General features: G+C 32.4%; 5 protein-coding genes and 1 pseudogene across 10 annotated transcripts; 1 reads left to right on the top strand and 5 right to left on the bottom strand.

The window, feature by feature from the left end:
* Window positions 1-1,994: 1,994 nt before the first annotated feature.
* On the top strand, window positions 1,995-9,064 carry LOC146934054 (dual specificity protein phosphatase PHS1-like). Of its 6 annotated transcripts, none has more exons than XM_085705888.1 (11): window positions 1,995-2,107; window positions 2,589-2,660; window positions 2,814-2,956; window positions 3,649-3,844; window positions 4,423-4,599; window positions 4,703-4,866; window positions 5,877-6,957; window positions 7,269-7,415; window positions 7,515-7,742; window positions 7,858-8,015; window positions 8,420-9,064. In XM_085705888.1, the coding sequence occupies exons 1-11, from the start codon at window positions 2,003-2,005 to the stop codon at window positions 8,778-8,780; spliced, it is 2,832 nt and encodes a 943-aa protein (XP_085562014.1). In that variant the 5' UTR covers window positions 1,995-2,002; the 3' UTR covers window positions 8,781-9,064. The 6 variants fall into 6 exon arrangements, with proteins under 6 accessions (XP_085562014.1, XP_085562015.1, XP_085562017.1 ...); XM_085705889.1 differs by having other exon boundaries at window positions 1,995-2,131; XM_085705891.1 differs by having other exon boundaries at window positions 1,995-2,328; window positions 3,692-3,844.
* A 1,825-nt stretch (window positions 9,065-10,889) lies between these two features.
* On the bottom strand, window positions 10,890-16,281 carry LOC146934053 (chaperone protein ClpC, chloroplastic-like). The gene is made up of 10 exons (XM_085705896.1): window positions 16,102-16,281; window positions 15,100-15,693; window positions 14,660-14,775; window positions 14,411-14,533; window positions 14,123-14,308; window positions 13,710-13,925; window positions 13,251-13,468; window positions 12,861-12,936; window positions 12,686-12,775; window positions 10,890-12,403 (listed from the first exon to the last, which is right to left on the bottom strand). Exons 2-10 carry the CDS (start codon window positions 15,674-15,676, stop codon window positions 11,225-11,227), a joined length of 2,781 nt encoding a protein of 926 aa, XP_085562022.1. The 5' UTR covers window positions 15,677-15,693; window positions 16,102-16,281; the 3' UTR covers window positions 10,890-11,224.
* Window positions 16,282-17,163: 882 nt separating this feature from the next.
* On the bottom strand, window positions 17,164-17,984 carry LOC146934052 (uncharacterized). Its single transcript, XM_085707872.1, has 2 exons — window positions 17,308-17,984; window positions 17,164-17,233 (listed from the first exon to the last, which is right to left on the bottom strand). The coding sequence occupies exons 1-2, from the start codon at window positions 17,982-17,984 to the stop codon at window positions 17,164-17,166; spliced, it is 747 nt and encodes a 248-aa protein (XP_085563998.1).
* Window positions 17,985-26,789: 8,805 nt separating this feature from the next.
* Window positions 26,790-31,527, bottom strand: ARF2 (auxin response factor 2). Its single transcript, XM_085705894.1, has 14 exons — window positions 31,232-31,527; window positions 31,024-31,136; window positions 30,700-30,795; window positions 30,486-30,542; window positions 30,204-30,359; window positions 30,027-30,111; window positions 29,828-29,918; window positions 29,579-29,743; window positions 29,338-29,457; window positions 28,964-29,211; window positions 28,007-28,866; window positions 27,741-27,931; window positions 27,461-27,636; window positions 26,790-27,287 (listed from the first exon to the last, which is right to left on the bottom strand). Exons 1-13 carry the CDS (start codon window positions 31,380-31,382, stop codon window positions 27,468-27,470), a joined length of 2,502 nt encoding a protein of 833 aa, XP_085562020.1. The 5' UTR covers window positions 31,383-31,527; the 3' UTR covers window positions 26,790-27,287; window positions 27,461-27,467.
* Window positions 31,528-33,762: 2,235 nt separating this feature from the next.
* LOC146934050 (uncharacterized) lies at window positions 33,763-38,142 on the bottom strand. The gene is made up of 4 exons (XM_085705893.1): window positions 35,896-38,142; window positions 34,977-35,571; window positions 34,244-34,851; window positions 33,763-34,129 (listed from the first exon to the last, which is right to left on the bottom strand). The coding sequence occupies exons 1-4, from the start codon at window positions 37,774-37,776 to the stop codon at window positions 33,926-33,928; spliced, it is 3,288 nt and encodes a 1,095-aa protein (XP_085562019.1). The 5' UTR covers window positions 37,777-38,142; the 3' UTR covers window positions 33,763-33,925.
* A 14,879-nt stretch (window positions 38,143-53,021) lies between these two features.
* LOC146934049 (uncharacterized) lies at window positions 53,022-54,604 on the bottom strand (annotated as a pseudogene).
* Window positions 54,605-61,342: the final 6,738 nt, after the last annotated feature.

The raw sequence follows: 61,342 nt of genomic DNA, 5'->3' as shown, positions 1-61,342 counted from the left end.
TTAATGGAATAAATGCTCATGTTTAGGGATGGCAATGGGTACCCTATGGGTAGGGTACTACAGTGCCCTTCCTCATACCCACATTTGTAAAAAATACTCGTATCCGTGCCCGTACCCTCGTGGGAAACAACTTTAGTCCCCTTCCCCATACCCTACGGGTACCTAAGTGCTCATACCCGCACCCATTACCCGCACTTTAACTATGAAAAGACAATAAAAACAACACAATTGAAATAAAACTACATTCCAAATTTTTTAAAATTAACTCATAAAATAGTACGAATGTTAGTATTTAGTCAAATAAAAAACATCCAAAATATCCCTAAAAAATTTTACACCGGCAAGATGGAGTTGTTATTGTATTAAGAAGTTTTTTGGTTTAAGTTTAGGTTTAGGCTTAAAGAGCTAAATAAATTAATTAATTATACACCAAAAATAAATAAATTATTTATGATATTATATAGATATGTATATGCGGGGTTGCGGGTCTGGGCAGTATAGTACCCTTACTCGTGTCCATACCCATTTAAATTTGTAGGTATTACCCGGACCAGTGCCCAAACCCATAAATGCGGGGTTTTACCCTACCCATTGTGGGTATTTTTTGCGGATACCCATAGGGCCTGGGTCCAATTGTCATCCCTACTCATGTTAACAAGTGACCTAACAACACGAGTTAAGGAACCTCTTTCAAAAAAAACACGAGTTAAGGAACCAAAAATAAAAATGCATCTTAAATTTTGTGTATAAAAATAACAATTTTCAAATTTTAAAGAATAAATATAGAATTTTCAACAAAAAAATGTGCTTTTGATATTATTTTTTTAGGGTAATGCTAAATTGTGCTTTTAGGGTATAAGTAAAGATTTGATATTTATTTTTTTAGGATCATGCTAAACTATGCCCGTATGACACAAGTGAAGAAGCTAAAAATAAAATTAAAATACAAGTTTTATATTTTAAACAGTCAACTTTTTAAACTTTTAAGATATTGAATGAAAATGCTCTCGAGTTTCTTTCTCTTTTCTCTTTTCCAAACTCTAGCCGTCCTCATTTTTTTCTCCTTGATCTACCAAAGAGTTATGGTCAATTCTGACTTAAAATCACCCCTCCGAATTGTTTTTCTTCCTTTTTTAGTTGAATAAGTTATTTCCATATATTTTTAATTTTATTTCCTTTGTTTTTGTAATTTGTCGTCTTTGCACGACTCTATTTGTTTTGATTTCCTGTCTTTGTGCAATGCAATTTTGATTTTCTGTCTTTGTGCAATGTGATTTTGATTTCTCGTCTTTGTATGACTTTTATTTTATTAGGGTTAAAAGATTAGTTTTGACCAAATGCATATTCAATCAATAACTTTGGCGTCATCCAGAGACTTGAATATAGTCATATTTGTAGGCATATGTACTTTGTTGTTTTATGCTATTAACATGAATGATATGAGTTTATTCGCTGATTCATCCTTTTGTTTTTAGCAATTATAAATTTGTATTGTATCGATTCACTATATCAAATTGAATAAATGACTATCGTTTATTTTTGTAAAAAAAATATTGAATAATTTCAAGAAAAAAATTCAAAATCAACTTTTGTCTTTAGGGCATAAGATAACATTTCCTCTTTTGAGATATTGTACCAATGTAAAGCACGGAACACCTTAAAATAATATTTATCTCCTTTTAAAGAGATTACTTTAAACGGTGAACTTCTCAAATTTAAGTTGTCTTTTTATCATTAAACCAAAAATTTAAGGTTTTTTAAACAACATTTAATATCTTAATTTGTATCTTAGGACACTTTTTTTTTTAAGGAGTATCTTAGGACACTGGTTAGTATTTTCAAAAACAGAGAGAAAAAAAGGGACGGTATTCTACGTGGCATGGTGGCAAGCAATTTGATATGATGATGGTGCAGATTCCATCACCGTCATGATTTGCTTTACTCAACTCAAACTCTATTTAACTAACTGACATGACATGACATGACCCACTTCCACACTGAAATGAATGAAACACCGTCCCATGTTTCTATACTTTCTTCGGTTCTACTACATTGTACCATACTCTTGTTACTAATTTGTTACTATTATCATACAACAACAACCAAAGTACAATAATTAATTGAATCTGTTGTGTGTTTCTCATCTCCAAAATCTTTCTTGTATTGTATTCTTATGTATGAATGAATTATGGATCACAATTCTCTTTCTCCATCTCCTTGAAAAAAGCACATTATTTTGCCTCATATTCCGTCCATTTTTCTCACACAAATACCAAATATTTTTATACAATCATATACCAATACCATATGGAAAAAGATCAAAACCAGGTTAACACACAAACCCTCTTTCATACTCAACAACATTAATAAAATTAAAAATAAAAAAAAAAATAATAACAAATGAAAAACATAGCATATGATACTTTTATTCATTCATTCATGTTATCATAATCATGACTTCAACTTTATATTCTTAAATCATCACAATCATGTTCTGTATTGTGAATTATAAATTATAATGTGATCTGCATAGATCTTATTGTGATCATTTTCACATTAACATCAACATTTTTTTTGCATGTGAGAAGGGATTGGAATTTGAAAGTGACGAGGCTGAATCTGAAATTGAGGTTCCATTGCCTCTCACAGAAACTTCTCGGGTCAGTCTTCAATTTTTCTTCCTTCTTTTAATTTATAATTTTCAATTTAGGGTATTTTGAAATTGTCAGTGTAACTGCATAAAAATTTGATAAATGTTAAAAGTTTGAAGCTTTTTGACATTGTTTGTTGAATGGTGGAAATGGGCAATGCAGGCTTTGTATATGTTAGGAGATATAACTGCAGGGCCATCGTTTAGGTTCACACAATGGCTTCAATTGGTTCGTAAACGCACTTCAAAGTATCGATCCTCTGGCTTCCCTCGTAGTCCTTCAACCAGCATGCCTTTTAATTATATGTATGTTAGTTACTGTATATGCCACTCTCTCTCATTGCTTATCAATTCTAGTGTGTGAGATTTAGTTATTTTAGGTAATAGGTTTGAAGATAAGTAAATATCCAAATTGGTAGTTGAAATTATAGGATTATGTTATTCACATTATCGATATTCAAAAATGATCTCTGAAATTACAAAATTTTAATCAAATTTGTCCCTATGTTAGTATTTGTAGGAACAAGAACGGCTTTGAGTTGGTAATCTAGGAGGTGAATTTGAAACTAAGTGAACAATGTTAGGGATGCATTTGATTAACAGATCCAAACAGTGCGACGAACTTGATTAGCATTTTGCAATTTCAAAGATCATTTTGAAGTATTGATGATGTGGAGTATTAGATTAATACAACTCTAGAATTTCAACAACCAACTTCGGTATTTACTCGTTTAAAGCTTCTATCTCGAGTGAATCACTAAAATAGTCCTTAAATTGTAGGGTGGTGAACTTATTCCCTAAAATTTTTAATATTCCAAAATAGTTCTTGAAATTGAAAATACTTGATCACATCAGTCCTTTGTTAGGTCATTCAATTTTGTCCCTAAAATTGTACACCAAGGACTAATGTGATTTTAGCAATTTTCATTATGGCTTTTAGAAGTTGACCCCATGTCTGTTTGTAACGTTCATTTAATGTAATTTGTGTTCTGCACTAGAGAATCGATTGAGGATCCAAAATGTGATAAACACTCTGATCAGACAGAAATTAGCTTGTGGGAGAGGCTTGGTAAAGCTGCAATGTTGGATGTTGAATCAAGCTCCTTTTCTTGGGATGGGCTCTCTTCCCTGCACCATACTGAACACGGCAGTAGCAATGAATATTCTGAGGATGAAATGAACAAAGCTCTTGAGGTTCATCAATTTTCTACACTGCTTATGTACACAAGCATTAATATAATACTCTCCATGTTTAATAGAAATCTTTCAGTGTTGAGGAGTAAATAGCAAATAAGGTTGATATCTTAGATGTTATTTGCATGTCATTCATTGCCAACATTGGTCTCAATGCAAAACCAATTTGCATCCTGCATATTGATATCCATTTTGGATTTCTTTTATTTGTGCCTTTCTATTTATTTATCACGATAACCTTGATCCATAATATTTTAGATTAACACGGAGAATCAAATAAATAAAGATTTAGTGTGGCTTTGATCATGTTCTTAGTTGTTAGTTTTAAAGTTTTAAAGAGTAATGAGTCCTTGCTAGTTTAGCATCTGCCCAATACATTTTCATTTAGATGTACAGCATCGGCACCTATCCTGTTCTTTCGTTCAAGTGAGCTGTGCAGATAAGGGTTTTCTTTTTTAGGCGCAACATTAGTGATTGTGTTGTGTTTTTGCATACAATACTAAATTAGAGAGAAATGTGCATCATTTGTGTATTTTCTCAATCTCTGCCTTAATTTTTCCTCATTTCCGTGCACATAGGTAACCGTGAATTCTGGAGGTGTTGTTTTCTTTGCCTTTTTCAATTGTAAAGGGAGTGTTGATGCTTCTCCAAAAGAGGCAGCAGCTGTTATAAAAATAGCATCATCAAGAATGGCAACGCAATCTGAACGTCTCGGATATGAATTGGCTAAGTGGCTGGGAATCCAAACTCCGCAGGTAACCCATTGGTTTTTATAACACAAGCACCACATCTTCAAGTGTAGGCTATCAGACAATGATTGTACCGTATTCATTCTCATTTATTATTTGGAGTGTGCAGGCTAGAGTCATTCACAATACCAGTTCAGAATGGCAACAAATAAAGGAAGCTACAGAAAAAGCTAGAGAAGCGGCGGCAAATTCTGAGGATGATGAAGCTGGTGAAGTGACGTGTTTTGAACTCTTGGAAGCACTTGAGCTTAGCCGATGTTTGTTTTTAATGAGGTATGGTTCAAATTTAATTTTAAAATGACCAGGCTTATAACATGTCCGCACATAACATCTTTACTCACTCAGACATTTCCAATAACTTCGGCTTAAATTTGGCGGATATTTCCATTGTGCCGCTTTTTTTTATCGAATTCCTATACGCTCAGTACATGACTACTGGACTGAGCATTTACATGCCTGGAGTAAATCTTAGATATATATACTATTGTTCTCTCTCATAAATGAAAGTCTCATTGCCTTGTATAACAATGCAATGCAAGTATCTTTCTTGATACTTGCCAATTGCCATATCTTTCTTTATTTGACTAGCTTCTCAAGCATGCTATGCAAGGCAGATTCTCCTAGTATCTAAGAAAAATATGAAAGTAATATATTCCCCGTTTAAAGAGAAATTTGTCCAAAATACCAACCTCTGTGATTTATTACTTTTGCCATTTATTGGTGAATTTGTGTTTCCAAGAGATAAGTATATGCCTGTACATGCTTGGCTTGGGTTTGAATTTCATAAGTGGTTTGTGTAGTCATATCCCCCTATGTTATGAGTTTATGCAAGTGTGAAACCATTGAAAAATTCCTATATAACAGTAACAGTTTCTGGGCAGTGGGAACCACCAAAAAGTAACTAGTTATTTGTTCTCTCCGTTTGTGATGATAAGCAATACATCGAGAGTCGCTATTGTGAAAAGAAAGTGTTTTATTGCGAAGACATCTAGCCTCAATGGAGTGATAGTGTAAGACTGTAAGTACCATGAAAAGACAATGGGAGAAATTAAATTTAGTATATGTAGAAAGCGAAAAGGATCATAGAGGACCCTTATCTCTATGTATATGTCAATGATTAGCACTATACGTCTTAGGTTTATTTATAATAAGAAAAAGAGGCTATGTACTTGCAGCACATTGTACTGGTGAGCACTAGTGAGAAATAATAAAGTACAGCTACACACAGAAACGTAAAAATAAATTTTGATTGTTTGTTCTAAAAAATTACCATCTTATCGCAGTTATGTTCATGGTTCGCCTTTGCTTGAAAACACTAGTGCCTTTGAGTCACGGGAATCTGCAGAAAAAACATCAGAAGCTCTTGGCAAGGTATTGATGCTGGACTTGGTCATCCGAAATGAAGATAGGCTCCCTTGCCGTGAGCTTAGGTGGCGCGGGAATTCTGCAAATTTGTTGTTGGCTGAAAAGAAGATCTCCGCAAATACAAATACACTACAAGCAGCTTTGGATTCGGCAATTAATCGATATAGACCAAAGGTGATTAAGGCACTTCAAAAAGAAAGAAGGTCAAGTTCAGTAGATTGCAGATTGAATTCCCATAATCCTGGCTTGATATCACAAGCCTCCGATCTTTCAGAGGCCATGGAATCACCGAGATCCACTGACATGAGCCTTAAAAGTCAAACATCGGGAGAATCAATGTCTTCTGACCTTAACCTTGTAGTCATTGATTCTGGTGTTCCTCGGCGACCCCCTGCTGGAAAACGTGCAAATGATCAGGTTAATTATCCTAAGTTGGTTGAGTTGCTGATCAATAGTTCTGAGTATGCATCAAACTTGTTACATGATATAACTGGAGGGAAATTAGGATGTCATCTACCAGAAGACATGGATACAAGTGAAATATATGCAAGTGAAGTAACATCAGCAGTTCATGCATTCCGTACTGGTTTCCGAGATGCTCTTAGGGATCTACAGGGATTCCATATATTCCTACTCACCCTTCACCAAAGACTTGATACTTTGTTACGATTATTTATGAACATTATAAGCAAAATATCTTCAGCAGAACCTGACAAAGAGAACTCATTGGTTCCTGACTCGCCTTCACTAGCTGGTGGTGGTAGCTGTTCTTCTCCAACAAGTAAGGAGAGGCATGCTAACGATAACAATCAAGATTTTACTGATTCAGAATCACATAGAACTACTTCAAGGACATTGTCTTCTTGTAATAGAGATTGCAGTGACTCGACTCCTGCGTCAAGAGAAAATTGGCATGGAAAGTTTTACAAAGGAAATGGGGAGCCACATCGTAATATCCGTTTGACTGCTAAGCTCCGTGACTTCAATAAATTTGCCAAGGTTGGTCTTATAATATGACCTTTTTTACTAGTCACATGGTTTTGTAATGCTGGTCCGTACTATATATTGTTGATTTCTTGAATCTTTTCCAATTTCCTTTTTGGATACCATAATCAGTCTATAGCATATTGCTCTAATATGTAAAACTAGATCACAATGTGTATGTTTTCAAATCAAATATTTATCAGCAATTCCATTCATTTTTGTTTTGCGTGTGCAATTAACATATGCAATCAAATGTCTAAGGGTGATTGTAAAAGACGAATATTAAAGCAATTTACATGAGTTTTATAGTTTATCATAATTTTCAGGTTGATGCTGAATCTAATAAAGAATTGGAACAGTGGAATGAAATGCTTAAAAATGACGCCATCAAGCTATGCCAAGAGAACAACTTCAATACCGGATTCTTCGAGGGTAGTGATAATAACAGTGTCGTTGACGCATATGAGCTAAAGGTAATCTTCATTTTCAGCAGATTCAAGTTTGAAATAAACTAGGCTCCTACCACTTATGAGGGATTCTTATTTGTGATGCATTATCCTTTCAATTTTCAGGTCAGACTTGAGCATATTCTTGAGAGAATTGCATTGATATCTGATGCTGCAAGTACAGAGAAACCATCTGCTGTTACAAGCTGTCTGTTTATTGGTGGGGCACTGGCTGCAAGATCTGTATACACTCTGCAATACTTAGGAATCACACATATTTTGTGTTTGTGTACAAATGAAATCGGACAATCTGAAACTCAATTTCCTGATCAATTTGAATACAAAAATTTATCTGTAAGTCAGGTTCACTTGTCTACAATATAATTTTCTACGACAACTTTACTTTTTATTTTAGGTTATTTCAGGAATGTATTTGTTTTGGTTTTTATTTACTTTCCCATTTGAACAGGTATTTGACAGTGAAGATTTTAACATCACCACCATATTTGAAGAAGCGTGTGATTTTATAGATTGTGTTGAACAAAAAGGTCGGAAAATTTTAGTCCATTGCTTTGAAGGGAAAAGCAGAAGTGTTACAGTGGTCCTTGCCTACCTAATGCTGAGGAAGTAAGTAAAAAATGCAAACTATTAACACATTATATAATGTTCCAAATCGATTCGATACTGTATTGCTAATTTGCTATGTGTTTAAATAATTAATCTTAATATGTATTGCTGCCGAGTTTTTTGAACAAACTGGTTGTGTAGTCACTAGTCATCAATTCTTTCATGGATTATATCAGCAACCAAAATTTGTGCTGTTTGATATTTCGGTCTGTTCAGAATGGTTTATTTGTGTTTATGAAAACAATTTCACTTTGTTTTATTTCTTGTTATAAAAATAACTTATACATAAATACTTATATAATAAGTGCGTATGTTGCAAGTGTTTAGTTAAACTGTTTATTCAAACATGGTCTTAAGATTATTACTGCTGGGGAAGTTATGAACTGAAATCTTTCGCTGTGCAGGAAGTATACTTTATCAAAAGCATGGCAAACACTGAAACGAGTTCACCGTCGAGCACAGCCAAATGATGGTTTTGCAAAAATCTTACAAGTATTGGATCAGAAACTACATGGGAAGGTTTCAATGGAATGGCAGCAGCGAAAACCAACAATGAAAGTTTGTCCCATCTGTGGGAAAAATGCTGGGCTAAGCAGCAGCTCACTTAAACTACATCTGCAGAAATCACATAGAAAGCTATCATCTGGTAGTGTAGATAGTGCCATGACAATGGAGATCCAAAAGGCATTAACAGCTTTGAAGATTAGCCGTGGTGGGAGTGTCAGCCCCACACAAAGGTCTTCTCATTCAATAATAGATCCGTAGAAACTACTAATTGTTATGAAGAAGCCAAAGGCTCGGAATACCTGCCTTTAACTGTCTTCTTGTAGTTTCTCTTCATAGTTTGAAAGTAGGTCCGACGGCTGCGGGCGGCCCCTATTTGTTGATATGTTCTTTGGAAGTTTGAAACTCTTTACATGAGAGTTATCAAAATCAAATTAACATTACAGGCCAACTAACGTAATGGTTAAGAGGTTAATGATGTAACTAACTCTTGTTCATACAGTTTAAATATGTGGATAATAAATATAACAAGAAATTACAATTCATTGAACACACACACACACACATACATACATACATACTCCATATATTTGGTCAAATAATTTAATAACGAGATCTTTAAATTTGGTCAAGCCTCAATATATATGATGTCAATCAACTAAGTGCATCTGTATTTAAATTCTATATTATACTTATTTGCCAAGTAAAAGGGAAATAAGTACACTTGGAATTTTTTATCAAAAAATAAAAGTACACTTGGAATTTCTACCAAAAAAAGAAAAAGTATACTTGGAATATAAATGTTACATTAATTGTTATATGACTTGGATGACTCATGTAATCTTTTATGTGTTTTTAATCCAGTCTGTTTAATTGAACTCTAATACAAATATTCCTTTCTTATTATAACTCTTGAATGAAAAATTCAAATTATCCTATTATAATCATATTCTTTCTTCACGTCAAATGTCAAAATGTAAATGAGGGAATGCTTTTTATGTGCATTGAATACATTAAATTGTTTTACCTCATTCTCTTTTACTATTAGTATTAAAGCAAACCCCATTTTTTTCATTTGGTATATTTGTTCATTTCTACAAATATCTCCACATAATCTGTGTCATATGAGATCATTTATTGATCAAAAGTGGCTACACATATGAGTTTTCTCCTTTTGGCCTTCAATCATTTTTCGCCTTTTATAGGATGAATGAATAACCACTTTTTAGTATTCAGTTTTTCAAGTCTGATTGCAATTATGTGTTGTGGATTGAATATGAGTGCATTTTGTTCTACATACAGGCTGGGTTGGGTTCTTATTCTTGTTATCATTTTAACATTTTTTTTGTTTATTGTTTAATGCTAAACTGATTTTTGTGTGAGAATGGTGTGTCCTATCTTCTATTGAAATCACATTATCATCTTCGATTAAGGCATCTTTTGCTTCATGGGTTTGTGGTGCATCCATGTTGCTCTCATTTTGGAAAAATGTCAAGAATGAGAAAGATAGATAATTATGTAAAACAGGAAAACTATACAGTTAATCCCGTTTGTCTACAAATTTTTATGCTTACCATTTGAGTGACAATTTTATCTCAATGATTCCCTCGAGAGAATATTTGGTTCATCAAGTAGAGAGGATTTTTACTTTGTAGCATTTGCTTTAATTTTGTCAAATGTAGTTGATTTTTTAAGATCCAGCTCTCAAATGAGTTGATTTGTATGAATTTTAGTCCTTACAAAAAAAAACAAAAACTAATCGCACCTTTTAGTCTTGAGAACATCTTCCTTTAGCATTTTTAGGGAACAAAAATGATGACAGAATTTTTTTACAAAGACTATAAATCGTGATGTAAAATTTTACGGTGACTAAAAATGTTGAAGAAAAATATAGCACAACATTAATACAGCACAAAGAATTTAATAATACTTTTTATTTTGTCATATTTTGAATTTATACATTTTAGTTCAATATTTGGTAAAATTTAAATTTAAAGTACAAACTTATAGCCTAATATAGTCTAACTAAACCCCTCAAAAAAAAAGTCTAACTATTTTAGAGGATTTTAATTTTTTTATTTTTATCTTTAGTGATTAGCTCCTTGTGTCAACAAGCGAGGGACATGCAAAGTGTTTCTTTGAATCGACTTATTTGAATTTATGTATGTATTTGAGAGGAGCTTGTGAAAACAATGTATGACATTTCATCAACTGTTTTCAATTTATTTTATATCTGCTCGTATATGTAAACAATTTGACTTATGTTTTATTTCTTGTTATAAGCACTTAACTAAGTTGTTTATCCGAACATGACTAACATCATTTTGCAATAGAAGCACTATTACGACCATCATCCGCCAATGGCATATATTTATTGTTTTAAATTAAACATATTGCGATATAAACTATCTAAAAGTAAGTAAAAATAGTTTTTACAGACTCCCTTAGGAAATACATAAATGCGAGACCACCAAACCCCTAGCACTTATAAAATCACTTTGAAATGTTTGGCTTTCATTAAGAATTGAAATTGTTCAATTATGCACCCTATCCAAGGTCCCCAACCATTTTCTACTTTGCTTTGTTGGCTATGGGCAAAACTTACCTTAGACTACCAATAGTCAAATAAAAAGCTACTTGTTCATCAACAACAAAACAGACTATGGCTCTTAAAACAAGTACACGACTTGGCAAAGGTGACCATTTTACACAGGAAGAGCATCTGGCAATGAATCTGGAGCACCAGTACTACCGTTGAGCACAATCACGTTTCCATCAGAATCAGCATCCACTATAACAGAGTCGCCCTCTTTAATCTCCCTAGCAAGCATCTTTTCAGCCATGCTGTCCTCCAAAAGTCGCATTATGGCTCGTCTTAGAGGCCTGGCCCCATAACTAGGATTATAACCTTCGTCGACCACTCTCTCCCTAAATCTCTCTGTCACTGAGAGTTCAATCTCTTTGGTTTTCAGTCTCTCGAACACCTCCTTCAACATTATATCCGCTATCTCCTTAACCTCCAGTTTAGTGAGTTGCCTGAAAACAATCATTTCATCAAGCCTATTCAAGAACTCTGGCCTAAAGTATTGTTTCAGCTCCTCGGTCACCAAGCTCTTGATTCTGTTATAACTGCTGTCCTTCTCATCATAGTCAAGGTCAAATCCTATGCGACGGCCTCCTTTCTCGATCACACTGCTTCCAACATTTGATGTCATTATAAGAAGTGTGTTCTTGAAGTCCACAGTTCTTCCCTTACTATCTGTTAGCCTCCCATCTTCTAGGATTTGAAGCATCATGTTGAAGACATCAGGATGGGCTTTCTCAATCTCATCAAAGAGTACAACCGTGTAGGGACGACGCCGAACTGCCTCAGTCAGTTGACCACCCTCAGTATAACCAACATATCCTGGAGGTGAACCAATGAGTTTGGAGACTGTGTGCCTTTCCATGAATTCACTCATATCAAGACGAATCATGGCTTCTTCAGATCCAAAGTAGTATGAGGCCAATGCCTTAGCCAATTCAGACTTCCCCACACCAGTAGGGCCAGAAAAGATGAAGCTGGCGATTGGCCTGTTAGGGTTCTTAAGTCCAACACGAGCTCGACGGATAGCCCTGCTAATGGCTTCTACTGCTTCATGCTGACCAATAATGCGTTTGTGTAATGTGTCTTCCATCTTGAGAAGACGATCAGATTCGTCAACCGAGACTTTGTCAACAGGGATACCAGTCCAAGAGGCAACAATATGTTGTATGTCAACTTCAGTCACAAGTGCACCTACATCTCCTGCCTCACTCTCTGCCTTGTTCATCTCCTTGTTTTTTTCTATAAGTGCTGATATCTGAGTCTTGAGATCCATTTCTTTATCCCTTAGCTCTCCAGCCTATTCAGAAATTAAGGTATCATCAGCCCACTATTTATTACCCAGAATGTAAAGGAATTTGGATATATATAATTGAAGGAACAAACCACTACAATGTCTTCAAACAAAAACTAGAGAACAAAGCCGCTATAGAACTTTAGGAAAGATAAAACAGCCTTACGTGGCTTACTTTTCTTCTTTGAAAAATATAATGTAATCTCACTGGAAAAAAGGTGGTTGAGTATCCTAAAAATGTGGGGTTATGTTAAAGTTTACAAGTTAAGTTTTAAATTAAAGCATTACCTTTTCAAACTCTTGGTTGCGAACAGCTTCATCTTTCTCCTTTACTATCTGCCTAACTTCCTTTTCAAGACCTCTTGCCTCTTCAGGTAACTGCAAGTATGTAAATCTGACACAATTAGCTCAATAATAGACGAGAAAAGAACTGCTGGTTCAGGGAATGGTGGATGAACAATACCTGTGCATGTTGAAGTCGGACTCGGGAACCAGCTTCATCAATCAAATCTATAGCTTTGTCAGGCAAAAATCGATCACTGCAAAAATCATAATTATTTTATGAGCGAGAAAACACTTGAGATAAACAGCAAGTAGAAGATAACAAGATAGAAGAAGGTGCAGTTTGATTCATTCCCATACAAGCACTATGCGAGACAACTACGTGAGAGTTCCAAAATAATGTTGTAAAACAATTCAAAGGCATAATACTAAATTCCAGATGATTAACTTCGGTTTAAAAATTCCCATTTAAACATGTAATACCAGAACTATAAAAAAATTCTCTTTTCCACATCATAAATTAAAATTGAAAACGGGCAGAGAATGTGCATAAATATAAATTATGACAAACCTAATATATTGATGCGACAGCTCTGCAGCAGCTACAAGAGCCTCATCAGTATAACGGAGCTTGTGGTGAATCTCATAGCGCTCTCTAAGTCCTTTCAGTATTTGTATGGTTTCAGGAACAGTTGGCTCTGGCACTTTAACAGGTTGGAATCGCCTCTCCAAAGCTGGATCTTTTTCAATGTGCTTCCTATATTCATCTAGAGTTGTGGCTCCTATACACTGCATAAGTATTTTAATTATGCCTTCAGTCTTTACATTTCATAGACAATCCAAAATGATCATTAAGAATTTAAATTTTTTAATACTATTGATTAAAAATGAACTGTGAAAATGTGTACACTTTTTTATAGATAGAAGTATTCAAAAGCTTATTATTGAAACTTCTGCATACATATTTTCATTGATCTGCAAGTCAAAAGTGCAGCGTATCCATTTTTGAGATGTCAAAAGAAAACATTACCTGTAGTTCACCTCTAGCAAGAGCTGGCTTCAATATGTTTGCCGCATCAATTGCCCCTTCAGCTGCTCCTGCTCCAATTAGAGTGTGCACTTCATCAATGAAAAGTATTATTTCATCACTTTGTTTGATTTCCTCCATTAGTTTTTTCAATCTTTCTTCAAATTCTCCACGGTATTTAGTTCCCGCTACAAGTAGACCCATATCTAGGGTTATAACCTACATCATGCAGAACAAGGCTTTCACGTCATTCAGGACACCCGAAAGTACTAAAATTCCACATCTAAGAATTATAATCAGATCAAGATTGAGCAAGTTAAACATGTTCAAGGTGCTGAAAATGAAAGAGCAAACCCCTTACCCCCTGAATAAAATCAAAAACAATTTATGGGCTAGAGATAGAAACAAACACCAACCTTCTTTCCCTCTATGGTTTCGGGGACATCACCATTTGCAATCCGTTGAGCAAGACCTTCAGCAATGGCTGTCTTTCCGACACCAGGTTCCCCAATAAGACAAGGATTATTTTTGGTACGACGACCCAAGATTTGAGTGACACGTTCAATTTGTGGCTGCCTACCCACAACAGGATCCAATTTTCCCTGTGATTTTGACATCACGAAAGAGAAAAATTGGTAAGCATCAACACAGACTGAGACATTATCTACCATCTGTCATGAAGAAAACTAGGAATTGTAAGTTACCTCCTCTGCTAGCTTGGTCAAATTGGTGCCATACTCCTCCAAAGTTGGCATCTTATTGTTACTACTTCCAGAGCCAACGGTAGCCCCAACACTATCAGCACCCTCACCAACCATGCGAATAACCTGTTCCCATCAAGTGGAGTACAAGATTAACACACAAAAACATAAATTCAGATAAAAAGTGAAATGAAAACATGTTCTTATATAATAAAAATACATAAAAGGAATAAATGATGACATAATACTTGCCTGGGTGCGAATATTAGTTGGATCAGCACCCAAATTTTCAAGAACACGTGCTGCCACACCTTCACCCTCTCTAAGAAGACCCAAAAGCAAGTGCTCAGATCCGATATAATTGTGACCTGGAAATTGCAAAATGTAAGGCAAACTTTCAGCAAGCACAAGCAAAGTATTGCACGTGAATACTAATTTTTAAACACTCCAAATAAAATAAACAAAAGAACAGAAAGGCCGGACAAAACATAAATCACGCCAATTCATGGATAAATTTCAACTCACTTTGAATGAAAATAATTCAAATTAGTCAACCGACAGATCACTCAAAGCAAAAATCAAGTCATGTTTGGAATATATCATACAAATAATAAGTCGTGAACACATTTTTTGTAAACAAAGTAATTGATTAGATATGCAAAACGACATTATAAAAGTATGCTATCGTTTACCAAGTTGACGAGCTTCCTCCAATGAGAGTTCCAAGACTCTCTTGGCACGTGGGGTAAACGGAATCTCAACAGCGACAAAACCACTTCCCCTTCCAATTATCTTCTCTACCTCGACACGTGCATCTTTTAGGTTAATCCCCATGGACTTCAAAACCTTAGCCGCAATACCAGTTCCTTCACCAATAAGACCCAATAGAATCTGTTCAGTTCCAACAAAATTGTGTCCCAGCCGCCTTGCCTCCTCCTGAGCCAACATAATTACTTTGATAGCTTTCTCTGTAAAACGCTCAAACATGGCTTTAGTAACGCATCTGCTACCTCTACCACCCTTAGCTCGATTAGTACCAATCTGAGTGAGCACCTTAGAATGAAAATCTTGGCCAGGTCTAAACATTGAATCCAAAGAATTCAAAGTACGTAATCCCGAGTAACTAGACAGTCTGGGTGCAGCAGTTCGTGTGGTAAACATCATTCTGACAGACCTTCTTGATCTAGCTGCTCCTTTGTTGTTATTGACATGCCTTCGACCAGCCACTAGACCAGGGACATTAATCGACTGCGCCAAAACCCTCGACATGATTCCTGAATTGTTCGCTACATTTCATCCATAAAAAAGCATATTAGCAGACAATTAATTCACATAATCCGTTCAGAAAACTAAATCTGTTCTTGTTTTCTAACCCTAAACATTAGTATAATACAAGAAGAGTAAACAGTTATATGCTGCTTAGATTCACAATTTCAGATTCCTCAAATTTAATCAATCAGCATATTCAATAAGTAATATAGCAGTATAAATGCATAGAAATCAGCGTGTTGATTTTACAATTGAAATTAAGTTAATTATAAAACAAACAAAAAAAAAAGCACTGAAGCAAAAACCTAGTGTTACAGAAGCATGTTACAAAACCTAATTGAAGTGGCTATTGAAGTAACATGCACAAAAACAATGAAATTAAAATAAATACAATAAAATAAAAGAAAAAGGAAAGAGAAACTCACCAGAAGCTTCTTGATTGAAGGGATTATCCAACAGTGATGAACTCAACGAAAATTCGAAGGAAAAAAAAAAGTGAAAAGAGATTGGAAGAAAGAAAATAAAGGGAGAGAGAGAGAGAGAGAGAGGTTTGGTTTCAAAGGGGGCGATAGAGGGAGGAAAGTAAAGAAGATAAAATGAAAACTGAAGTTGAACAGCAACTAATAATAAATATTTATTTGTCAAAAAAAAAAAATAATAAATATTTATATCTACGATGACGATGTTAAGTTTATGTTTCTTTTAGGCCAAATACCTCCCTGGGTCCTTTAAGTTTCACGTTTGTAACAGATAGGTCCTTTAAGTTTCAAAGGTTACAGATAGGTCCTTTAAGTTTCTAAGGTTTCAGATAGGTCCTTTAAGTTTCGAGTTTGTTTCAGATAGGTCCTTTCTATCAACCTCCATTAAGGACCTATCTGAAACCTTTGAAACTTAAAAGACCTATCTGTAACCTTTGAAACTTAAAGGACCTATCTGTTACAAACGTGAAACTTAAAGGACCCAGGGAGGTATTTGGCCTTTCTTTTAACACACAAGTTCTACGATGTAACGTCAAAAAAAAAAAAAAAACAAGTTTTACGATGTCATTTTGATGCTTTGTTTCAAAACACGACACGCTTATGTGTTCAATTATCATTCGTTCCATCAGTGATCTTTAACGTGCCACGTAATCATTCATTCTTTTTTTTTTTGGGACAAATCATTCATTCAATTTCACAGAAAATGAAACTATAGTACTCCATCTTTTTTTTCTTTTTTTTAAGACATCAAAATGTATTATATTAACACCGACAGTGTAGCCACATCAGTACAAGATGTACTAAAGGGCCACTCCAAAAGAAAACAGTTACACAATATTTACAAGAGTACGGTCAGTCGATACTCAAACATAACAAAGGGTTCGACCACCACATCTGAGTGACATACATAAAGGAGGCATTATTAGCGACCACAATGAATGGGATTTAACCTTTTCTAATAGCTGTTCTACGGTGTTTTGGATATTATTAAAAATTCTATTATTACGTTCATTCCAAACCACCCAGGCACAAAGTAACCAAAGAAGCTGAAGGAAAGATATGCGCGTCCGTGAATGCCCTATACAATGAATAAACTGAAAGAAGTGTTCACAAATGTCATTCGGTTCGACCCCTGAAACACCAATCCAGGACCTGATTTGACACCATAAAGGCCCGAAGCTAGCACAATGAAGGAACAAATGCGACATTGATTCGTCGTTACCACATCCAGCAACGCAACCAGCGGTATCTACAGTAATCACACCTCTTCTGACAAGATTAATTGTGGTTGGCAATCTGTCCCGCAACAACCGCAAAGCAAAAATGGAAACCTTCAATGGAACCTGCTTATCCCAGACAAGATCAATCATTCCACACGTTGGGGGGTCGTTGGGAGTAGTCAGAATATGATAGACACCTCTTACAGTGTAACCCCCTTGTATGTCTGGATTCCACTGCCACCTGTCAGAAATGTCAGACTGCAAAACAATATTATTAAGAAGATGCCTACACTCCTCCACCATCACCTCCTCCCACGCCCACAACCGCCTCCTCCAACTCCACGCCTCTCCCCCATCCTCCCAACCTAGATTAAACATGTCAGCCATTGTACACAATTTATTATTCGATAAGTCAAAAAGGCGACTAAAACGCGTACGTAACGGGATATCTCCTAACCACCTGTCATACCAAAAGAAAGTACTAGTTCCGTCCCCCACTCTTTTCGACACCCTCTCTGCAAACCAACCCCCATCTGTGTCGCCTATCCCATCCCTAATCTTCGCTATCTCCTTCCACCAAAAAGAACATCTCCTGCCCCCAACCTCCATCTTTTTCTAGGAGAGAAGATAATAAAAATATATCAAACCTACATCCTGGATTAATACAATACAAGCACCTAGATCGATATCTGTCTATGTATCTGCTTCTGCAAACCAGTTTTGTTCGTAGGAAACATTTGAAGCAACCTTTTGTTAGATATTTGTCATTTCTTAAAAAATTTGTTGTTGTTTTCAATTTGATTTTAAACTAGTAAAAGACCCAACCAAACAATTTGGCTCAAATACTTCATGAGCTCTGTCAATGATCAACTATTCAAAAGAATCTAAGTTTGAATATTAAAGCTCTTTTCTCTTGATAATGGGATTGTTAACACTAAAATAAACGATTAAAAGATAGACAAAATTACACAATTAGTCTCTTAGCTTTATTTTAGGTAACACTTTCGTCCTTTATTTTTTTTTGTCACGGTTTAGTCCTTTATGTTATAAAATGACAATATCTTATCATTTTTCATGAGATTTTTTTCAAAGAAATTTGATTTTCTAGGCTTGTATGATGAAGATTTGCGTTTGTCTATGAGTTTGATGAATTTTTTTGGAGTTTTTAATTATTTTTTTTAATAAAAAAGGATAACTATGTTGTTATTTTATAACATAAAGGACTAAAAATCATGACAAAAAAAAGATAAAGAACGAAAGTGTTATCTAAAATTAAGTTAAAAGACTAATTATGTAATTTTGCCTAAAAGATACGTACAGGGTTGGTAATTATATAAAAACAATTGCACATGTAATGTTATTTTTTTTTTAAGGTGCATAGGTGATGTTGTTAAATGTTTAAAGTTATTAAATAAAAGTTAGCAGTATTAATGTAATATTTATCTTAAAAAATATTATATGCAAAATGGGGTTTTATATACAAAAAACACATTAAAAAAACGTGAATATCATCCTCAACAAATCCATAACATCTAATGTGGTCAGTTTAACAGTTGATGCATGATGTTGTAATTTTAGTCGACTAGAAAGGCAACAGCTGGTAATCTTCAGTGTAAAATGATTAGTAATCGACATTATCTGCATGCTCCAAAATTGGCGTCAATTACCATTTGTATGCAAACAATTATCATGGATCGTGAGATTAACAACATATGATATGATAAGTTGATCTCACGGTATACGCACCATAGTGTGATGCCTTTCGAACAACAAAGTCAATAGAAGCTCTAGTGTAAAGATGAATTTTTCAAATATCAACAACATTTTAGTGGTTCATAAAGGTTACCAGCAGGTCACAAATCCAAGTGTTAGTAATCGGATAGAAAAGTTACTAGCCTTTTAAGTGTGAGAGGTGAGATTGATATGAGGTTATAGGCCGCATATTGCTCTTTGTGTGGATCCATAGACTGATACAAACGTTAATATTATTTATGCCACCTGTTGATATTTATTTTTTCCACCCTACTCACTTCTCACGCGCTCTCCAAAATTTTCATTTTGCCCAGTTCAGATTATACAATATGAAACATGATTATATACAAGCAACGATCATAACCGTCGAGGTTTCAGCCGTTGTGACCTTTGCCCTAAAAAAAGCACCAAAAACACAAAGTGAAAAATGACAAAATCTATAAAATAAAACAAAAAAATATTTAAAATACAACTAAAAAACTCTAAAATCAAATAGAGCTAATTAGTTTTTTTATTTATTTCCCTGAGAATGTGAAAAATAAAAAATGAAGGTTGGGTGTAAAGTAAACGATGGAACTTTTTTGAAGGAAACCGACACAGTCACCCAAAAAAAAAAATTCCAACTAGAATTATGCACTTTCGAGAATTGGATATCTCTATCACAAAAGCTAGTTCAATCTTTGTGACGATACAGTTCAGGTTACATAATTCAAACCCATTTTTTGTAGTTTTTTTGGAGGGAGGGAGGGAGAGAGAGAGAGAGAGAGAGAGAGAGAGAGAGAGAGAGAGAGAGAGAGAGAGAGAGAGAGAGTAAACACTTAAATTTTATAATCTGAACGCGTTCTATATGTGCTTCAAAGTAGATTATATAGGGGTTGTTTGAATTATAAAATTTGAAACACTTATTTTTTGGATTTTAGATTTTGAATAGGTTAAAAAAAACTTTTTTTCACTAAAAATAGAGTGGAAAACCTTATTTTAAATAATAAAATCTAAAAATCCGTTGGCATTTTTAGAATTTTGGAGGACACACGATAAGTCAGTAGGGTGGGAAAAGAAATTCAGCACACTATTTTCAACAAACCATGTCCTATAAAGATTCCAGCCCAAGAATCCAGGTGTCTTGTTATTCCATGGTTGTTTTCCGCACCCTACGTTTTGCTATTTACCCCTTTATTTCCATTTTTAATTGGTATTCAGGTGTAAAAATGTTTGATATAGTCTTGATCTACACCCTACTATGTAAAAAAAAATCCAATACCCGTGCCGTGGGACTCCAAGTAGATTGCTACCAAAGAAATCCAAATTGGTCTTTTCGTGGAAAATATGGATAGTGGCAACTAACAAGTACAATTTCTGGGTTTCCTTGTTTTATGGTTCGTGGTAAAAAGTGTTTTCCGTATCAAAATGTTGATTGTTATTGTTGAATATTAAATTTGATTTTTTGTTCTTAAAATCTTGGAAGCCACATAAATATTAATTGGAATAGTTATAAAAAAAAATTCAACATATTTAAAATAATTAAATATGAAGGTTAGCTCAGTTGGTAAGAAGTTAATTCACATTTTGTGTTAGAAAAAGTTGACTCACATGTAAATATCTTTGTTAACGTTCCCAAACATTTAAGTGTATCATGACCATGTTAAATCTCTGAGGCTCAACTCATCTAAACATTTTTTCCATAAAAATATATTTATAGATACATGCCTCAAAACAAAATGTTCAATTACATAAGTTTTTCTACCTTTCTACAACTGTTTTTTTTTTTTTAATAAAAGAGGGTCAAAGGCTTGAATTTCTGTAATTAATAACTTAAATATAATTAGTTAAATATCCAAAGCAATAAAATATTTCTTAATGTGTGCTAAGAACCTTCAACAGCTCCGAAACCGCGTAGTAGAATATGCCATTAAGGTTAAACTTTTATGATTAAAAACCTAAGAATTTAAAATCATGAATGAATCGAATATTGTTAAGAACGTGAATGAATAATAATAAAGTGACAGTCGGTGAGCATAAGTTCGTTGGTAAAGACAATGCATTGTAATATGCAGAGGCCAGAGTTCAAACTTCAGACAGTCGTTTATTTGTCTTAAAGGTGAATTAGAAAGAAGAAAAAAAAAGTGCTGGTGTTGTTTTGTTTTGTTTTGTGCTTCTTGTGTTGTGATTTAAGGGCTAATATTCTCTCTCTTTCAGCAATGCAAGAGATCAGGACGACCTCCGGAGCAAATCAAAACAGTGTTGTTGAATACAGTTGGCTTTTATAGAATGCCCTGGTCTTCTTGCAAGAAACAAACAACTAGCCACCATTTTAGTAAATGGGCAATTTAGCATTGAGAAGGTGAAGGTGTTAGGAGAAGTGGTAAAATGACTTTTCTTAAATATAGAATATAATTTCGTCGATTTTAGAGGCAGTCCAACTCAACTAGTCCTGGTCAAGATTCAAAACGCATATTCATGTGTTTCTAAATATAAGTATTTATTGCATATTTCACTTTTATTAAGAAAAAAAATGATGATGAAATAATGTGTCATTTTTTTTATTGATGTATCGAAAATATTATTTATACGTCTATTTAAATAGTTAATCTCGACTTTTCATATTCCAAACATTTAGGGATGATAATTATGATTTTTTTTTAAAAAGAAACAATAAATGTATTTAGTAATTTTTTTAACGTTAACCCTTTGATTTCTAGGAGAAAAAGGATTTGATAATCCGAAGAACAGTCGGAAGACAAATAAAGTATGAGCAAAAATTGTATGACCAAAAAATCAAAATCATATTCTATCGAATAATTTGTTATTTGGTGGAGCTTATTAACCACCTTAGCTTAATTACCTAGTTAATGTATTTACTAATTTAATAGAGTTTATATTAAGAAATAAAGTGTTTATCAAACAAAAGCTTATACTCCATTAAGGACGAAGAGAATAATTGACTTTCGATATTTAGTGATATTAATTAGAGGTTTATTTGAAAAAGAAACAGTAAATGTATTTAATAAAGGGTTGAATATGTTTTTGGTCCCTACAAATATGTCAACTTTTCGTTTTAATCTCTCTAAAAAAATTCTTCAACTTTTAGTCCCTAAAAACTTTCCATTTTCACTTTTGGTCCCTCCTTTAAAGTAAACTCATATGTGGAATTCATATTTTTTAATAAAATTTTGCAGAAAAATTCATAATATTATAAGTATCTCTTCCAAAAAAAAATTAGAATTTTTTAACTAAACATGAATTTAATATGAATTTTTATATTTGTTACGGTTAAAAATTCATATTTAATTTGCGTTTTGTTAAAAAATTCTAATTTTTTTTGGAATTTTTTTTTAGAACATTCTACACATTTCTCCACAATTTCGTTAAAAAAGTAGAAAAATTAAATTAAAAATAGGGACCAAAAGTAGTGATTGAAAATTTTATAAGGACTAAAAGTTGAAGGAAAATTTTAGAGGGACTAAAATGAAAAGTTGATATATTTATAGGGACTAAAAGCATATTTACCCTTTAATAAATACTAGACCATCAACCCGTGCTAACGCACGGGTCATATCGAAGGTAATATTTGAAGGTAATAGGTAACAAAATAGTTTAGATGAATGTCATGATTGTCATATAGTATTTCATAAAAATTAGGTTATAATTAGGTTAAGTATAGCGAGACGGGTTAACATCTATAAGTAAGAGATAGCGAGACAGGTTAACATTTATAAGTAAGAGATTTCTAAAAAACATAACATATAATTAGGAACATAATTTTATTTTACTTTAGATAAACATTAAATGCAAAAGTGTGGAGGGAAAAATTAGGTTAAAATTATGTTAAGTATAGCGACACGGGTTAACATTTATAACTAAGAGATTTGTTAGGTTAAATTGCTCCTAACCTAATGCAGCATTTTTGAGGGAAATTATTAGGTTAAGTTCCTGCAGACCTAATAAAATTAATAAATAAGGATTAGGGCAGCCGAGTTTGCATGGAAATTAGGGTATTCTATTTGTAAACGTATTAAATAAGTGTACAAAATATTGTCAAAAAAAAAAAAAGCAACTGGATAGGAATGAAATTGGTGCGATGCATTTTTTTAGTATTAAATAAGTGTACAAAATATTGTAAAAAAAAAAAAAAAACAAGGAATGAAATTGGTGCGATGAATTTTTTTAGTATTAAATAAGAGTACAAAATATTGTAAAAAAAAGCATGAAATTGCGCGATGCATTTTTTTAGTATTAAATAAGTGTAAGATATTGACAAAAAAAAGGCAAGAGGATATGAATGAAATTGGTGCGATACATTTTTTTAGATGAAATTTGTCAGGTTAAATTACTGCTAACCTAATACAGCAAATTGGAGGAAAAATATTAGGTTAAGTTGCTGCAGACCTAATAAAATTAGTCCCTCCGTTCCTTTTTAATTGTCTTTTTAGAAAATTAACACCAAAATAGCGATGTGTATTTTTGAACATTTTCTTCCTATTATACCCTCATTTTAATCCACCAATAAATTCCTATTTCACACACTTTATCTTTCCAATGAATTTAATATGTTATGTTTCTCCCGTAACAAACAATTATTATCTTTTTCTCCAACAAATTCCTATTTTTTTGCGCACTCTCCCTCTCTCATAACAAACAATTTTCAATTTTTTAAATATTGTGCACATCTTTTTAATTATTGTAAGTCAATATTAAAATTATTTCAACTTCACATTTATCAAAAGTTAAGAAAAAATTAACTTTCTTCCAACTCCTTTAATCAAAGTTAAGGCTTCAACTAATGCTAGAGTCACACTTGAAATTTTTAACAATTGTTACTCATCTTATTTATAGAATTTTAACTCTTCTTGAAACCATTGTTTGGAACAAAATTTTGATTAAATTTGAAGATAACGAGAAACAAATTTTGTTTAAAAAAAAACAAACAAACATTGTTTAAAAAAAACAAACTTTAATTTTCCAAATAGATAGCAATAATTAGTTTTACTGAAAAAGATAAAAGTAATTGACAAAGGGTATAATTGACAAATTATAACCTTAAACTACCAAAAAGACAGTTAAATAGGAAAGAAAAATCCACCTTTAAAAGACACTTAAAAAAACGGAGAGAGTAATAAATAAGGATAATGTAATAATTTTTTCTTAAACAGGTAGTACTTGTATAGAGAGAATCTTTTGTCGTGTGAATACTTTAGAAAGTCCCATTAGAGGTCAACGACTTTGGGTCAGCCAAAATAAATGGTCAATTAAGTAAGCAATTTTACGAGTTTCACAATTCAAGTGCAGGATTTTTGTATCCATTGGAATTGGGAGATATTTCCACACGGATTCAACCATTAAAAGCACTATCGTTTTTCAACTTTTCCAAGTTCACGTTGAAAGAAAAGTTGACTAGAGTCTACTAGTATTAATCTCTATAACTACACAGGAAGAGTACTTTGGTCGAACAAAAAAAACCGAAAGAAATGATATTTGAACAATTATTTTTGACAACTTTCTGTCCCATAATTATATTACTCCCTCCGGTCCTAAATATAAGCAAATTTGACTATTTACATTCATTCAATTAATGATGTATGTGGTCCATAATATGAACCACATACATCATTAATTGAATGAACCTAAAAAGTGAAATTTGCTTATATTTAGGACCGGAGGGAGTATACTCCCTCCGGTCCTATTTACAAGAGACAATTAATTTTTTAGATACATTAAATAATCTATGTATTTGGTTTAGATTCTTGACTAGATACATACATTATTCAATGTATCTAAAAAGTCAACTTTTTCTTGTAAATAGGACCGGAGAGAGTATACTTTTTGTCTCTATTGCTATGATTTTTATGCCAATATCGCATTTTCCTTGTAAAATTTTGGTTGTCTCAAAAGTATATAAATGTTCAAATAACCCAACTCTAAAATCGATGATAGACTTAAAATTTCATTATGATTTCATTTAACATAAACTAACTTACAGAGGAAAATATACACCCAAGTTATAAACACACATCAAGATGACCACAATTCTTCAATTGTCTTGATTACAAACAATTAGTAAGACGAAGCCTTTAATAGGAGTATCTTTTTTCTTCTTCTTTTGCCTTGTTAAATCATGCTCACAAAAAGCAACCAAACTGCTCAGAAAAGGCAATCAAATTTGACATAGAAAAATTATAGATGGAGAAAGTGATTTTACTAGACAGATTTGTTAGAGAAAAAGTCTAACGGTTTAGCCAATCAACCTTTATAGCAAGTTGCTCATCCTTCAATATTCATTTGTCCTTGGTAGCACCGAATCATTTCATTTAAAGTTGCAGCGTTAATAATTTTTTTTTTAGGAACGTTAATAAATTTTGTTAGAGTGCTGCCGTGTTAATAATATTTTAACATACTTTTTTTAAAAAAATATTTAACATACGTACGTTTTTTTTTTAGGGAATACATACGTTTTTATGAACGTTGCCGTGTTAATATTTTTTTTTTTGGAGTAAATAACAAAGTAATATTGTTGTAATTGGAGATTTTAAATTCAAAAATGTACTGTGTGTATTATTTCTTAAATTTATTGAGATTGATTTAGTCAATTTTTTATTGAGACTGATTTAAATTTATCTATTGTTTTAAGGGATAAATTATCTAAAAGTAATTTGTTGGGATATATTCAAATCGAATTAAAAATAATTTACTATCGAATTAAAAATAATTTACTAACAATTTTATTTAAAAATAATTTGTTGTATATATTTAATTTTTTTTTGACAAGGTATGTATTTAAAATTTATTTAGCAACAGTTTAATTGAAAACTAAAACATATACATTTTTGTTATAAGCAAAAACACAAACAACCACACAGAAACTGGTTTTTCTATATATTTAAATTTTATTAAATTTAGTGTAAAGGATTTGCTATAATGCGTTTGGCTTTAGTGTGGAATGTAGTCTTTTACCTAAAGAGAACCTTCTATAGTGAGTCATTTCAATGGTTCAAGTTGGACCCAAACTATAGGTGGTGCAAACTAAATGGACCCTTTCAACAGTGTCTTCTGAAGAGGGCAGTAGAAAAAACTGAAATGGAATATGATGTATATGTAGAAAAAATTAAAGGTATCAACAACCATAGTCCCCACTGGAACCCTACCTTTTAACCTATAAAATAAAATAATGAATCGCATGGTCCAAAGATTGGTAGACATTAAGGACAGAACCCATGAAATAACGAGGTCCACAACGTGCTCATATATATTGTATGTTTTTTAATAGATGATAAGTACAATAGTTTTATATCAAAAACTATAATGGGACATTCAACGGTGGTGCTTTCACGGAATGAAATTTAATCACGTAACCACGTTTCAAATACACCAACAAGGGCTCAAGAGAGGACCACACCATAGCTAGTAGTAGTAGTAAATAGTGCCACCACAATTAAACCACCAATTATATTTCACAAAGAATTTTCATTTTCAAAATCAACCATTAAGATTTCCAAAACCACGTGTCGATTTTCTACTTTATTGATATGACTTCAACTACAATCTACAACGTCCACGCGTACCATATGATATGACCGTAATTAATCACCACCATACTCATAACCAAAAAAAATATGTAAAAACTATCAAGGAAAAATTTTAATATAATTATACATAAAGCAAGCAAAATGCAAATTGATATCTTCAATAAATTTTCCACATACTACTATTACTAGCACAAATTTTCTACTAAAAATAAGTGTCAATCAAAAATAAAAATCAGATAAACCGCACTTGTATATGAACTACTTAATTACATTAATGGGGGTTGAGGGGAAGGGGTTCTAGTCTTCTAGAAGAGATGGGAGAGAAACTATAAACAAGGATTGATGAAAAATGCAGGCCAATACACCCCATACCATATTGCCGCCTAGCTCAAGACACAATTACTTACTATACTATTTATATATACTAGGACTATATATTATAATTGGAAAGTCATATACTACTAACACTAATTCCACGACACGGTCCAAAATCGGATGGAAACTCTACTCCATATTCTGATTCCAAACACATACTCTTCAGAATTAAAAAGTTACTTGTTCAGGTCATACACATTTTCTCCAACTGGCTGGGCTGGCTTTATGACAGTCCTCTCCTTCTTTCCATTCCAAAGTCCGGAATCTGTGGATAAAACAAAACATTGATCAATGTTCATACCATATGAGATTTTACAAGGAAAAGTTGTCAGTGTTCATTCATGGCAACAACATTAATTGTAGAAAAAGGTTACAAGTACAAGGTAACATTATTAAACGAGGAAGTGATGTCACACATGCTAAGAAAATCCAACCTACCAAATAATCAATTATCTGAAGCTGATTGATTCAGCTGAGATTTAGTTTCTTGTGCATCTCCGCCATCGGTAGCTGAATGATTCTCTTCATTTTTCGAACTCAATGTGCCTGGGCTCATTTTCTGAATCTCTTCTTTGGGGTAGATGTAAATTTTGCGAACCATTGAACAAAACTCCCTGATTTTGAGTACACAAAAATAATACAAATAAGGTCATTCTTGAGAAAGGGAAAAAAATCAATTAAAAAGGGTAATCAGAGAACTATAAATGGTGATACTTACTGCCATGGATCGTCGCCAACAAGCATCATGTCACCCTCATTATCAGTGAAGACCACGAGCCAATCCTTTTGTGGAGATATTAGTTCACCTCCAAATTCAAATAGCTGATCCAATTCAGCGGTTAATTCATCATAGTCACTAAACTTTGTAAGATCAACCGACCTACCAAGCGCAATCCCTTTCTTGTGAACCTTAAATAAGAATCATTTCGTTATTAATCTCTAGTTTATTGTCAAAAAGGTAACAATAACAATGCAGATACTTACTTTTGTGCAGCTTCTAGCAGAACCACTTTGAGGATTGAGTTGAACATCTTTAACATGAGGCTGAGAAGTTTGCAGCTGCTTCTCGTGCTCATCAACTATGACTAGTTTATCTGCTGGTTTGAAGCTCTTTGAATGTTCAGACTTCTGATCATTTTCAAATGTGTGATGTTGTGATGAAATTTGCATGGGACTAGAAGTCTCGTTTGTAACATTTCTTTGAGAAATTGAAGGGTCCGGCATAGTTGGGCTACTGAGAAGCGAGAAGCCGAATAGCTTACAGTCACTGTCTTTCGGTTTTGCAGCCTCGCTTGTTTTTGAAGACATTTGTTTCTGTGACGATTCTGTAGAATGGGGACTCTCGTATTGAGTTGGTGGTGGTGGTGGCATCAAAAAGTTTCCGTGTGGATTTTCAACTTTATGTCCATGAAGCACTGAGTAATCACCAAATGCACTGTATCTCATATTACCTTGAGCTTGGTAAGTTGCATTATCACTGCCTTGTGCAGAACCTTTCATATTAGAGTGCAAGAAATTTAGCGACAGACCAGGTGGCATTACAGGCCATTGAGTAAGCATGTTATGTTTGCCTTCACGGGCACTACCAAATCCCGACAGAAGGTCCGAATACGTTGGTTCCAGCCTTGACATTGACATCCAGTTCTCTGAACCATACCTTCTTGAAGTAGAAACAGCATCCATCTTTTCTTCATCAGTTGCAGGAGTCCACGCAACGGACTTCTCTGCAGTGTAAGAGTCGTTGCTTTCAGCCAAATTTCCTCTCAAGGTCGATGATTCTTGACCTTGCAAGACCCTCTGGAAACCACTAGTGGGCAAAGGGTCCATGCATACTTTTGACGATGCTGTTAATTGATCAACAAAAACAAATCAGGCTCCACACAAAAACCACACATGATATGCAAAGGAGGAATTCTTAGAAATATAAAGTTCTCACGATACCTTCGCGGGTAAGAACAGAAGAATCTGGGGAGGACGGCACCACGTTAGCTCGAGGCCTTTTAGGCCTGGGCATTGGAAGAGGATTTAGAGCTGGAGGAGCAAGAGCAGGCTCTATTTTCCAAGGGGAAACTCTCTCAGGACGAGGTATGTTAGAGGTTTCATCCCATCTAACCTTGAGACATCTCCATTTAGATGTTGGCCATCTTTTGGAGTCAGAGTCTTCAATGCCAACAATGGTACCTGTAAACCTACAAATACAAAAACCAGATCAAAATAAACTATTAGATAAAGAATAAAAAGGCAAAATCAGCAAGCAGTAGCAACATTAAAACTTAATCAGAGAAAAAAGACATTAATGTATTGATCATTCATACCTTTGCTCAGGAGCCTCTTCACCCTCAAACCTCATTTTAAACCGCATGCCTATTGTATAATTATTTTTTAGAGACTCCATGTATTGATCATACGGAACAATAAACTCCGCTGGACTTGTCCTGCAGAAGAAATATGAGCAAGAACGGTGTAAACTTACTGCCGAGCGAAATCAATCAGAAAGAACACAAATTAGTTAATAGTTTGAACAGAGCAGACATGGTTTTAGAACAATTTTCATACCGGGGTTTGTAATAAACAGTGAACATGGTCCCAGTCAAAACAGCATGCCAAGCAGTCGCAAGAACACCGAGATGCATGCTATGGCTAGAGATAACCGAAGATGGAACATTACCCTGCTGTCTCATTGCACGCCTGACACCAACTCGAAGCTCCCCATTCTCACCTCTGGAAAATTTCTAAATTAGTCAAAAACACCAACAATAACAAAAAACACTAATTCAAAAGCGATGTTATAACAAATAAGCAAACCTTAGAAATATAAATGCATCCCCAGCAACCAGCCTCTTAGAACTGACAAAAACACTCCAACCACTCTGCAGCAAATGTCTACGTGGTTGACCTGAAATCAATTCACCCCACACATCAAACACAACAAGAACAAAATATGAACAAAAATGAATACAAAATAAATCAAGTGGTCAACAGTTGAAGATGAACTAGTAATTACCACGAAAAATATGCCTAAAACGCCACTCATTCCCGTGCAGATCCTTGGCCACCAATTCCTGTGTAGGTGGTTGTTTTGACATATCCTATCAACACACAACAAACACCATCAATTTCAGCTGTAAGGAAAAAACAATTAAACAACACAAGGAGGAAGAAGAGGGAGCAGAGAACAAACCAGTGGAGGAAGGCATTCATCAGCATGACGTCTAAGTACAGAAAAACCACCATGAGTACTAGTATCAGATGCAGTCAATGTTTTACAAAACGAATGAACATGAAATCGCGGCGGAGGAGCAGGTGGGGCTTCTTTCTCAACAGCATTTTCATCTTGCTACAATATCATCCAGATCCACAATCAAAAACAACACAAAAAAAAAAAAAAAAAAAAAAATTAGAACATGCTGTGTTTGTTACTCCAAACCAAAGAAACTAAAAGAAAATTGGCCGAAAAACTCACATTGGGCTCTGGTACCAAAGTCACTTGGGCAAACACCTCATCAGTATCTGGCTCCGCCTACAAAAAAAATATACAAAAATTAATCAATAATTAAAAGATAAATAATTGTAATTTATTTTATTTTATAATTACACAAACAAAACAACTGTGTTACTGTTAGAAAAAGAAAGGAATTTATTAAATTATTCAAAAAAAGGAAAAGAGGAAAATTCACCTTTAGCATAACGTTGATGACCCGACAAAGGATCTTAGGACGGAGATCGTAAACGGGCATGTGTTGTTCCGATGCTTGATTTGTCGAAGCTTCCACCTAATGCATTGAATTATGTTAATTTCAGCATAATCATCATCATCATAATAACTCTAATTCTAATATAAAAAGAAAAAACCCAGATGCTGCAAAATTAGGAACCAAAACGAGTTAAGTGTGACAAATCTGAGTTGAGACACGGTAACATGAGTAACTAACTTAACTAAACAGAACAAGAACCAAACCATGAAAGATAATTGTCGGAAAATAGGTAATGTTTTGTGTTACCTGTTCAATATGTCCTTGTGGAAAATAGAACACAAGTTCTCCTTCTCTTGGAACCGTTACCAAAGGACCAGCACACGCATGCCATAGTTCTCTGTAAAGTGCAGCTTCAGCTTCTGAAAAAATAAAATTAAAAACATTATCACTCCATAAATTTGTTAAAACAAACCTTAATTACAAAGAAAACCATGTTAACGTTGTAAGTTGTTACCTCTTCCTGTTGATAACGATGAAGAACCATTTTGAGCATCTCCAACAGCATCAACGTTGCTTTCACCTTTTCCGTTGACAGAATTTCCCTTCATAGATACTTCTGATGATGCCATGTTTCTATCTTCTTCCAGATCTCTCATCCCAAACATTCACTCTTCATGAAAACTCAACAACAACAACAACAACAACGTTCTTCTTCTTGATCTTCAAAAACAAAGAAACAAGCCTTCAATTGACGATGACTCTTTCAACTACCCACTTTCTCTCTCTAAGTTTTCTATCTCTCTCTCTCTCAATATTTTTATCTTTCTCTCTCTCTCTAAGATGATGATGATAAAGGGTAGCAGGAGGACCAGAAGGAGTGTCGGAAGAGAGGACTTTAACCAGAGTGGTCAATGATTTTAACCGCGGTTAAATGAGATATAACCGGTGATGACAGGTTTACCTGCTTTTTCAACCGGGTATTACAAGTGAGGAAGTTTTGGTGCTAGGGAAAAGCAAACAACGCCATAAATAAAAGGCGGCTCATTGGAAATAAGGGGGTAAGAATAAACGGAGTTAATAGACGTCGAGATGGGATTGGATGGAGAAAGTAACGGCGTTTGTCTTAACGGTCGCGGGAAAGTTGTCATGTTTTTATTGGGAAATGGCGTTGTCGTGCTGTGGACGGGCAGTGTAATGGGGTACGGGTAAGAAGGGTGCATTTAACACCATCCGCGGAGTACTTTAACTTTCCCTTACTTCCTCACCTTTTTCTATTTTTTTTTTACTACATTTCTACGCGTAATCCTAAAGATTAATCCTTAATTTTTTGAAAATGTTAACTTGCGTCTTTATAACAGAGGTTAAAAATGAGTAATGTTAACAATACTTTTTTTTTGTGGTGGTCGGGGTTTGAACCTCGGACCTTGTATGTATTATGCATTGTTAAACACTCTCTTTACTATCCACATTCTTATTGGTTTAAATCATTGTCGATCCATACTTTTAAAATTGAACTCACACAAAGTGGTGAGACATACATTGATTTTATCCAACAAAAGAGTGAGTATTAGAAAGAGTGTTGAAAAGTGATTGTTGCTACCATTCCTCGTTAAAAATTCTATTAAAAATTATGTATTGAAAATTGTGTTAATTTTTTGCTTAAATTATTAAGGGTAGTGTTAACTTGTGTCCTTAGGGTCCTTAGGGCACATTTTAAGAAATCCAAAAAAAGAAATATTCTCTTAAATTTTGTGCATTCAATTTATTAAAATATTAAAGATTAAATTTAATGCACACATTCCAATACATTATTTCTACATTTGGCTTCTAAACTTGTGCCTTAAGGGCACAAGTTAACATTTCTCAATTATTAAATATTATTTTTTTTCAATAAATTTAAATCATTAGTAGAATGTTTAACATGTTAGCATGACCCATAGTTTTTATCGAATATAACTTTGATAAAAAATTAAACTCTTTATCAAAAAAATTAACATTGTTGTATTTTCATGATTGAATTTTATTTTTTTGGTGGTGGCCGGGGTTTGAACCTCGTAACTTGCATATTTTATGCATTGTCCATACCAACTGAGCTAAGCTCACGAGGACATTTTCATGATTGAATTTAAAACAAGGAAAATGTTAACGAGTGTCCTCAAATACTTTTTAAAATCTTTAAATAGTAATTTTTTTATGTAAATATGTGTACACATTGTAAATCAAAATGTTTGATTTTTTAAAAAACAAAAATATTTTTTTGAATCCTTAAAGAGTGCTACAGATACTCGTTAACAAGTCTCTTAAAATAATTATAAAATATTCTTTATTATTTCATCAAGTGTCTTTTAATATGGTTTACTTTTTAAAAAAAATGTCCTTTTTTCCTAGAATTATGCATTAAATTGATTAATTAATTAATTAATTGGAATGAATAATAAAATAATAAATTTGTAACGTATGGGCAGTTATATAATGAAATAAATGATTTTAAGGAGCCGGTTGTATGAGATGAGTTGTGATAATATAAGAGGTTTGATGCGCTTGGGCAGTAAGGGCAGCACTGAAACGTGAAGATTGAACAGGAGTTGTCGCCCCCATTTCCGTCTTTGAGATTGCTTTTCGAGTAAATACCCAAATTCGTCCCTGAATTTGCACGAATCGGCCAAAAACGTCCCCCAATTATTCGAAATGCACGCTTTGTCCCTAAATTTAACAAACGTCAATCAAATTAGTCCCTACGTCCATTTGGGGCGTTAACGGTGATGACGTGGCCGTTAACCTCTCAGATGGGTTGCCATGTCAGATGCCACGTAAGCAGGGACTAAATTGATGTATAATGACAAAAAATTTCAAGGACGAAATTGATTGATTTCAGAAAATATTTTATAATACAGTCCCTATTAATTTTGAATTGCTATCAAATTGATCCCTGAATTATTTCAAAAAAACGTCAAATAAGACCTTGAATTATATAAACATATTTCCAAGTTGATCCTTGATGCATATATTTGCAGCAAACGAATTAAAAATGACAAAACACACAACTTCATCCATGGAAATATCATTAAATAAGTCATAAACAAGTCATAAGTCATAAGTCATAGAGGATTTTCTTAAATATTACATAGCCAAAAAGAACCCAACTAGAGGGCATAATGTAAACAAAGCAAAATATTCCAAAAAGCGCAATCTAAGCATGCATCAAGCTTCACTTCTTTGGAAAGCCGGGGGTTGGGATAAACTCCATGAACTTAGGTTGACTTGAACCGGATGGACCATAATTTGGATATGGCACTCGAACAACGCCAGGAGCAGTTGGATGTGATGGTGCAGGACCCCTCACTGGTGTCTGCTTAGGCCTCTCATTTGAAATAACTGGACCTCTAATGCCATACCTAATTGCAGGAACACCCTGCAACAACAGTTTCAATCATATCAGTCCCTGTTTAATAAAAACTTCAATCAAATTAGTCCCTGAATTTCCACACTTACTAGAAAATCGATCCTTACAATCTAACATTCATACCTGTCTAAGCACTGCTTCATTTCCAGCAACATTTCCAACACTGACATTTTGTGCAGCTTGTCCATCATTTCCAGCTACAACATGTCCATGATTTTCTGCAACACCTCCATGTCCATCATTTCCAGCTACAACATGTCCAGGATTTTCTGCAACACCTCCATCATTTCCAGCATTATCTGCAACACCTCCATCATTTCCAGCATTATATGCATTCCCTCCAACATTTTCTTCTTCTGGCTCAGTATCAATCCAGTCTTTTGGTCTCCTAGCAACACCTTGCTTATTACATCCTCTTAAGTTATGACCAATCAATCCACACCTTCCACATTGAGTGTCATTGTAAGTCCTCTTCATTTGACTCCCACCAAGAGGTTCCTCATTGCCATCTTTTCTCCTGTTCTTCTTTGGTCTACCTGCAGCCCTTCTTAGCTTTGGTGGCACAGGTTTTTCATAAGGAGTTGGTTCCCAATATATTTGAGAATTCACTGGTTGGATAAAGTAGTTATAAGTTGCCCTATATGATCCAAGGGTCAACCAAGCATGGCAATGTTCTTCTGGCTTTAAGCCTCTCAGAGCAAGTGCTGAACATGCATGCATACATGGCATTCCTGTGAATACAATCAACAATACAGCCAATGTAAAAGACAATTGTGACTAGCATTTACAACATTTACAACATTCTAATTATATCAAATATAAACCAATAAAATAAGTCTAAAAATGCAACATTTACCTGTTAACTGCCAAAATCTGCAAGTGCAAGTTTGCTTAAACAGATCAACATCCACCTTCACTTTGTAGCTATTTTCTATCTGATACCTTTGCATTGGAGTATCACCACTCCACAGTGGTGTCCAATTGTGACTAGCATTCTTCTCTTTCTCTAGCCTGCTTTGCTGCCAAGGACACAATGGTCCAGCTCTCCCATCAAGTTTCATCTTGTTTTGACTCATTTTTCTCATTACATAACACCTAACTTCCTCAGCTAAAGTGAGTATTGGTTTCCCTCTATAGTTCAAGATCTTTCCATTGAAAACCTCACAAGCATTGTTCACTATGTTATCTGCCTTGCAATTTTCACTAAAATATGCTTTAGTCCATGCTTCCTTTGGCCATTTATGGAGATACTCCCATGCCTTCTCATTAAGCCTCTTCACCCTCTCCATAATGCGGTTGAATTGAGTGGGAGTGGTTGCCCTTGCACACTCCCATACCACTCCTCTCAATTCCTTATCCTTCCATTGTTTTGTGAAGTTCCTCCATAGATGCATCACACAATATCTATGTGGCACCCCTGGCATCATTTCCTGCATGGCTGGAATCAAACCCTGCCAATGTTCACAATTACAAACAAAATTCCCTGAATTATATCACTATCCATCAAAACAGTCCCTACATTATATTATTTACTATCAAAACAGTCCCTAAATTATGTCACTTACTATCAAAACAGTCCCTAAATTATGTCACTTACTATCAAACCAGTCCCTGAGATTACTCTAAACCTATAACATTTCCAGCTATCTTATGCATGCAAAACAACTATTACTATCCATCAGTATGCATGCAAAACAGCTATTACTATACATCAGTATGCATGCAATTAATGGACATAACTTGAATGAGAAAAATACTAAGATAATTATTCATACCTTTTGCATGTCTGAGATGAAGTTCCATCCATATTGCTCATAATTTCCTAGATCGTTATGTAGTAATTCCAAAAACCATTTCCAGTTATCTTTATTCTCCACATCCACAATGGCATAAGCAATGACAAAAATCTGGTTATTTCCATCTTGTCCCACTGCAGACAAAAGTTGCCCTCCATAATACCCCTTAAGAAAGCATCCATCTAACCCAATCAATGGTCTACACCCTGCCTTAAACCCTAGCTTATATGCCTCTAGACAAACATAGAATCTTTTGAATTGAGGTGGGGACTCTGGCATTGGTGTAGTATTCATCATCACAGTTGATCTGGGGTTACTTCTCATCAATTCATTTGCATAATCCCACAAAAGACCATATTGCTCCCTTTCACTGCCTTCAACCAAATCCCTTGCTTCCTTTGTTGCCCTAAAAATTAAGTTGTCATCCAGAATCACCTTATAATCCTTCTTGAACAAATCAAATATTTCACCATGCTTTATTTCAGGATCAAACCTTAAGACTTTCTCAAGCATCTTAACCACCCATTTCCTATTAGCTTGTTTATTCTTGAAATCTGTAGGGCAATCATGTTTACTCATAAATGTTTTAATCTGAAAACATTTCCTCTTTTCATTCCTTGCACAATATATTACCCAATCACATGTCTCATGCTTGCAAACAGCCCTTGCCCTTGTTTTATCATTCTTCACCCAGTCAATTCCCTTTCCCTTGTGAATGGTATAATCCTTGACAGCATCCTTAAACTTTTTGAGGGTAGTAAACTCCATTCCAAGTTCCAAACTTACCTGACCAAATTCAGCATTTTCATTAAATTGAGGATAAACAATGTTCCTATTTCCTTCATTCTCATCATCAGTGCTTATTGGACTCCTTAGCTCTTCAGAAACATAACTGTCATTATCACTGCATATTTCACCTACAGGCTCTGACATTTGAATGTTGGCATGGCTAGCATTACCTTCCTCATAGAAAGAGTCTCTGTGCCCAGTCACATAATCTGGCTCTTCAAAATCACTGTCATCACTAGAAGAATCAAACATCATTTGGGGATCATCATTAATTGTGACCCCAGTCCCTCTTGATTGTCTCAATGGCCTTTTCCTTTTTGGTGCTACAGTTTGTTTTTCTTTCCCTTTCTGTGCTCCTTTTTTTGCCCCTGAATTTGTAGCCCCTTTTTTGGTGACATTTGCTTCAGTCTGAGTTTCTTGTTGTGTCACTGTTTCTTGAGGCTGAGTTTCTTGAGTAGCTTGAGTAGCACCAACAGTGTCTTCATCACCAACATTGTCCTCTTCATCACCAACATTGTCCTCTTCATCACCAACCCTGTTTTGCACATTAGCAACCAAACTTTCTACAACACTTCTTTCTTCAGCAGTAAGTATATCAACTTCCATAACATTGCATGGTTCAGCTTGAGTTTGCATACTTCTCAGAGATTCTTCCATTACTCTCTCAAGCTCTTCCCTTTCTTCACTTGACAATGGCACAATTTCAACTTCACTTGTATCCACCACATGTTGTGCATATATTTCCACTTCATTCCCATTATCCCTTGCAACTTTCACCATATCCAATAAATGCTTATCTGTTGTCAATGGATTCAAGCATATATTAAGATCATCTTCAGCACCTTTGAAAGGCTTGAAGTACCACAACTTAGATACTTTGAAGTAGCCTCTGCAATGCTTCACCATCTTCTCAATGTCCCACAAAGAAAGCACATCAACCACCATTTTTTCCCACACACAAATTTCACCACGAACATAATTTAGCCTCCGATACTCATCTCGCTCTAAACAACCACCATGATGCAGGATTAACGTGATATTGTCTTCCATCCTACAAATTTTGCAATGCATCAGTCATATTCACAATCACAAGAACATCAAAATGCAACTCATCAGTACAAAATAACCCTTTTTATAATCTGTTTTAATCAACCACTAATCTTGTTCATAACTACTCTAATGTTCATAATTTTTAGTAACCAAACATAAAAACATGCAATTTTTATGTTGTACGTCTTCAACACAAAACCCTAATGTCAGTAATCTAAAACATGCAGTCAAAGTAAACAAAAACGAACATCAAAGCAAGCATCTAATGAACTTTAAAGGGAGAAAACGGATGCCTAAAAGCTCAAAACGAAAATCACAAAAAACGGACACAAAAAGGGAGAAAACGAACGAGAACAAACATGATTGAATGGAAAACGAATAGGAACGACTTTACCTTAAGAAATGACGAAATCTTCTATCAAAACCGATTCTTTTGCAACAGTTCCTCGCCGGAGATGATGCTGATGAAGATGATGAACGGTTAGGCGGGAAGGAGAACTGACAGGGATGTTTTTGATGTCTGGCTGAAATGTGATCATGAAAAAGGTATAGGTATTACAAGGGTAAATTTGGAAAAGCAAGAAAAATTGAATTCAAAAGTACAATTGAAATTTTTACCGTTTCAATCAAATTGGTCCTTGTACACGTGGCTTCCTTGTAGACACGTGTACAAGCCAACAAGCCATGCAGGACGACAACGCCATGTAGACACGGAAGGACTAATTTGATTGACGTTTGTTAAATTCAGGGACAAAGCGTGCATTTCGAATAATTGGGGGACGTTTTTGGCCGATTCGTGCAAATTCAGGGACGAAGTGGTGAGACATACATTGATTTTATCCAACAAAAGAGTGAGTATTAGAAAGAGTGTTGAAAAGTGATTGTTGCTACCATTCCTCGTTAAAAATTCTATTAAAAATTATGTATTGAAAATTGTGTTAATTTTTTGCTTAAATTATTAAGGGTAGTGTTAACTTGTGTCCTTAGGGTCCTTAGGGCACATTTTAAGAAATCCAAAAAAAGAAATATTCTCTTAAATTTTGTGCATTCAATTTATTAAAATATTAAAGATTAAATTTAATGCACACATTCCAATACATTATTTCTACATTTGGCTTCTAAACTTGTGCCTTAAGGGCACAAGTTAACATTTCTCAATTATTAAATATTATTTTTTTTCAATAAATTTAAATCATTAGTAGAATGTTTAACATGTTAGCATGACCCATCGTTTTTATCGAATATAACTTTGATAAAAAATTAAACTCTTTATCAAAAAAATTAACATTGTTGTATTTTCATGATTGAATTTTATTTTTTTGGTGGTGGCCGGGGTTTGAACCTCGTAACTTGCATATTTTATGCATTGTCCATACCAACTGAGCTAAGCTCACGAGGACATTTTCATGATTGAATTTAAAACAAGGAAAATGTTAACGAGTGTCCTCAAATACTTTTTAAAATCTTTAAATAGTAATTTTTTTATGTAAATATGTGTACACATTGTAAATCAAAATGTTTGATTTTTTAAAAAACAAAAATATTTTTTTGAATCCTTAAAGAGTGCTACAGATACTCGTTAACAAGTCTCTTAAAATAATTATAAAATATTCTTTATTATTTCATCAAGTGTCTTTTAATATGGTTTACTTTTTAAAAAAAATGTCCTTTTTTCCTAGAATTATGCATTAAATTGATTAATTAATTAATTAATTGGAATGAATAATAAAATAATAAATTTGTAACGTATGGGCAGTTATATAATGAAATAAATGATTTTAAGGAGCCGGTTGTATGAGATGAGTTGTGATAATATAAGAGGTTTGATGCGCTTGGGCAGTAAGGGCAGCACTGAAACGTGAAGATTGAACAGGAGTTGTCGCCCCCATTTCCGTCTTTGAGATTGCTTTTCTTATCTCATCAACCAACATTATTGCCCCTGTATTGGGGTATATTATTATCTCAACCAAAATTATTTTCCAACATTCCGTGTCGAGTGTGAAAAATTCATATAATAATAGGTAAGATCCCCTAATATGGGACTAATTGGGACTAATTCATATAATAATAGGTAAGATCCCCTAATATTTACTGCAGACGGTCAAAACTGTCCATGGTTATTCCATACAAGTACTAATTAATAACGGCAATAAAAAGGAAAATTTCACCTCAAAAAAAAAAATTATAGATTTATGACGGTAAGAGTAAAGTCAAAGATTAAGATTTAAGCAATTACTCACCTTGAGATACACAGTTTCAATTTGTTATTGTATTGTTTTTTCTCAAGTAATTTAATAGGTAGAAATTCTCCTTATAAGATGAATAAGCAAATAATTCGAAATTGCAATTGTATTCATAGTAATACTCAATTTTAATTCTAGTGAGAGATTTTTGAGGGATAATATATATATAACTTGCACCCACCTAAAAACACTAAGGTGCAAGTTAACAAGTTGCACCTACTTATACTTTACTAAAACACCATTTTGTCTCTATTAAACTTTATTTTAATTAAAAGGACATTTTTGTAAATAGCATAAATAATATTTGTTTATAATAGAAAAACATGGGTGTTTTGGAAAATAACTAGTAGGTGCAGCTTGTTAACTTGCATCTTAGTGTTTTTAGGTGGGTGCAAGTTAACAGCCCCATATATATATATATATATATATATATATATATATATATATATATATATCAATAATTACTTACACATAACTATAATGCAAGCGAACAGTAAACCGCGTCACTAAACCTTTTTAGATGGCAAAACTATTTCTGGTAAACACAATATCATGAATCTATGAGACATGGTATTGATATGTGTCCTTTTGAATTTTATGTAAAAGATTAACACATTTCATATTATCTCTTCCTTTCCTAAAAAAAAATACTATATATCCTTCTTCCTTAAAAAAAAAAATTAAAATTGTATTCTTGCTCTCACTTTTGCACTTCTAAGTATAGAAATTTAATACTCCATCCGTTTTAAAATGAGTGTCGTTTTAGTCAATTGCACACAGATTAAGGAATTGAATGAAATAATCATTAGACATAACACTTTTACTAAACTGCCCTTACTTTATAAGAAAAAGACAAACTTAAAGTTGCATTGAAAATTGTGTGAGAGAAAAGTTTGAGAAGGTAAAGTTGGAAGAAAAAAATTAAAGTTGTATTGAAAATGTAAAGCGACATTCATTTTGAAACAATTTTTTTTGCTAAAATGACACTCATTTTGAAACGGATGGAGTAGTATTTTATTAATTCACTGCACCAGAAAGAAAGTATGTTGGATTAAAATGTTAATTTTTTATGAAATTCATTGGATACTAGTATGGACACCCGTGCCAAGCACGGGCTAGAATTTTGTCATAGTTGAGGGAGACAATATTATGATGTATCTAGTGTCAGTTAAATTCAAACATGGGATAAAACAACGAAGGTTTATTAACTAATAAGAGGGAAAAAAACTAATACTTAAGCATGAAATTTTTTGATGAAGACGCAGTATCATTCTCACTTATGTGGTTGCTCCATCTCAAATGTGTCGATCGACCGGTGCTGGCTCCTCCAGAAAATCCAACGATGGTATGTTATTTATGTTTAACATTGCGGAGGAGAAGTTCTTGGTGATGGAACACAGATATTGTGTCAAGTGTTAGTAAAAATTTCACTTTGTATGAAATAGTTTATGTAAAGAAACATATAAGTGAGGTAACCCATATATCTAATGTTTTAAGACTTCAGGAGAAGATGTGATGTCAATTTCAGTAGTGTAGTTAGTCTTAGCCCAATGTGATGATACAATCAATTGTAGACTCCCACATAAGTCCTAATATTATGATGATTTATTTTGTTAGTTTCTGAGTGTCATTGAATTCTTTTGGTTTGAATTTTAGTTCGTCATTCACTTTCATGCCAGTTTTTTTTATTCAACCTCTGTTATTTCTAATTCCTTCACTTTAGGTTTTTGGTGGGATATGACAATGGAAAAATATAGATGTGTTATGCTGAGTTTACAAAATACATGTTTATTAGATATTTTAAATTGATGTTTTTTAATGAGACTAATACTTTGGTAACATAATTACTCAGTAATCTCTAACACCTTTTACAAATCTATATAATTACATGCAACTCACTCTATTTTCTATACCATCACGGATAAAACACGCACTCCTTAATTTTTTCACTTATCTTTTTTCTCGTGTTCAAATTCCTTTTTTTATCTTATTTCTTTTTCTAATTTACTTTATATCTTCTCATGAAAAAAACAAACAAAAACATTCATATATGTAACCGCCACTAACCCACATTTTTACCATGTTGTGCCTCTGACCTCATTTGACTATCACACCATATCAGATATACAGAGAGTCTTACATTTAAGGAAGAGATGTTAATGTACCATGTGTGAGTTAAAATTATAGATTGAATGAAATAGTATATATTGAACAACATATAGGTGGGAAGACTAATACATCTAATGTCTTAAGCTTTTAGGGTAAAGATATGGTGTCAATCTAACTTGCAGGATTTTTTTCGTAGTCAAATATGATGCTCAAACCCATTATAGGCTCCCTCAGAACTTTGAACATTATAATGAACTTTTTTTAGTTTTTAATTGCTTAATTTTTTATATTAAATATAAGTTTTTGGATGTTGTTCCCTTTCATGCAATTTTTTTTATCCAACCTCTACATTTCAAGTACTTTCACTTAGGGTTTTTAGCACGATCTGACAATGAAAAATACATATGTGTTATGTTTAGTTGTAGTATATGTTTATTAGATATTTTAAATTAATGTGAACGTTTTTTTATTGACTATAATTTTGATGAAATAATTTCTCATAAATCTCTAACTCCTTCAAATAACCCAAAAAATTACCATTAACTCTATTTCTAATATTACCATGGACAAAACACACTTCTTTTTTCTCGTATCATTTGTCTCATGTTCAAAAAAAAAAATTATATTTTTTTTCCTACTTTTCTTTCTCTCACTTAATGAAACATGGGAACATAGTAAATCTTCATCCATGAAACCATGATCAACCCACCTTTTCTACAATATTGTGCCTACGTGTGATCTTACTTTACTATGTCACCATATCACAAACACAAAGAGTCTTACACTTAAGGAAGATATGTTAATGTGTCCATTTTGACTTAAAGTCCCACATTAGATGCAAAAATACATGTTAAGAAACATATAAGTGAGATGATCGATATACCTCATACACTAAGATTTTGGATGATGATGTGCTGTCAATTGTATGGTTAACCTTAACCTAATGTGATGATCCAACTCATTGTAGTCACCATCAGAACTCTGGACCTTTTTCTTTTGTTACTGAACTTTGAACATTATGATGAATTGTTTTGTTAGTTTTTAGATGTCATTTATTTAATTTTAATATTAAATTGAAGTAGATGTTGAACAACATATAAGTTATATGACTCATATACCTACTACTTTAAGCTTTAGGGTGAAGATGTGGTGTCTGATCACTTGTTTGGTTTCTTTTAATCTAACGTGATGATCAAACTCAAAGTAGGATCCCCCGAAACTCACAACAATATGATGAACTGTTTTTTTAGTTTTTAGATGTCATTTGTTTAATTTTGGCTTAATTACAGTTTTGGTTCTTCTATTTTCACTCACTCACGGAAATTGTCCTTCCATTTCAAAATTACACGGTCTTGGTGCCTCTTTCAGATTCTTGAACTTAAAAATGGTGATATGTCATATTTAAATTAAAACTTTAAAGGAGTTTTCATGTAATTACATGGGTATTGATCATTCTACATCATCAGACTAAATGCAAGGTCATCTAAAATATGTCACATCATTGTTTTTTAGTCTAAAAATAGCAGAAAGGGACCAAAATACCACTAAAAAAACAAAAATTAGTGAGGGATAACATGAAATCCCTCTCTGATTCTGTTACTAAATTTTGCGACCAAGGAATTTATGAGGGATTTGATTTTTTCTGTCACTAATTTTCCTCCCTAATTTTGCTTTTCCTAGCAGTGAAGCTGAGTGATTTTAAAATGAACGGACCAATTCATGAGTTGCGGAAAATATGGGACTAAATCTGCAATTAAGTCTTTAACTTTTCAATCTTAAAATTTAGTTTTTGAATGTCATTCTCTTTCCTGTGAATTTTTCATTCAACCTCAATTATTTCAAATTTATTTACTTTTGGCCGTTTGTGGTAAATGATAATGAAAAAATGTCAATGTGTTATGTTGGGTTGATAATTATATGCTTATTAGATATTTAAAAATATGCGGTGTTTTTTTAATTGAATCTAAATTTTTGGTAAAATAGTTGTCCAAAAAATCACCAACTCCTTTAGTAAAATCATAGATTTATCATACAACTCACACTGTTTTCTATACCTTCACAAACAAAACACACAATGATTAGTTTTTTCCCTTATCTTCTCTCATGTTCAAATCCTTTTTTCGTATCTTTTTTTTTTACTTCTAATTTCCTTTCTCTCTTCTCATGTGAGAAATGAATATAAACCTCCCTCAATGAAACCATCACTAACCAACCTTTTTAAACATATGTTGTCTTCATTTGATATTATTTGACTATGTCACGTAATTATGGACACAGAGAGTTACAAACTTGAATAAAAGATGATAATGTGTCAAGTGTGAGTTAGAATTCTATAGTGGATATAGAAGAGTTGATTTTGAATAACATATAAGTGAGATGACTCATATACATACTACTGGCTTAAGGTTTTGTGTGAATATGTGATATCAATCTCACTTGTATGGTATCTCTTAGTCTAATATGGTGATAAAACTCAGTGTAAGATCCCTTGGAAGTCTCAAAGTTATGACGAATTGTTTTGTTAGCTTTTATATGTCATTTTTTAAAAAAAATTATCCTAAATTTTGATTATTGAACGCCATTCGCTTTCATGCTATTTTTTTTATTCAACCTCCCTTATTTCAAATTCCTTCACTTTTGGTCTTTTGTAGAATCTAACAATGGAAAAATGCATGTGTTCCACTGAGTTGACAAAAACATACTTATTAAAAAAATTAAATTGATGTTGCGATTCTTTAATTGAGTCTAATTTGTCGTAAAATAATTACCCCAAAACTCCTAATTCTTCAACAATCCCGCAAAATTACCAGCAACTCACATTATTCCATATACTCTCACGGTAAAAGCACACACTCATTTTTTTCCTTATCATTTCCCTCATGTTAAAATTCCTTTTTTATTTATTTCTTTTTCTCGTTCATTTTCTCTATACTCATGAAATAAATGAATATAACCATCTCTTCTTGAAACCCCCATCAACCAACCTTTTCTACCATGTTGTGTCTCAATATTACTTTATTTGGTTATGTCACCAGATTACAAATGTAGAAAGTCTCATATTTAGGAGAGAGAAGTTAATTTGTCGTATGTGAGTTAAAGTTTCATATTGGATGCAAGAGTAGGTGGTCAAAAAAAATATAAGTGAGATGACACAAATAACTAATGCCTTAAAATTTTGGATGAGGATGTGGTGTTAGTTTCACTTTTATGGGTGCTTTTACCCAAATGTGATTATCCAACTCAGTTTAGGCTCTCCTTGAAAGTCACAACATTACGATGAACTGTTTTGTTAGTTTTAGATGTCATTTGTTTAATTTTTTATCATGTTAAAATTTTAGTTTTCGAATGTCATTTGGTTTGACGCAATTTTTTTAGTCAACCTTTATTATTTTAAATTACTTCACTTTTGGTCTTTGGTATGATCTGAAAATGGAAAAATGTAGATGTGTTATGCTGAGTTGGCAAAATACATGCTTATTAGACATTTCAGGTGAAGATGCGGTGTCAATCTCACTTGTGTCATTGCTCTTACCATAATATGATGTTCCGACCCAATGTAGGTTTCCTCCGTAGTCCCAACATTATGACAAACTAATTTATTGGTGTTTTGATTTCATTTGTTATTCTTTTTTAGAGTTAATTAAGTAAATGGTCCCTATGAATATTCAGAATTTCATTTTTAGTCCATACAAAAATAAATCGCACTTTTTAGTTATTGTAAAAAAATTCGTCAGCAGTTTTAGTCTTTGTCAAGTTTTTTTATCAGCATTCTTAGTCCCTGTAAAATTTCCATTCCGTGTTTTTGGTCCCTAAAAATGCCAAATAAAAAAGTTACAACGATTAAAAATTTGCAATTTTTTTTTCAATAAACTAAAAAAAATCTTTATATTTATAGGAAACATTTACTTAATTAACCGTTTTTTTCGATAAAACTTCATTTGTGGATGTCAATCGCTTTCATTCTATTCTTCTATTCAACCTCTATTTTTTCAAACTCCTTCACATATGGTCTATGATGGGGTGTGACAATGGAAAATGCACATGTGTTATGATGAGTTTACAAAATACATGTTTATTAGAAATTTTAAAATGATACAACATTTTTTTAATTAAGTCTAATTTTTTGGTAATAATTACCCAAAAATTTTCAACTCCTTCAACAAAACCACATAATTACCGATAATTCAATCTATTTTATGTACTCTCACGGATAAAACACACAGTACATATTTTTCACCTTAATTTTTCTCTCATGTTAATTTTTTTTCTTGATATTTGTTTTATTTTTCTTTCTAGTTTCCTTTCTCTATTCTAGTACAGTAGATGAAAGGAATATAAACCTTCCTTCATGAAATCATCATCATTCAACTTGTTTGAACATGTTGTGTCTAATTTTGACCTTATTTGATTACGTAACATAATTATGGACGTAGATAGATGCACAATTGATTAGGATATGTTTATGTGTCAAATGTGAGTTAACGTTAACATTGGATGGAAGAGTAGATTTTCAGCAACATATAAGTCAGATGACCAAAATACCTAACGTCTTAAGGTTTCATGTGAAGTTGTGGTGTCAATCTCATTTGTATGGTTGCTATTGACCTAATACAATCATCCAACCCGGTAAAAAATCACCTGGAAATCCCAACATTATGATAATTTATTTTGTTAGTTTTCGGTTGTCAATTGCTTATTTTTTATTATCTTAAAATTTAGTTATTGGATGTTATTCTCTTTCATGCTATATTTTTTATTCAACCTCAACTACTTCAAATTCCTTCACTTTTATTCTTTGGTGAAATTTGACAAAGGAAATAAGCATATGTGTGTTGTTGAATTGACAAAATAAATGCTTATTAGAAATTTTAAAATAATGTTGCGTTTTTTTAGTTAGTCTAATTTTTTGGTTAAATATTTACTAAAAAATCTCCAACTCCGTAATCAAACCAGTAAAATTATAGGCAATTCACTCTATTCCTTACACGCTCATAGAAAAGCACACACTCCTTATTTTCCTTATCGTTTCTCTCATGTTCAATTTTTTTTTTATCTTCACTCATTTTCTAATTTATTTCATAACTTCTCATGAAAGAAAGGAACATAAACCTACCTCCATCAAATCACCACCAACCCACCTTCTTTACCATGATATGTCTTCATCTAATTTTATTTCGCTTTGTTACCAAATCATAGAAGGGAAGAGTCTCACACTTAAAGGGAAAGATGTTAATATGTCTTATATGAGTTAAACTTTCAGATTGGATGCAAGAGAATATAGTGACAAACATATAAGTGAGATGATCCATAAATCCAATTCCTTTAGGATTTGAATGAAGATGTGATGTTAATCTCGCTTGAGTAGTTTCTCTTAGTCTAATGTGATTATGCAACTCAGTTTACGCTCCCGCGAAATTCGTTACATTGTGATGAACTGTTTTCTTCCTTTTTGGATTTCATTTGCTTAATCCATTGTTTCTCATGAAAGAAAGGGAAAAAAACCATTTGCATGAAACCGACATCAACCTACCTTTTTTAGCATGTCGTGCATCCGTCTAACATTATATTGTTATGTCTCTATATCAGGGTCGCAAAGAGTCTCATAGTTAAGGGAGAGATGTTAATATATCAAATGTGAGTTAAAGTTCCACATTGGATGCAAAAGTAGATGTTAAACAACATATAAGTGAGATGACCAATATACCTGATGACTTAGGGTGTGTTTGTTTCAAGGTTTGTAATATGATTCCCGGGAATGTGACATTGGAAATGCAACATTCCCATGTTTGTTTCAAGTTTTGAAAATTTGTTCCCAGAAATGTTATTTGCACATAATTTCTTTTATTGTTATTCCCATGCTTAAAGGATGAGAATCTAACATTCTCATGAGAATAGAACTCAGCTTGCCATAACTTCCCACTACCACTCACGTTTAGTTTCATTTTTATCTTTTTAACTAAATAATTTCTAAAACATTTCCATGAAATCTAAATTTTTAACAAACACATGAGTTGGAATGCTATTCCTAGAAATATCATTCCTAGGAATATCATTTCAAGGAATGTAATTTCTTACTTTGAAACAAACACGCTTAGATTTTGGTTCATTATGTGGTGTCATTTTTTTAACTCCTTAAAAAAACCATAAAATTACCAACAACTTTCGGACAATATGTTTGACCGACCAATCCCAATTAGCACGAATGATTAAACCAACACATTCTTTCAGTAAAAAAAAATTATGATTAGAGATGGTTTAAGTATAAGGGATATTTCATTTTTCATGATTAATTTGAAATAAAAATTCATTTTCAAGTTCACGGCAATTTTCCAACTTAAGGGTTTAACCTAGCAGTAGAAGGACAAACTTTGAATTTCGAGATTCAGAGTTTCGAACTTTGTTAGTATCCTTGGAGATAGGTAAATATATTTTTGAGCGCTCTTTTATCTCTAAGACTATCCAAAATGGTGGATACTTAATCTATTTAGCACCATACTAAATAAGCACCAAATTATGGAGCAAATAAATATGATGCTTGTAGAGAAGGGTGGCTATGGAAGCACCCTCTCTCTCTCTTCACTTTTTTGAGGCCCTACCTAAATAAATTGTATAAAAAAATTGTTGAAATTTAACGATTTAGAGTTATTGGTGGGACTAATTTGGTCATTTTTTTGTGGGGTGCTCGGTTGGCGAGATTGAGTGCTTATTCAGTTTTAATGTTTAAAAATTATAAAATTGATGATGTGTATATATATGACCCACTTAAGCACCTAAAATAGGTGCTCCATGTGGATGGTCTAAGGTCTTTCCTACATTGGACATAATGAACACTCTCGCACCATAAATGTTATACCCCAAGAATCATCATGGTGCAAAAATCATTAGTGATATCTCGTGTACATTTTTCTTTTTTAAAATTAGCCGTAAATGTATTAAATAGTTTTTCTTTGTATTAAAACACATTTACGTGCATTTGTTATTAAAAGACATGACATAATTTAAAAAAAAAATCAAGATAAACATTGTCGAAAATTCGTAAAATTGAATTTGAAAAATCACTGAATTATAGCTAAAATTTAATTTTGGATATCATTCAATTCTCCTTTTATATTGTGTTTGTTATTGTTATTTCTTTAAAAAAAGTTCATTTAGAATACGCCCATCAGACTTTAATTTTTCATAAAAAGATTGAGGCTTTTCAACGACTACTATCGGAATCTACAATTTACAATTTAAACAAAATTGTGTTTTTTTTTATTATAAAATATTTAGGTGAGTTAGACTCTGGAGAACACATCAAGGTCAGGACATGTCTCATGACTCAATGAACACTTACAAAATTACCTAGAGATCCCCTGTCAAAGAGATTATTACGCTAGTAGTGGGGATTGAATGCACGCCCATAAGAATGAGTCAACTCATTATTAGTTGAGTCAACCTTGATTATGAATACTATTATTAGTACTAATAGCAAAAATAGTGAATCAAAAGATGTTACCATATAAGGATATCATTTAAATAACATTTTTTTTAATCTGATCCAATAAATGAGACATTTAATAGAATCATTTTAATTTAAATGACCACATTAATGACTCTTAATTTATTTTATCATGATTATATTTAATAAAATGAAAAAAATCACAAAAAGAAAATATTAAATATGTCAAATTATTCAAATTATAGTATTTGAAATTTAGAGATTTGTTTTTTTTTGAAAATTTAACGATAATTTTTTCAAATACATGAAATATTCCCAAAAGACAAAAAATATTTTTGTTTTTTGTTTATTTAAAAAACTTAAAATATTCAATAGTTTTTTTCCAAGTAATCTCAATTATTTGAATTTCGATAGCACATCACTCTTTCTTTGCAATGTAATTTAAATTTTTTATTTTGTTTAATTAATGGCTACAATTAAGGATATTATTTAAAGAACATTTTAATTTTTTGGTTGACCTCTTTAAAAAAAATGTTTGTCCTATTAAACGATACAATTTAATATTTATAGGATCAACCCAATTAAAATGACGCATAAAATATAATTATTATAAATTATAAAAATATAACATTTCAAAATTAATTACAAATTTTTTTTGTTTGTAAATTAAATAGTACCACAAAAGAAATGAAGGTAAAACATTAATAAAAAAAGGTAAAAAATTCAAATAATTCAGTTTTTTTTATACGAATAGAAAAATTGAACTTTTTGAATTTTAAATATCTTTCATTTATTTGATATAAAATACTTCAATATTTGTTTGTTTCCATCTTTTTTTGGTTTATTTGTTTCCTTTAATTAAGGGTTATAATTAACGCTGTTATTTAATTTGTTTTCTTTTTCCTTCTCATCCACCAAATGAGGTATTTTCATTCTTAATAATTAAATGAGACATGTTAACCTTTATGAAATCATTCTAATTTAAATTAAATGACATATTAATTACTCTTAAATTGTTTTATCATTATTATCCTTAATAAAAGGAAAAAAAAAAGAATATTTGTGAACTATATAAAATTATTAAGTATACAAATATATGAAACTTTCGTGTTAATATAATTCATTTTGGCTTGTTAATAATACCAAATACGTGAAACTTAGAAAGAAAAAAAGAAAACAAAAAGAAAAAAGACACGACATTGAGACAAAAGATTGAAAAGAATACATTTTTTTTATTAAAATTGTGCATGGAATTGCTTGCAAATGGAGGTTATTTATAATACAATGTAGATAGCAAAATTAACAATATTTTTAATAGTCCCTGAAAAAAATTATTTAATAATAACTATCTAATTGACAAATCAAAGGAGAAAAAAAGTCATATATTGATTGTCAAATAAATGAGATGAAATGACACTTTGTCAAAAAAAATAAAAAATAAACCATGATTATTGATCATTGGTTGATTGAAGCTTTTGATACATTCTATTGAAGAAACTATGTTAAGTGAAAATCCGTCATAGTAAAACATGATGAAGTTTATAGATGTCTTCTTAAAAGAAAAGGTTTGTCCAAATTAGATGATGTGAACCAATTGTATGCAACCTTTAGGATGATGTTTAACATATCTGGACATGTCTGGAGATGTGTTTAAAAGCATCAATTATGATTCATCAAATAAGAGTTCATGTGTAATATATCATTTGTGTAAGACAAAAGTTCATAAAATAAATATAGATAAAGACTAAATCAATTTATTGAGATTAGTTTTTCGACATATCAATTCATTAAAAATATTCAATCACCCTAAGGTATCTAAACTCTAACATCTTGATTCTATATCAAATACAAAACATTGTCTTGACTAAAAATTATATTATTGATGTTGAACGTCTTGAAGTCGTAGAATGTAGACACATGCTCTCCAATGGGACCCTGAGAAAGTAGCATCAACAATTAACAATTAGATACAAATAAAAAAGAAAATCAACCCTATAATCTACAAACAAATGGTTAAACTTCTATCTTTTAAAACACATAAAATACTTGTTATTACAAAATAAAAATTATGGGGGAAGAGACACATGAAAATAATGAAAAACAAATTGTCTATATATAGGGGAAAAAAATCAAGGCATGATCAATTTTGATTGGTTGATGAAAACTAAATTAGTCATGGTTCATCTTGATTGGCAAATAAAAAGATGAATGAGTCATAATTCAATTTGATTGGATGATAAGAAAGCATTAAATGAGATGAAGAATGTGAAGATGCCACATGTACTCTTCAAAAAAAATTAAGGCAAATATATATAATAAAGATGATAAGAAAACATTAAATGAGATGAAGAATGTGAAGATGCCACATGTACTCTTCAAAAAAAATTAAGGCAAATATATATAACTAGCTTGGAAACCCGTGCCAAGCACGGGCTAGAATTACGACTATTTTTTATATATAAAATCTAATTAAATAGAAAATTCATTATTTTATACACAATATATAAATAGAACGCATTGTTATCGTATTTTCAATTGCTTATATATACAAATATCAATGCGTATATAGTTATTTGGATTTTCGTATCGTTAAACAGGAATGATTTAACGGATGCAACGTCGAAATATTAGTATTTAATGCAGGAATATTTTACATGGATGGCTAAAATTTATTACGGAGACATGAGTCTTTTTTTTTTTTTATGTTCTGCATATAACTGGGGGTGTTGGAGTCTCGAGGCCTACTGCTGCATATACAATTAATTGTCCCTACCCAACGAATCGTCTCTATCAGATTAGTTTCTTTCAAATTCCATGATTTCTATAGCGGATACCCTTATATATACAAAGTTAACATCGTGCATACACTTGATTCATCTTAATATCCAACACGAATTTGTAATTATTCAATCGTGTAACAAATAAGTATAACAAACAGCGACAAAAACACCAACTATCTATCACATTTTTTAACTAAGCATATTATAAAAACACAACAGATAAGGCTTGAAAAAGGACTACAAAATTGTCATGTGCATGCACATAGACATAGGCGCTCCAAAGAACAAAGAAAAAAAAAAGACGGATATATAGCAGATTGTATAAAAAATGAAGCAGAGTATATAGTTGATAATATGGTCACTGAAAGAGTACGGCTTACATTAGAAAAAATGAGAATGATCAGAAGGATGCTGACATTATAAATAAAATTAAACTGAGTATGAGAATATTGAAGTTGCTCTACCAGATAATAGAAAAACCGAAATCTCAGTAGATAAACACCTTAATGTATCAGGCAAATTTTGGAGTCGAAGAGAAGGCATTGCACCTATTGCAATTGGTCAATGATATTTCAATGCCATAGAAATTCCATTAACGTCAGCCTGTGTACATCTGAATGATATCACCTCACCTAAAGCAGACAGCACCTGAAGGTACATGAGATCAAAATATTGTCAAAAAGGATCAAAAATATTACTCCATATAACATATTAGTCCCTATAACAAATTGATCACTCGGCTTGTTCTTTGCACAACAATAAATGTCATTGGATTTTATACAATGAAATAAGAAGTGTGATCTTAATTGTTCGTTCCAGAATTGTAGTTTATCTACATGACCAATCCATTACTCTTTCTTTACGCAACTATTAGAATGGTTGCAAGTAGAAACAACCAATTCATATCCAAATAAAAAATATATATTACAACGAAGTTTAAAAGAGAAAAAAAAAACTCATACCCACCTGCGTCATCAAGAACGACAGGTTAAACATTCCGAAAAACATCACGGTACACAACATTAGTGGTCTCAGTACACACGCGATTTTCTTCATCCAGTATAAGCATTTTAAATCCCTTTTTGGAAGTGACTCTTGACACAGCGACATACATCTGTCCATGAGTAAAAACCGGTTTGGAAAGATAGATTTCAACATGAGACAACGACTAACCCTGACTTTTATTTATTGTCATTGCAAAACACATCCAGTATAAGCATTTTAAATCCCTTTTTGGAAGTGACTCTTGACACAGCGACATACATCTGTCCATGAGTAAAAACCGGTTTGGAAAGATAGATTTCAACATGAGACAACGACTAACCCTGACTTTTATTTATTGTCATTGCAAAACACACATCCAACAGGAACTGTCTCATAGTAAATTTGAAAGGCAGTTCAAGATCACCTAGAACTAAGTTCAGTATTGGAATAATTACTTTTTCACCATCATTTTTTTGGTAATAACAGTTACACCGATAAAGTTCTTCCCAAGATTGTCTACAGTCAACCTAGTCACATTGCACAATTCAGTTGCTTGGTCAATGTTCCTCATCAACATAACTCGACATCCAACTTTAAATCTCAACTTGTGGTTTGGAATACCGGAAAACTTGATAATGTTTAAGAATTTGGTGGTAAACCATTCGCTTTGTACCTCACTATTCTCGTCTGATTTGCAAACCGAATCAGAACTGGTATATTCCTTTTTGTCTCTTGGAACCAATGATAGAAGAAATTTGTTTACGTGATCAACTGCGTCCAGCGTGGGAGCAAGTATCCCTCGTGCTTGGAAAAAAATATGAGATCTTCATGTTTTGCGAAAAATTCGGATATACAAAATCAACCAGAGAACGCAACAAATCAGAGGAATCTTTTATCAACAACTCATCAGGAATGGGTACGTTAATTTATCCACTCTCATTGGTGGATCCTATTCAATCTCCAATTGAAAGCATCCAATCGACAAACTTTCTTATCTCATCTTCCTTGACACGAACGGTTGAAGCACGTAAACACATATTTGTTGTAAGTGTGAGAACCTTACAATGACTCCACAACTTTGATGAGTTGATGGATGAAGCAAGTATGTCTTTTATGCATCTTTTTCTTATCACTGGCAAAATTTGTCTGAAATCACCGTCCAAAACCACAGAAAGACCCCCAAATGGTTTGTCTGTATTATCGACACCATCATAAGACATTATATCGCGCATGGTTCGGTCAAACGCCTCAAAACAATAACGATGCATTATCAAGTGTCAAACGCCCCAAATGGACACCCGTGTCAAGCACGGCCTAGAATTTCGTCATATTTGAGGGGAAAAATGCTCTGATGTATCAAGTGTCGGTTAAAGTTCAATATTGAATAAAAAAGTGGAGGTTGAGTAACAAATAAATTAATAAAACTCATATTTTAGTCTTCAATTTTTCGATGAAGATGTAGTATTGTTCTCACTTGTGTGGTTTCTCTTTCTGTAATGTGCGAATCACATCAATGTTGACTCCCTTATAAAGCCCAGAGGTGGTATCATATCCCGGTTCAACATTGTGGACGGCGGACGGAGTGCTTCTTGGTGGTCTATCACAGACACGGAGAGTCTCTTAATGGAGATATGTCAATCTGTCAATTATGAGTTAAAATTTGACATTGGATGCAAGAGTAGACGTTGAGAAACATATGAGGGAGATTATCCATATACCTAATGCTTTAGGACTTTGGGTGAAGAAGTGATGTCGATCTCACTTGTGTTGTTGCTCTTTGACTAATATCATGATACAACTCAATGTAGGTTCCAATGGAAGTCGTAACATTATAATGATTTGTTTTGTTAGTTTTTGGGTGTCATTTGTTTAATTTTTATCTTAAATTTTAGTATTAGGATGTCATTCGCTTTCAAGCAATTTTTTATTCAACCTCTATTATTTTAAATTCCTTCACTTTTGGTCTTTGGTATGATTTGACAATGGAAAAATGTAGATGTGTTCTGCTATGTTGACAAATTACATGTTTATTAGACATTTTAAATTGATGCGACATTTTTAATGAATCTATTATTTTGGTAGCATAATTACCCAGTAATTTCCAATTCCTTAATTAAATTCATAAAATTACCAACAATTGATTCTCTTAATTATATTGTCATAGATAAAACACACTCTCTTTAGTTTTACTTCTTATCATTCCTCTCTTGTTCAAATTCCTTTTTCTTCTTTCTTTTTCTAATTTACTTTCTATCTCCACATTAAAGAAAGGAACAAAGACACCCATCTATGAAATAGCCACCAACTCACATTTTTTTTACCATGTTGTTCCTCTTATCTTATTTTGCTATCTCACCATATCATAGACACAAAGAATCTCACACTTAAGGGAGGGATGGTAATGTGTCATTTGTAAGTAAAACTTCTACATTGGATGCAAGAGTATATATTGAGCAACAAATAAGTTAAATGACAAATATACCTAATGTCTTAAGGTTTTGGATGAAGATGTGGTGTCAATCTCACTTATGGGGTTTCTCTTAGTCAAATGTGATGATCCAAGTCATTACAGGCTCCCTCGGAACTCCATACATTATGATAAATTGTTATCTTAGTTTTTGGATGTTCTTTGCTTAATTTTTTATATTAAATAAAAGTTTTTGGATGACGCTCACTTTCATGCAATTGCTTTTATTCAACCTATGTTCTTTCAAATACATCCACTTTTGAACTTTAATCTTGTTTATGGTAGCCTTGGTCCCAATCCCAAATAAAATAAAAGAAGGTTGTGTCAGCATCTACAACAAACATAAAAAAAAAATTAAAAAATTGAATCTCTATAAACAACTCCACTTAGTGAGGATAAGACTTGGTTGTTGTTGTTTGTTATTGCACCTTCACTTTTAGTCTTTCGTGGAATCTAACAATGAAAAATACAAATGTTTTATGTTGAGTTGACAAAGAGACATTTTAAAATGATGTGAGACTTTTTTAATTGAATCTATTTTTTTGGTAAAAACTACTCATAAATCTCTAATTTCTTCAACTAACCCATAAAATTACCAATAACTCACTCTATTCCTAATACCTCCACAGACAAAATACAAACTTTTTTTTTCCTTATCATTTCTCTCATGTTCAAATTGCTTTTTCATATCCTTTCCTTTTCTAATTTCCTTTCTCTCTTTTCATTAAATATGGGAACATAAACCTACATAAACCACCATCAATCCACCTTTTTTATCATGTTGTGCCTATGTCACCAAATCACAAATGCATCAAGTCTCACACATAAGGGAAATATGTTAATGTGTCAATTTTGACTTAAAGTTCCATAGTTGTTGCAAGAGTAGATGTTGACAAACATATAAGTGAGATGACCAATAAAGTTTCATAATTGATGCATCAAGTCTCTTTTTGTATTTTTTCTCTTTTGTTAATGAAGTTTAGAGGTTAGCAGTCATCCTGCTACCTCTTTCTGCTAAAAAAAGAAAGATGACCAATATAAGAGTAGATGTTTAAGTTTTATATTAAATTTAATGTTTAATATATTGTTCACTTTCATGCAATATTTTTAAATTAATCTCTAGTAATTTAAATCCCTTCACTTTTGGTTTTTGATGGATTTAATCATGGATAAACTCTTATGTGATTTGTTGAGTTAACAAAATATGTGTTTATTAGACACTTTTAAATGTTGTGTTTTTTTTTTAATCGAGCCTCAATTTTTGGTAAGTTAAATGTTTATTCTTTAGTATGAACACCTGCGCCAAGCATAGTCTAGTATCATTTTCATTTGTATGGTTGATCTTTGTTCAATGGATAAATGCGCACCACTGTTGACTACCCCATAAGGTTCCTAGTGGTAGATCCCTGAAGTGGATAGTCTCATACTTGAGGGATAGAAGTTAATGTGTCAAGTCTGAGTTAAAGTTTCATATTGGAGGTAAGAGTGTATGTTGAGCGACACATAAGTGATGTGATCTATATACCTAATGTCTTAAGGTTTAGGATGAAGATATGGTGTCAAACTCACTTAAGTGGTTTTCTTAGTCTAATGTAATGATCAAATTCAATGTAGCATCCCTTGAAAGTCTCAGCATTACGATGAACTGTATTTTATTTTTTATTTTTGGATGTCATTTGTTTATTTTATTTTTTAATTTAGTTTTTTGATGTCTTCCTCTTTCATGTGATTTTTTTTATTCAACCTCTATTATTTCAAATTCATTCAATTTTTGTCTTTGGTGGCAAATGAGAGTGGAAAATTGCAGGCGTGTTATGCTGAGTTGACAAAATATATGCTTATTAGACATTAAAAATAATGTGAGGTTTTTTTAATTAGATCTAATTTTTTGGTAAAATAATTACCTAAAAATCTCGTACTCCTTCGACAGACCTATAAGATTATTGGCAACTCACATTATTCCCTATACTCTTACAAACAAAACACACAATACTTATTTTATTTCCCTTATCTTCTCTCATGTTTAAATTATTTTTTCATATCTGTTTATTTTCATTTAATTTGAAAAGAATGAACATAAACCTCCCTCCTTCAAACCACCACCAGACCACCTTTTTGAACATGCTCCATTTGATCGCCTTAATTTTAGCTTTTGAATGTCATTGATTTTGATGCTATTTTTTTATTCAACCTATATTATTTCAAATTTCTTCACTATTAATATGTAGTGGGATCTGACAATGGCAAAATGTAGTTGTGTTGTGCTAAATTCACAAATACATGTTTATAAGACATTTTAGGTGAAATGTGGTATTAATCTCACTTGTGTGATTGCTCTTAGCCTAATATGATGATCGAGGCTCCCCATGAAGCCCCAACATTATGACTTCTTAGTGAGATTGTATATCATTTGTTTAATTCATTTATCTTAAAATCAAGTCTTTCAATGCAACCAACAAAAAAAAAATCAAGTCTTTCAATGTCATTCATTTTTATGCTATTTTTTCTATTTAACCTCCATTAGTTCAAATTCTTTCACATTTTGTCTTTGGTGAATGTGAAAATGGAAAGAGACATATATATGATGTTGATTTGACGAAATACATGCTCATTAGATATTTCAAAATGATGTCGCATTTTCTAAATGAGTCTAATTTTTTTGTTAAAATAATTACTCGTAAATCTCCAGCTTATTTGACAAACTCATAAAATTACCAGCAACCCACGCTATTTTCTATACCCTTAAGAACATATCACACACTTCTTTTTTTTCATTTATCATTTTTCTTAGGTGTAAATTCATTTGTCATTTTGTTATATTTTCTAAGTTTATTTCCCTCTTCTCATGAAAGAAAGGAACGAAAATCTTCTTGCATGAAAACACAACTAACCCATCTTTTTTAGCATGTTGTGTCTCTGTCTGATCTTATTTGTTTATATCTTTATAGCACAAACATAAAGAGTCTCACACTGAAGGGAAAGATGTTGACGTGTCATCAAGTATGAGTTAAAGTTCAACATTAAATTCAAAAGTATATTTTGAGCAACATATAAGTGAGGAGACCAATATAACTAATGTCTTGTATGCATGGTTTTGGTAGAAATAAATTCATTGTGGTTTTTAATTTTATTTAAATAACGACATTAAATGTTAAACCTCAAAAATCATTACGGCGCAAAGATCATTAAGGTGTTATTCCATTTATATTTTTTTTATAAAATTAACCATAAATTTATTATTATTTTTTTGTATTATAAAAGACTTTTATGTGCACTATGCTACTAAAAGGGAATTGGATTATCTCCATTGAAAATTTTCTCAATTTTTATCCATTTCCAATCTACACGATTAAAATACAAAAACCATTTTTTTTTATAATTTAATTCTCAACTTCTCTCTCGTGTTTAATTGTTGAGATTACACTGGAGAAAATTTGAGAGAATTTTCAATGTAGAGAATTCAAATCCTACTAAAAGACACGATGTACTTTGATTTTTTTTTAAGACAATTTTTTAGGAAAAAAAACTAAAATTGGAATTTGAAAAATTAATGGTTTTATTGCTTAAATTTAATTTTGGGTATCATTCAACTCTTCCTTATACTCTTGTTGTTATTACATTTCTATAATCATATGACTTTTCTATGTTCTTGAGTAATCTTTTTTCTTTTAGAATATCAAAATTAAGGCTTTCATTTTGGATAAAAAAAATTGAGGCTTTTCAATGACCAATATTGAAATTTAAATTTTTAAATTTAAACAATACATTTTCTTTTAAGATAAAAAATGTAGATGAGTTTGATTCTCAATTGCTCACCGGGATCATAACATGTCTCATGATTCAAAGAGCGTTTATACAAATACTTGAAAATTATCCATCAAAGAGGATACTCCAAAATGTCAGATGAGTGTTACATTTGTTTTTGACAATTGTGCTACATTTTTTTAAAGTGATGAGTACTACTCTTAAATTGATTAATTTTGATTTATTTTACGATCATGTTAATAATTAGTTTTTAATTTAGTTCCTGATATATCAAAATCAATTTATTCTACATTACTTATTTTTATGAGTTTAATCAATATTGATAGCAATACAATTTGTTGTTTATCATATGTTTTAATATACTTTTAAGGTTGATTTCGTGGTTGCTGGGTCAGGATTATATACTCTCAGCTTTTATACTTGCTTTTATTTAATATATTATCTTTGCTTAAAAAAAAGATAATAATACAATTACATCATTAATACAAATTTCCTTCTCTAAAAAAAATAGTGCACAATAATGAAAAGTTATACATTAATAAATGTAAATCAATCAATATCAAAATAATTTAATACCCTAATAAACAGTAATTACAATTATTTACTCTAATATAGTTAAGGCAGAGTAGTCAACGTAGTAAATAGGTTTTATTCTGATTATGAATTTAAGTGCAAGAATCAATTGTCATATTAATGTGTAATCAATTACAATAGTAGTATTGTCTTCTATCGTCTTGTTCCTGCCCTTGCTAGATACATCCTTAAGACAATTTCCTAAAAATATAGAATATTGATTCAATTTATAACGTCATCACCTATTATAATTATAATTGACATCTATCTTACAACTGAAATGGTAGTATAGCTACTATCATAATTATCTTTTTCAATGCCAAATAAAAAGTTCCAATTAAAAGAATAAAGAAGCACGTTTGTCTTTTGTTCTCTTTGGATCTCAACTATACTTTTTTTTTCTTTCCATAATTCAATCTTCATGAATATTGTCTATTCATGAATAATTTCTGCAAGTTAAAAAGTCAAAACAAACAAAAAAGTTATAAAATATTCAACAACACAACTTTATACCGAAGAAGAAAAACTACATTGTATTTATTAAAAAAAGAAAAACATAATCAGAAAAGACTTTCAATAATATGAATTACCGAAACTCGTGTTTCTCTTACATATATCAAAGAAATCAAATAAGTTGTTACAATACATGGGTCATGTACATTAATAAGAGAAATTTGTAAAAAATTGACATTGTAACTACATATATCAAAGAAATCAAATAAGTTGTTACAATACATGGGTCATGTACATTAATAAGAGAAATATGTAAAAAATTGACATTGTAACAAAGAGAGAAAATAGAGGTTCATAGAAGACTTTCAATAATATGAATTGTGAATAGAGAGTGGTGTGAAAAATGTGAGAGTCAAAACGGATATTTATAGCCAAAGACATAAAGTAACCAAAATAATCAAGTGCTTGATTCATGCATACCATAACGGAAAAAAAATTGTACATTAATATTCATCAATTGGTGCATTTGATCTTAGAAACAAAATCGTAGTAATTCAAACCAAATGATTTTATTTTATTGATAACTTTTTTTTTGACAATTTTATTTTATTGGTAACCATATATTTGACATCTACGTATGCACACTATTTTTTGACCAAATATATTTTTATTTAATTTCAATGTGTAACAAAAAAAACTAAAAATGTGTATAAACATATTATGTACCATATCATTCCTTTCATGCTGCATAAACTATGGAAGGCGTTACAAA

This window comes from Medicago sativa, chromosome 4 (assembly GCF_051527215.1).
Source record: "Medicago sativa cultivar Bolivia chromosome 4, Bolivia_mono, whole genome shotgun sequence".
NCBI lineage: Eukaryota > Viridiplantae > Streptophyta > Magnoliopsida > Fabales > Fabaceae > Medicago > Medicago sativa.
Note: the sequence above shows the minus strand (reverse complement) of the source record. Positions and strands in the feature narration are given on the sequence as shown.

What these genes read in the sequence shown, in the direction of transcription:
- LOC146934054 (XM_085705887.1), top strand. Translation starts at nt 2,182, where the DNA reads ATGAATTATGGATCACAATTCTCTTTCTCCATCTCCTTGAAAAAAGCA. An exon ending in CTCTCACAGAAACTTCTCGG is followed by an intron (nt 2,661 to 2,813) that starts GTCAGTCTTCAA and finishes TGGGCAATGCAG; the next exon opens with GCTTTGTATATGTTAGGAGA. An exon ending in ACTTCAATAAATTTGCCAAG is followed by an intron (nt 6,958 to 7,268) that starts GTTGGTCTTATA and finishes CATAATTTTCAG; the next exon opens with GTTGATGCTGAATCTAATAA.
- LOC146934053 (XM_085705896.1), bottom strand. Translation starts at nt 15,676, where the DNA reads ATGTCGAGGGTTTTGGCGCAGTCGATTAATGTCCCTGGTCTAGTGGCT. An exon ending in CAACTAATATTCGCACCCAG is followed by an intron (nt 14,534 to 14,659) that starts GCAAGTATTATG and finishes TGATGGGAACAG; the next exon opens with GTTATTCGCATGGTTGGTGA. An exon ending in TGACCAAGCTAGCAGAGGAG is followed by an intron (nt 14,309 to 14,410) that starts GTAACTTACAAT and finishes TCAAAATCACAG; the next exon opens with GGAAAATTGGATCCTGTTGT.
- LOC146934052 (XM_085707872.1), bottom strand. Translation starts at nt 17,984, where the DNA reads ATGGAGGTTGGGGGCAGGAGATGTTCTTTTTGGTGGAAGGAGATAGCG. An exon ending in CCTTTATGGTGTCAAATCAG is followed by an intron (nt 17,234 to 17,307) that starts GTCCTGGATTGG and finishes TTCATTGTATAG; the next exon opens with GGCATTCACGGACGCGCATA.
- ARF2 (XM_085705894.1), bottom strand. Translation starts at nt 31,382, where the DNA reads ATGTTTGGGATGAGAGATCTGGAAGAAGATAGAAACATGGCATCATCA. An exon ending in ACTGTTTATTACAAACCCCG is followed by an intron (nt 29,458 to 29,578) that starts GTATGAAAATTG and finishes TTTCTTCTGCAG; the next exon opens with GACAAGTCCAGCGGAGTTTA. An exon ending in GAAGAGGCTCCTGAGCAAAG is followed by an intron (nt 29,212 to 29,337) that starts GTATGAATGATC and finishes TTGTATTTGTAG; the next exon opens with GTTTACAGGTACCATTGTTG.
- LOC146934050 (XM_085705893.1), bottom strand. Translation starts at nt 37,776, where the DNA reads ATGCATTGCAAAATTTGTAGGATGGAAGACAATATCACGTTAATCCTG. An exon ending in TCATCTCAGACATGCAAAAG is followed by an intron (nt 35,572 to 35,895) that starts GTATGAATAATT and finishes GAACATTGGCAG; the next exon opens with GGTTTGATTCCAGCCATGCA. An exon ending in ATGAAGCAGTGCTTAGACAG is followed by an intron (nt 34,130 to 34,243) that starts GTATGAATGTTA and finishes CTGTTGTTGCAG; the next exon opens with GGTGTTCCTGCAATTAGGTA.